Below are 72,089 nucleotides of genomic sequence, written 5' to 3'. Positions count from 1 at the left end.
TTATACCAGAAAAGCCAACTACCCTGGCTACAGAGCTGCAAAAAGGCCATCTGCTCTGACTAGGTCTTAGTAGAGAAAGGAAGAGAAGCATAAAATTATAATGAAATAACTGTAACTTTCAGGGAAATAATGGTCTGCTAAAGAAATTGAATTGACTCAAAGGTGAATCGATGGAATCTCTCCCAATATTCATTTATTCTCCATTGTCCAATGTGATATACAAAGAGGAAGTCATTCGTAGACCTCAGAATAAATCTGATTCTTTCTTAGGTGAATGTAGACAAAAAACGATCCAAATATATATTCACATCTGATGCAGAGTAAGGGAGATTTGGCATCATTTTTCCTATTATCAGAGCCGTTGGGAGTACTTTCACTAAAAAATCCATCTTTGTCCTCTTATAAGTTATAAGAAAGGGGAAAAATTATTTTCCTCTTCCCTCCTGGGTTCTATGGCTGGCTGGACCCCTCAAAATTAAAACAAAAGAGATATTAACAAGAAGAAAGCAAGCAGAATTTATTAACATGACAAGCAAGCATAAATGCTGAGAAAGTCAGTGATGAGCAACACAAAGGGGTAGTTAAAACTTGGGGTATATATAGGATTTTAACAAAGAAGAGTAAATTTGCAGAGAAGAGATAAACAAAACAAAACAAAGGTTTTAGGCCTGTAGGAACTGCATATTGTAGGAAGGTAAATATACGGGGGAGTAAGGTAAGGTTGTGCAGATCCATCTTGGTGCCAACTTTCCATCTTCTTCATAGCTGTAAAACTTCCACAGGAGAGGAGATTGCTCTTATTTCTTAGGAGTTGCTTTTTGTTGTTATTGTTTAGTTTTATTTTTGTTTTTGCTTTTTTGAGACAGGTTCTTGTCCTGTCTCCCAGGCTGGAGTGCAGTGGCACGATCTCAGCTCACAGCATCCTCGACCTCCTGGGCTCAGGTGATTCTTTCACCCCAGCCTCCCCAACAGCTGGGACTACAGGCCTGTGCCACTATGCCTGGCTACTTTCTCTATTGTTTTGTACAGACAGTTGTCCAGGCTGGTCTCTAACTCCTGAGCTCAAGCAATCCTCCCACCTTGCCCTCCCAAAGTGCTAAGATTACAGGCATGAGCCACCATGCCTGGCCAGTTTCTGCTTTTAGAGAAGAGAAGCTCCAAGAACACTTCTTTCTGAATCTGTTGATCTCATTTGCCTCTAGCTCAAAATAATACTTACGTCAAATGGAATATTTTGGGGTGGCATCTGGGGTGGTCCTCCATGTAGTCTAATCACAATATTTTATTCCAATAACCAAGGTCATATTACAAGGCCCTAAAATATACATTTTACTAAAGTCTTTCAAATGTTACGTATTCAGCTTCAGCTTAATAATCAACCCACTGATATTTGCCAGTATTTGCATCTTGCAGATGTGCAACACACCTACATTCTTCTTAGTAACTTCCTTTATTAAGAAAGCATATTACTTACACTTAATCCTATTGAAAGCCCAGAATCCAAACTGTAATATTTGAAATTGCCCACATTGCTTTTCTTTTAGGCCTACTTTTTTTTTCCATAGTATTCTCTTTCTCCCACCAAATGCAGAAACTCATTAATTATTTCTCCCATTAAAATGATGAAGAGGTTTATCATGTTCAATCATAGATAATAGTGTTCAAAGTTGGAGGTCACCAGAGATCATATCTTTATTCATTTTGCAAATCAAGAAATGAGCTACAGGTAGGTTAAATGTAGTTGGATAAGAATTGTATTGCTTGTACAACCTCAAACTACCATTAAGATAGAAACATTCCCACTCAGAGGTGTTCCTAGAAGGGAGAGACAAAACATCACTGGAGTTGCAACCCAAGAAAGCCTATCCGAGCGGATGAGAGGAAACAGAAGTCCAGCCTAGTTTCACCCACCACACTCCTTCCTGAGGAACTGTGCTGGTCCAAACCTTTTGCTAGTTTGCACTAAGATACCATATAGCCTGGCATGTGGTCCTGATCCTTATTAAGGTACCTTTTGAAGAAACTTGATTGAAAGGCTAAGAAGGAGCTTTAGAAGTCTCCTGAAAGCAATGACATCTGGGATTTCTGAAACTGAATTCGTTGAACCTGATAGCAACTCCAGAGGAAAGGTCACACAGGTTTGGGTGAGAAATACATGATTTGCAAATGTCAGCTAAGATTTGGATAAGCATCTGGCTTTTGGTTATGTATTTGAAAATGAATAAACACTGAAATCTGGAAGATTCATACTCACTGGACCTAATCCACCCAGGATTTAACAGCCAGAAAAGAAATGTTGGTTATGGCATGAATTCCATAAACTTTTATGTAATTTACACACAAAAACAAAGCAGCACATATGTATATGTCTGTATACATATGTAAACATGTCTATACATAATCCACACACACAAATATGTGTATGTTTCTATGCATTTCATGTATATATGCATGTAGGTTTGTCTGTGTGTCTGTGTCTCTGTGTGTGTGTGTGTGTGTGTGTGTGTGTGTGCATGTGTTTAAATATTCCGAAGCTTTGGGCCAGTTGGCCATGCATTCAGTTTCTCTTGGAAAAGATTTGCTTCATATCTAATAGAAATATACAGTCTGGTTAAATGTTGCTGGTAAAATGTCTAACACATGGGTGGATTGAGATTGTGAACAAGTGGAGAATACTAAAGCAGCCTGATGGAGATAGACCCTTTGAAGGGAGGCCAGGAAACATTTCATTCCAAAGAGAAGGGATACGCATCTATTGTTTCTCCAGCTGGCTAAGCAACGGCAGGGATGTTTCCTACTAAACAGCCTCATTAACATAAGCATAACTACAGGGTAAGTTTTCAAGCTCATTCCAAGTAAATTCAAAGGAGGGGTGGGGGAAGAAAGATGCCGTTAATATGCACAACTCATGCAGACAATGATATGAAGCTAATTCATTTCATCATATTATCACCATAGCATATTAACTTAAAAGAAATAATAAGACAACATGGAAATGTTTGCATATTAGAGAGAATTCTCGTTGTACCCTATTAGCACCATATCTTATTAGTATTGCATTAGGCTACCATACTGCAATGCTAAAATGATGAAATCCCACTGTGAAAACTGATATTGAATTCTTGTAATGTTTCAGAATCATTTTTAGCACTGCATATAAATAATTCATGTGAGCAGATCTAATGAATTGATGGAAGAAAAAAACATCCCTTGGCATTGTGAGCGTATTTATGAATGTAAAGTCACGAGCAAGACGCTTTCTCATGGAAGGTGGGCAAGGGCTGAAGTGTGACATCTCTTCCAGAGCCGGTTATTAATATAATGAGGATTTCTAGGTCAAGTCCAGTTGAAATATTCCTGAAATATTTCCTTCTAGGAAAGGTGGCACAATACTGGTTGGCACTCTCCTGTCCTTTCTGGATGTAGATTGCAGATTAACTGGGGTAGGCACCCTAGTTTAGAGACACTGGCTGCGCAGCATCAAAATTCAATAAACTGAGAACCCAAGTGAAGTAGTGTCTTTTGTACTTCCAATGTCTTTGATGAACCCTTGTCAAACTGTGTTATACCTATCTGATTCCTCATCTGTCTTCACCATTGTCCTGCACACTTCTCAAAGTCAGGAATCATAATTTATTCATATTTGTAATCCTAATCCCTAGCACAAAGCACGTCCTTGAATACGTACCCAATAAATATTGAATGAATGGATGGATGAATGAATGAATATATTTATTCAATTCCAAAGATTCCAATTAAAAAGTTGGAATAAATGTGGGAGTAGGTCATTTACATTTAAATCTGATTGTTTTGCTAAATTTAAATCTTTATTTGCAATGTTGAATTCAGTCAAAGCCGTTTCAGTTTAGAAAGGCATTCTAATTCAGTGGAATTCTTCCAGAGTTAGATGCAATTGTTTAAGTTCCTGCTTTAGATTAATGGCTTTTTGGTTTCTCATACCACATATTGCATACTGGTGTCAGCGTGCTTGCAGAGAAGTAATACTAATGCAATTTCAACTCCCCAGGATGGAGGTTTCCTGCAAAGGGAGCTGTTGTGTAACATGTATTCCCCTACGTAGAAATATCGCTGGCAGTTACCGTGAATTGCAGGGCAGAAGCCAATGACCTGTTTTCGGTTCTTGGTGTAGCTGGCTGTGGGCACTGTGATTCTTTGCTACTGCTCTCCGGAGTTCACTACACTTAAGCTCCAGATCCCTCATGACCTATTTCGTGCTTTCTGCTCAACGAATGGATCACACATAGCCCCTAGTTCCAGGCCTTCTTTCTACACAGTTAACTTGTTTCAAAATTAAAGAAACTGAGAAGGGATAATGAATAGATTTTCCTGGAAGAAAAAACTAGATTTATTTTTCATCTCAAAGAGAATAATTTAACATGAGATTGAAGGAGACCACCTCACAGTCCAACACAGGCCCCATTGAGTTCATGCATGTACTTGCAAACACACACACACGTATTAGCTCTTCAACTATTGTTGTGAGTATTCATCAAGCCTCAAAGTCATTCACTCACAAGATTATCTTTTTCACTGTGTCAAAAGTCTAGAGAGTGAGTTAGAAATAACCTCATAAACAATGGCTATGTGGCTCAATGAAAAGTCACTTGTTCTCTGGTAGACAGCTTGCCACAGCAAGGCGAGGTGCAAAGGCACTAGAAAGAAGTCCCATGGGTGCTTTTTCATGATTTTCCTGCTTTTAACTTTTAAGGATCTCATATGGTGGGCTCTCTCAGAAGTCAACACTCAGAGAAGTAAAAGGTTCTTTATGCAGATGGACAGTCATTGAAGGAAACAGAGGTCCAAATGGAAAACAAGTGTTCCTGTGCCACTCAGATGAGTTAAAAAGGCCAGTATTTCTCCTTCTTCTTTCCCATCCCCTGAGGATTTGTACATAGGTAAATAGGCTGAGTTAGATGATGCTGTAATGTAGGAGTAGCATTGAGACTTGTTGATAAGGCGTAAGACAGAAAATGAAAACTCACAATTTTTATTTTACCAACAAAAGCCATTATCTAACTGTGCACCTCAAAGTACAACTGCAGATGTGAATCATAGTTGAAAGTAAAAGTTAGAATTAAGGAAATGATAGCAAGATTATATGATAGCCTTAAGAAACAATTTGTTCTGTTTTGCTGATGGATGATCTGAGTTTCTCTGCAAACTTTTTGTGCTTCACAGATCACTGCAGGTAACATGCTGGAGTTGTTTCTCGGCTGTTAATACACAAGGCAGAAAATTCTAGTTGTGAGGTTTAAAAGACTCACGTTTTCTCTTTTGTTGTTTGGATAAACAGTGTTGTGAAGGCATTTTCTCCTGCTTTTCATTTCCATGTACTTGAGCACCTGCTAAGTGGAGCATGCATTCGTTATTTTGTTTCATCCCCATTTTACAGATTAGGAAACTGAAACTCAGAGAAGTTAAATAATTTACCCAGAGTAACAGAGCTTTGTTGAGGAGATAAAAATAGATACAAGTCAAGGTTTATTTGATTCCAGAGCCTATGCTCTTAGCTCTTTTTTCAGAGCACTCACAAATAAGGTCTAAACAAGCAGCAGCAGATTCAAAAACTAAAACATGTCTGATATTGATGAAGTAAATGGCAATTTCTCATCTAGACTCAGTTGAAGACTAGTCTGAGCCTAGGCTATTTCCATTATTCTGTAAAGAATTATAAAATGAATGAAATATGTGTGGGGGTCTCCCTAGTCTCAAGAAGGTATGGAGAGGGGAGAAGAGGGAGGAGAAAACATTGATAAAGCTAGAATACTCTCTCCAGTTAAAGTGATATCCTTCTAAGGTATCCTTGGACTCCTGTCCTAAATGGATCCCAAGAAAACCTACGTCGTTTGTTAGGAGGTAGCCTAGTATGGGAAAGAGCATGGATTTACTGACACAGACAAAAATTGCTTTACATCTCAACTTTGGTGAGAACTAAATGTATGGCTTTGGACAACTGTCTTAGTTTCTCCAAATTCCTAATCTGTAAAACAGCGATAATACCTAACTCATAGAGCTATAAAAAATAAATGAGGTAATCATAGAACCTGGTACGTAGTGGTACTCAGTAATTGTTAATTCCTTTTCTTTCATCACCCACCTAGAAGCTGACCTAAGTCCAAGCACAGAGGATGCCTTCTCCTACCCTGCACGCCCTACACTTAAGCCTATGAATTCTCCAAACAGCTGTGGGTCTCATATGCATTTTTCAGTCCAAAATCATATCTCCACCATGGTCTTAGAATTCCTACAGGATTGAAAGCCAAGTTCAATGTGTAGACTTCCACTCTCGAGTGGTATCATGTGCCCAGCTGGAGGGCATCACCTAAGCTTACAGTATTGTTTACAGTAAAACATTCTTACAATAAATATCTCACCAGGAGGCATAAATCCCAATGGTGTCTTTCTCAATGTATCTATTCCATAAAGTGACCAATTCTCTTTTTTCCATTTCAGCTAATTTCAGTTCTTCCAATTTATAAACAAAATCCTACATTGAACAAAATCCAATCACCTTAGCAAGGTTTCATAACTGCCTTAGAGGTTGGTTCTTTCATGGACCAGTCAATAAAATGTGCCCCAGGTCATCATGTGTCAAGCCAGCACTGGGTTGACCTGGTCCAGGAGCCTTAGAGAATATGAGCTAATGTGGAAATTTAAGTTGTGTGTTAGAAACCAATAGGGCCCCAAACCTGGTCAGAAATCTATCCTTTCCTTGCTGTTACAAAGACTTTTAGGGCAGGCTTTGTGTGCCCTTCCTTCACTGCATGAGCCAGGTCTCTCAAGAGAGCCAAATATTAAGTGTGTACTTCAGAGTGAGTGCTGAAGTGCCGCTATATCTCTGAAATCCAAAAATTAGCTAAGGGATACTCAGGGAGCCTATAAGGCAATGGGCAGTGCAAGCCTCCCTCCTATATTTAGAATAACACTAAAAAGTTATTCTAAAATAAAACACTAACTCATAAGTGAATAAAGTTAAATATGACAATTCCAGACTATCATGGCAACCACAAAGTTTCAAAATGCCTCTGTAAAGGCTTATTAAATCTCTCTTCTTAATTAAGCCTTTCCTTAGAGAAGTCTGGTACCTGTATTATTTCTCTGAGCTAATACAATATTTAGGACACTTTTCTTGTAAAATCTGAACTAGCAGGGTGACCCTACACATCATCACAATTTCTCAAGGTATTTCACCTTTCAATTAACTGAGACAGATCTATCTTCATCACAGCAAGAAATTCTGCTTTTAATTGGATATATGATTAATACAGTAGCTAAAATATGGAATTATCGCCCCAGATTGTTTACATTTGCAATAACAGTTTCAACTAAATGTCTTCAGAAAATGTCAAATTGATTTCTGACATAACAAAATACATACAATGGCTAACAATGTATTCATTAATATCTTGTGTTGCCATCGTGTCATTATTGGTTCTAATAATACCTAATTGCAATAATAAACACCTAATTTGGGGGAGTTATTTATTTTCTAATTAGATATTTTTCACATTTCTATTCCATAATTATTCATGAGTAATTATTGTTAGTCACAAAATAGAATTATCGTTAAGCCTGTATGAACTGAAGCCAGCTTCTTATAGAAAACAAGAATTAAACTTTTCCTGCTTTATGTTCTAATTAACTTTTTTCTCTATTTTGTAGAATTGCTCTAAACAGTGTTGAAAGAAAATGTAAAGTCAAGGCTGATAACTCAAGATACTTTTATAACTATAAACTTGCTGTAGGGAAGTTTAAAGAATCACATAATTGGGGTTTTGTTCTCATACCCCCACGTGGAACCAAATAAGTTTTCATCAAAAGACTCTTGTTTTGTCAGGGGTTTGCTGCTGTGTACTCGTATGTTCAGGTACTCAGCCAACAGCCACAGCCATAAAGCCTTTCTGGATCTGGCCTTCAGTCTCAGCTCTTTCAGCATCTCCTTCTTACTGGCCCATATAACGCCACACCCCATCTACATAGAAGGTCTACCTGTTGACAATAGGCCTTTCTACTTTCCTGCTTGTGTATATATTGTCCTTTTTTCCTGGAATGAACTCCCTTATTTTTCAATCTCAAGGAGTCATACTTATGAATTCAAGTAACCATTTCCCCATGATATTTTCCAGAGGCTCTTATGGAAACTTTGTTCTATTCTTCATACAGCATAAATTTACCTTTACCACTATCACATATTACGCTGGACTTTATCCCATTTCTTGACTATGCCTCCCATTGAATTACAAGCCTCTGAAGGAAGCTACAGGTGTATTTTTTTTTTTTTTGCTTGCCCTTGAAAGTCATGGGAATAAACACCACTTTCAAGATTTAACCAGTAAGGAGTAGGAGCCGGTAGATAAATACTTCACTCCTCCATGTCTTGGGCAGACATGACATTGTACCTGATACCCCAAAAGGTCCCCAGTGGAATGAAGCCCCAGTTGCCCATGGGAAAAATCAATTCAACCTTGATTTTCTCTCTTTCCTGTCTTTATTCTTCCCAATCCCTTATTCCTTTTTCCCTGGTGAGTCAGTTTTGTATTGCTGCTATAACAAATTACCACAAACTCAGTGGCTTAAGACAACACAGACAGACTCTCTTACTATTCTGGAAGTCAGAAGTCCTCCATCAGTTTCACTGTATAACATCAAGGTGTCTGCAGGGCTGGTTTCTTCAGGAGACACTAAGAGAGAACCTGTTTCCTTGCCTTTGCTAGCTTCTGGAGGCCATCTGCATTCCTTGGCACATGACAGTTCCTCAAATCACTCTGTCAAAATTACAACAAATTTAGTTTAAAGATGTCAGTCAGTTTTCTTTGAGACTCTAGAATTGGGCAACATTTTATTCTTTGAAATAAAATAAGTGTCTAAATGAGTAGAACATAGGAGACTGGCTTTGTAGACCAAAAAAAAAAAGGTTGAAGAAAGCAGAAATAAAGAACAAAAAGTGGATTGGTCATGTCAAACTTAACTTTCCTTATAAGGCAAGGACAACGGGAGAATGGAAAGCTAACCAATTGGTTAACCAGACTACTTTAAGTCAAGATTTGAAACCAAGGGAACTTAATTATCTTGTAGACCAAAACCAGCATTTTGGGAAATTAGGCTGTTAGATTTCTCACCTGATTTCTGGGAAGGCCAGGTGACAACTCGGATTTAGTTTGACGAGGTGGGACTCAGTATGAGTGATTTCATTTTGACTTTTAGTCTGGTCTGTTGGGGCTTAGAGTAGGAACTTAGTCCAAAACAATGACCTATAATCTTTACTGAACAATTCCAACCTCTTGCTTTAATTATCATATCTCATACTTCCTCCTTTGTCCTTCTTGCCTCCCTCTCTTTTAAAGGCCCTTGTGATTGCATTTAAAGCCCACCTAGATAACCCAGGAAAATCTTTCCACTTAGTCATACCTGGAAAGTCCCTTTTGCCATGTAAGGAAGGAGATTCTGTGCATAGCTTGATGAAGGGGTTGGTGGGGGTTGGAGGGGGTGGCAATTATTCAACCTACCACATCTAGGATCACTTTCAAAACTAGTTTACCACAAGCATGCACATATTTCAAGCTATTTGAGGGAAATCCAAGCTAAGACAGAATCCAAAGGAAATGAACTACTCAAGATGGGAGTAGTTCTTATTATTAAAGGCTACTCATCAACAAGATGTGATTTAGAAAACTGTACCAAGTTTACAATGAGAAGATCATTGGTAGACTTGATGAGAACACTTTCAAAGGGTAATTGCTAAATTGCACTGGATTCATAGTCATTTCTCAGTTACCCAAACATACAAAGGCAAAGAAGGTTCAACATCAGTCTATGCTTTTCCAGAAATCATGGGTATATACAGATATAAAACTAGATCTATGTCATCACAGGATGCACTAGTTATAAAGCTTAAAGTTTATTTTTCAGGAAAGTCTTCCCTAACCTAGTTGACCTCCTTCCTGCTTACTAGGTGCTTTCAGAACTCCCCATATTTTCCCTCTCCTCAAGCACATTATCCTGTGTGATGATGTAATTAGGATCTGTCTTCCCCCAGTGACTGAAGCTCTGCCATGGTAGAAACCATGTTTCCCTGGTTCACTTTTCATCCCCAGCTTTTCACATGTTCCTACCACAGAGTAAATGCTCAAGGGATATTTATTACATAAAAGAAAGAGTCTCTAAAATCTGTAACTGTGACTAAAATGAAATGACAATTCATATGTTATTAGGCAGTGCTAGAAGAGATGGAGATCTGGCCAGAATGTCAGGTAGAGCCCTAGATTCTGCATTTCTTGTCAAGTTTCCTGGTGATGTTGATGCTTCTTGTCCTCTGACACACATTTGATGAGAATCCTAGTCCAATGGTTCTAAATCCTACATGCACATTAGAAAGCATCTTGGGAGCTTTGAAAATACTTACCAAAGTCAATCCCCATGCACAGAGACTCTGTTTTAATTGACAGGGAGGCGGAGTTCCAGTATTAGTTTGTTGTCATTGTATTGTTTTGTTTTGTAAGATCCTTAGATTATTCTAATGAGTAGCCAAGGCTAAGAGCCACTGGTTTAGTCTAAATTCTCTTTTAACCGAGGAAAAACTGAGGTACAGAAAGAATAGGCTAAAGCCCAAGGCTAAGCAGTGAGGTCCTGGCAAAATTGGGATTAGAACCCCACACACCTCCTGACTCCCATTGCAATGCTTTCTGATGCACAATGAATTCAGGAACAATGGGGGAGACACTTTTGCATTTAGACACAGCCTCAGTGATCCTAGGGAGTGAGTCGGTGAGAGATGACTCAGATGTGAATTCCCTGCTGACTCCCATTTTCATCCCCTTGGGCAGTGTGTAGGAGAGGTATAACTGCATGAAGAGAGCATTGTCAAAGAAAATATCCTGGCTGATCTATTTTAGTTAAAACAGCTTTTTCCCCCCAGGTACTGTGAGATTGCTTGTCTGTCAGGGTGTTGGCCTTGAGCAGGAGCTGGGCACCAAGGAAGGTGTTTTCAGTGGAGGGAGAAAATAGAAATAAAAAGGAGGGCTAAGCCACAGGGTGCTGGGAACGGAGGGAGTGAGCGCTGTCTGCTCAGCGGTGTGTTCTTCATTGCAAATATCTCTGGGCTAAAGCCGATCCTCTGCTTTCACAGCGCCAGTTGAAATTAGCATTTCTCACGTCCCAGGATTTGTCTACTGTTATTCAGAGTATCGCAGTAAACTCATCCAGTTCTTCTGAAATTGTGTTATGAGTTTATGCTCTTTTAAAAATTCAGGCTGCTCTCTGGAAGAAGCGGGTGAATCTGAATAACAAATAACATATACCAGAATCCAAATGTCAGGACCTGGGTCTGTCCCTAAGGAGCAGAGGCTAATGGCGGTGAAAAAGGGCTGCAGAGGTATCTGGGCATAGCTAAAGGATGATTCTAGGTGTCAACGGCAACAGAGTGGAAAGAGGGAGGTTCTAATGAGGGCAGTAGGAAACCAGAGGGAAAAAGTGGAAAAGTAAAATTGCTGGTTATTTGTGAGAAGGAGGGTAAGTTTCCCCAGACTGATTCAAAACTCTTAACTTGAGGAAGATGGCTTGTCTCTCAAGTTAGTCATTTCTTGGCATAGTGGTAGCCACCTTGAGTATGGGCATTTCAGTGAATTCCCTGTCTTTCTTGCTTAATGGTAGGTGTCATGGGTGTGCCACTTCCTGACAGATTTTGTTTACGGGATCCTCTATTCCAAAATTTTAATGTACCTGCCAATCACCCAGGGATTTTGTTGTGATGTAGATTCTGATTTACTGGGTCTGGGGTGAGGCCTGAGTTTTTACATTTCTAGAAATTTCCTTGGGTGATGCTAAAGCAGCGAGTGGTTATCTTTCTCCTGCCCTTACAGCCTTCCTCCACACTAGGCCACATGTGGGATTGGGCATGCCAGTACTGTGGTGGGGTGGTGGGGACAACTCAGAGACATAGCTAGGGGGCACCTGGAAGGCCACAGTAGGAAGGAAACATGCCCTGCAGGGCTTGGCTTGGCCCACACATTTCACAAAGGGACACTTCTTCCTTGGTTTTGGTCACACTTTACCCTAACATGCAGGAGACTTAATGCAATCAAAGCCCAGAAAGGAGAACATTGATCTTGTCCACAATTTTCCTTCCCACCCTCAAACATACCCACTGACCCAGAGGGCCTTCATGGTTCCCCTCAGCTTGATTAAAGGGAATCATTAAAGCCCTGGTGGTCAGTGGGTGTCTAACAAAGCTTTAGACGGTCTTCTTCAAGGCTCCCGACCTCTTTCTTAGAGCATTTACTTTAGAAACCTTGTAAATTCTTTTTCCACCCCTTTGAGATGTAAATCTTTTAAAACTCCTCTTGCCAGTTTTACAACCCAAGAATGTCTTTCTCAAAGGCCCAGGAGCCATCTCTTTCAAGTGTAAACATCAAGGGAAATATATTTGCCCCGCCCTCCCAGTTTCTGTGGGAGGATAGGAGCCCAACTTCCTAGGGTACTTGCTCCCAGTTGTAAAACTACCCCTTGCCATGAAGATATGAGAGAAAGTTTACTTTTCCTTTGGCCAAGGCAGTTAGCAAGCACAGATGGCCTAGGAATGCCCCCACGCCAGCTCCTAAAAACTCTCCCAGGCTTTCTTTCAGAAGAGTTGAGTTCATGAAGACTATTCTTGTCTCTATCCCTTATTGCAGTAGCCTTTACTAATCTTCCTTGACTGTTTTGTTCCATGCAATTTTGCTTTGACAACACACAAATCACGAAATTTATTATTTGTTTATGTATGTATGTATGTACGTATTTTCTGGGGAAATGGAACCTCAGAGAAGGCAAATGGCTTGTCTACTTCTTCCAGTTCGTAGGGCATTGGTGACAGATCTTTAATTATGTGTACTTTTCCCCCTCCATTCTGTTCTCAAGACTGGAGGCAAAGTGTCCTGACAACGAAGTCTCTTCACTATTCAATGGAAACAGAGAAAGACAGTGTAACTCAAGGAGTTTATGTTAAAATCTGAACTATATATACTACATAGCATATGTATTCAAATCAAGAGACAATAAAATGACCAACACAATTTCTTTAATTTTCTTTTTACCGATGACTACCTTTATGCATCTTAATGTGCATTTGCTTTTTTCTGTGTTCCTAGTCATGCTTTATTACCTGGAGGATCCCTTTAGTTTGTCTAAAGCGAACTCAGAAAATGATTCTTGGAAGAGTGCTTGGGGAAAGTGAACACTCTGGGAGATATGTCCAATTGTATGGAGAAACGTGGAGAATTTTGTCATTAGTATGTTGGAGGAAAGAGAATAAAAAAAGATGTCTGACTTAAAAGAAGAATGTTTAAGAATAAAGTAAATATCCACCTACTGATTAGAAAGACCTAAGGTGAACCATCATGTCTGATGTATCTGAAAGTAACATCTAGAAATGGTTAGGCAAAAGGGATCAAAATAACCACAGCTAATGTGCATCTGGGAAGGCAGGCATATTAATGTGGGTAGATGTATCCATACATGTGACAGCCTGTGTTGGAATGTGACAATGCCTATGTGTCCACAGTGTCTGGACAGATGACCACTGCACACATTAAGAGAGCTGTTTAATGCACTTCAAAACCAGAAACTGAAATGTCAACACACTTTCAAAAAAGATTTTTAATGATGCAAATTGCAAATTGCCCCCTGACTTGCTCTAAGCAGAATAAACAAAGCAATAAACCCATTAGAAGGTACTTGTGAGACATTTAGGTTTTAAGAGCCTTGCTCTGATGACTATGAAAATAGAACTAGTTTCTACTTGGAAAGGGTTTTTGTTATTCTGTTTAGTTTATATCACAGCTAACAACCTTAGTAGTTTTGAAAAAAATCGTGATTATTCCCTGCTTTCCAGTAGGACCCAACAGGCAGGTAACTATTTATGAAAGGTACTATGTGTCACTTTAATGTACACATTCATATGTAGGTTTGCTATTTGATTTGTTCTTATTTCAACCATCAGACAGTCACAGAGCCACAGCACTGATGAGGTTCAGGACACTCCCTGCAAAATACGACTGTAGAAAACCAGAATATGCCACACAAAATATGCTTTTTTGGCATACGGATTATTTTGAGCTGGTTATTTTAAGAAACTGCAGACATAGGAGAAGCTTTGAGAAGTTGCCCTTTCGTAGGCAAAATTTACATCTATCAAGAAAATCTCCATTTGTGAGTGTGTCTCCCTCTCTGCACCAGCAAGTGAGGGAAGACTAAATCACTAGAGAGTCTCAGTCAATGGAAAATAAAGTCGGGGACTTCAATCTTCATAATAAACCTTACCATTGCTTTATGGTTAACCAAGCTTTTCCCTACCTTCTTCTTTCTTTGTTTCAGGGAACATGGCATTTAAGCCTGACGTGTAAGACGATTATTTGAGATCTGGAGATGCACTCAATTCTCTTAGTTATCTTCGACGTATAAAATAAATATACGTGTTATTAAACTTCTACTTGTTTTTCTCTTTTAAATCTGTTTCTTGTTACAGGGAGTCCCCCCTACGCTCTCATGAAGGGTAGAGGAGAAAATTATTTTTTCTCCCCTACAACACCATCTGCTCTAAGCTCCATATCAAATCTGTTGCTCTTCCCAGGGAATTTCAGTCTTGCTCCCAAGGATTAGAAAAGCAAAGGTGTGGGTTTCCCCATCCTCTTCAGTTGGAAAGTTAAGTGGCTGCCCTTCATAGTTCCAGTGGAATTCACAGCAACAGGTTTAAGGGAATCCTTTTCTATTTGCTGAGCTGAATCAGGCACCATGTCTAGGACCCTAGCTGTATGAGTAAATTAGTCAAAAATCATGAAAAAGAAAAAGTTGGATTAATATATTGATATAATCAATTGCTTTTGGAAACTGAAAGCACAATGTAGTCACAGTATTGTGATGGCCTCAGTTTCACTATTTGTATCTGTAGGAGACTAACACCTAACTCACTGAATCTTTGTGGGAATAAAATAAGCTATAGGGAGAGAGCTCTTACACAGTGCCTGGCACATGGGTAATTCAGTAAATGAAAGCAGTGAATGCAAAGTGGAATTTCAACAGCAACATTTGAAACTCATGCCAATCTGTGGCCTTGCCTTACCACACTTAAGTCTAAACTGCATTGTCCTTTGGCTTGCGTGTTTTGTAAACCTTCTTGGATTGGCTCTAGTGCAACAGTGAGATTCCAGGGTGAAAAGCTTCTAGAAGTCACACACCCTTGAGGGCAAAAAGCGTCAGTTACGATAATCATCCTTGTCAGCACAGCAGGATCCCTGTTGCACACATCTGCCTGAGTGCAGTGCTGGGGACAGCATTAGACAAGTATCATTTTGTCAATTAACCTTTTTCCATTCTTAGTTTATTAGGGCTCAGCAAATGCATTTACTAAACAGAGAGGGCTTTTACTTTTTTGACACGGTACTTGCAGCTTTGAACACAGCCTACCTGCACTTTCCCCTGACAACAGACTCAGTTGCACCTCTCTGGCATATTGGATAACCTTGTGTCACACTGCATAATAAAATCATTTTAATTTATGGAAGGCGTCGGTTTATTTAACATAAAGAGCAGTAGATGTCACGGTGTTTAACTCAGCTTTTCATATCCGATGGGTATGAGAAAGCAGTGATGTAGATGTTGCCTGTGATAGTGACTACTTACTCCGCTCTACGTTAACCCCCTCAACCCTCTTTATCGAGTCTGTGAGACAGGTGCCACGATGCACACATGTCTCAGATATACCTAATTTAAAAAGTAAAATAAACCGTAATCTCCTAGCTGTTTCTTCTGTCTTAATAAATACCCTCCCCTGAAATCTTCTAATGAATATATAATAACAGATACTGTTTTACTAGCCTCTTGTGATGTGCTAAGTTATGCTAAAGATGTTGCTTTCATCATTGTTGTTTTAATCCCCACAATAACCCTCTGAGTTAGATATTATTACCTCTATTTTACAAATGAGGAAACTATTAAAAGCGTCACAACTGGACAGGGATAAAGCCAAGATTAGAGCCAGTTGTCCTAACCATTATACCCTACACTACCTTCAATCCATGCCATGGCTTGGATCAGATCTCCCATTCTATAAAAATATAAATAGGAAAGGTTGTGATTTTTCCACTAAATTACCTGAATTTTAATTGAATGTGATATCAACTAAGAGGGAAAGCCATAGTTAATAGACTTAATTAAGAATAAATTTAAGGTGGGGGGAGGGGGGAGGGATAGCATTGGGAGATATACCTAATGCTAGGTGACGAGTTAGTGGGTGCAGCGCACCAGCATGGCACATGTATACATATGTAACTAACCTGCACATTGTGCACATGTACCCTAAAACTTAAAGTATAATAATAATAAATTTAAAAAAAAAGAATAAGTTTAAATTTATACAGATTTTAAAAAAGAATAAATTTGGTTTTACAGTACTATTTGGGAGGGAATGACAACATTGGGCATAATATTAAAATGTGTAAAATTCTTGAAGCACAACATACTTACTAGGGTGAGGAAATTAATTTAATTTAATTTTTTTTTTTTTTGAGATGGAGTCTCCCTCTGTCACCCAGGCTGGAGTGCAGTGGCACCATCTTGGCTCATTGTGACTTCCGCCTCTCAGGTTCAAGCGATTCTCCTGTCTCAGCCTCCCAAGTAGCTGGGACTACAGGTGCACATCACCACACCCGGCTAATTTTTGTATTTTTAGTAGAGATGAGGTTTTGCCATGTTGACCAGGTTGGTCTCAAACTCCTGACCTCAGGTGATCCACCTGTCTCGGCCTCCCAAAGTGCTGGGATTACAGATATGAGCCGCTGCGCCTTGCCTAAAGTTATTTTATACATATAATTAATGTAAGGGGGAAAAAACTTTGAAGGTAAGCAAATAGCTACCAATTTAATCTCCTTGTTATAAAAGATGGTGTCAACTTGAAATTCTTCTCCATCTTTTCCAGCCAGAAAGCCCCATATCTCTCTACATCTCCTTTCCTTTCTCCCTATTTGGAATTCCCTATCCCATTACCAACAGTCCATTCCTTTCCACTTCTATTCCATCCCTTTTCCCTGGATTGGTGCTCAGGTCACCTATCTATTGCTGTGGCCATATTTAATACTTCCTTCATACTTTCCCCCACCACTCTGTCTACCTTACCACCAGGTTTTCTCTTCCCTTTCCTACTGTCACATTTATTTCTCAAGTATCCCTATCCTCCCATTGGCAGGTAGTTACTTCTCTCATCCCCTCTCTCCATTTATACCTCTGCTGAATTAGAGCCTTAATTTGAAACTAAAATTTGGTAAAGTCTGAGAAAAAAAGCATACACTGTCTTATTTTATTTTAATTTTCCTGCTTCTTAATTTTTAAAAATAAGTTAATCACTGAAAATTTGGGAAAATTAAGTAACTTATGCTGTTATTATAGAAAGAACACCAAAATGATGTTCTGTGAGATTTTGTGCTCTCTTTGTGGCTTCCGCAGCAACAGTTAACAAATGAATCTCCCTGTTCTAGCTGTGTTGACCTCATCAGTGATTCTGGTAAGACAAACAAGGAGTCAAATGGGAAGACATTTAATTTTGAGGTCCATAAGGAAAAAAAATGCTCAAAAACATTAATGTTTGCCAAATAGACTAAATCAGAAGGGAAATAAGGAAAGTATTTTTTATGATTAGAAAAAATATAAACCATGGAGAATAAAAGTGGAAGCTATAGGAAAGAAGTTCTTATAATCCTAGCTTTGGATGTTACTGCAAATGATTCTAATCACCAAGTTATCATTATTAGTATTATTATTGTTATTACCCATAATAAACATGTGCTGGCTGCCAACAGGATGCCAGGCTCTGCACAAGAGAGCCCTGCAGAGCAGGCTTACAACAGATTATAATTGCAATAGAAAATCATATTAATAGCAATTCAATATTTTATTAGAAAAATAATATTGTTTCCCTCCTCTCTCTGGGTTTTCTATCATCAGGTAGAATACTGACTCTGAGAATGATGTTTCCTAGACCACAAAGCTAATAAATCTCCCACTAAGAATTTCCTCTCTGTAGTTTCCCACCATCAAACACTTCTTGCTTCTGCTTTCATATGATCAAGAGGGACCATTCTACATCTGTTTGGTTTTCTACCTTTCGGATCAAGTAGATTCTCTGATTTAGTCGAGTTGACTGATTTTACAACAGTTGCCTTAAGCAGTGATTTTCAAACTGCTGGTTGCAGCCCATTGGTGAGTCTTGAAATCCATTTAGAGATTTGCACCAAGATTTTAATAAAAGTAATAGGTCATAAAAGAATAGAATAGAAAAAAAAATCCAAATATATTACATTTAGTAACAGTATTGTTTCCTGAACTTTTGTTTTACTTTTATGTGTTTGTTATGTGTATAGTTTTAATAGGTTGTGAAATTAAAGGTACTGGGCCACAGTCAAAAAAAATTAAAACACTAAAGATATGAAGATATGCTTTCTGCTTAATTTGAAGTTCAGGCTACCACCCAAGCCACAACCATAGCAGACAGCGAATGCAATTTCCAAAAGAATCCAACTCTTCCTTATACTACATGTAAAATCAACCAATATTTACTATGGTTACAGTGACTTTATATCCAAGAATTAATTCTAATCTCAAATATTTATTTCTATTGCCATTATAAATACATGCAGACTCGTTAAACCCCAAGTCCCTAAGTCCTGACTATCAGTTTATAAAATACACTCAGCACATGATGTCATTTATAAAGCTACTTGTTTATTCTGTATTTTCTCTGGCTATCACAGGCCTGTCTCTCCCACACAACTTTTTGATGACCTTCACTTGGAATGGCCAGAACCAGCTAATGCAAACCCTGCTGAACCTACAGTAGAAGTTGCTCCTCTCCTCCCCGCCCTCAGTCTCCACCCACTCACAAAAGAAGGCTTTCCAGTCTCCATTCTAGGACTTAGCCTTATAACACATATTACAAGTAAAGTTCCCACTTGCCTCCAGCAGAAAACTCACATCATGTATCACATCTTCTTGGTAAGACTGCCTTCCTTTGCTTTCGTTTTAGCTTGAACTGCTATGCTTTTCCTGCAGCTATAATATTAGACCTTTTTTAAATTGTATAGGTTAAGTACTAGGTTTCTAGGCTTTTATACACTTTCCTCTGATTGTTTTAATTTAATCAAAGTAAAAACATTTGAACTGGGAGTGGGGAGAAGGATGCACGACTGAATTATCAAGATAATCTTCTAGTAAAGACTCCGCGGGAGACTGAGAAGCTGGGAGAGCAAAATATGCAGCAAGTGCCATTAGGATAAAGAGGCTTGCCTGGTGATATTTCAACAAAGACAAACACAGCTTCAAAAGAGCTTTTACAGAGCCACAACTCCACCAATGCTTCTACTCGTTCATCCTAAGCAGACTTTTCTCCTGCTCATGGAAAAGTCCCCTGAAATTTTTACATTCCCACCTCACAAAAATATTATGATGAGATGGTTGGACATAAACATAAAAGAGTTATATTCCTGCTGCGAAGAAAACTAATTACTGAGAAATTTATTTACTTGCAGTGAATAAATTTACTCCCATCAACCATCCTAAAGGACATAAGGGTGGCCAGCAGTGTAAAATGCAATGCAAGGTAAGGTACTTAAGAATAGCTGGGCGCAGTGGCTCATGCCTGTAATCCCAGCACTTTGGGAGGCCGAGGCGGGCGGATCACAAGGTCAGGAGATCGAGACCATCCTGGCTGACACGGTGAAACCCCGTCTCTACTAAAAATACAAAAAATTAGCCGGGCGTGGTGGCGGGCACCTGTAGTCCCAGCTACTAGGGAGGCTGAGGCAGGAGAATGGCGTGAACCCGGGAGGCAGAGCTTGCAGTGAGCGGAGATTGCACCGCTGCACTCCAGCCTGGGTGACAGAGCTAGACTCCATCTCAAAAAAAAAAAAAAAAAGAAAGAAAGAAAGAAAGAACAGAAGCAGAGAGATAGATGCTTTCAGTCATTCGTGTTGAGCAAATTATAGCAACTGAATATTAAATTTGAATGTAAATTTTCTGACAACTACGGAAACCCAAAAATCATCTGAATACCTATAATCTTCCCTGGAATTTAGCCCAGGCGGAAATGTACCATACGGTCCATGTTTAAGGGGCACTCAGTGTGGCCTGGGCGTAAGGTCACCTGGTTCTACTCATGACCCTGCCTCTAATTTACTGTGTTGCCCTTGATAAGTAGTTTCACCTTTAAATTATTTATCTAGGTGATGGGACAATAGAGAAGAAGCTTGGGACTAGAGAATTACAGACGTCCTGTTAAGTACCAAAAATTCTGATTGTAGGAGATGTGGATAGATTTGAAGAAGAAGGACTATTTTGAACCAAGAGCTGTATTAACCACTAAACAGTACAGAAGTTGAAAAATAGCATTTGTATAAAATTAGCCAGTTGTTCTTTTCCCATATGGAATTGGCAGAGTCATCCTTTTATTCACAATTCTAACATCCATTGCTTAATTACAAAATATGGTACAGAATCACTCCCAGTACACAATCAGTCATAAATTCTACTTGCTCGATCTGTTGAATTTATCTACCTGTTTCTCTCCCTATTTCAACCATGTATTGCACAGTTTCCTACCTTGTCTTCCTGTCTTCAGTTTTAGCCCCCTTACTCATTTGCCCCATTGCTACCAGGGTGATTTTTAGATGATGGATGTCTTTCATAGTCTCTTCAGTGACTTCTCAGCACCAGCTCCCCATTTAAAGTCCCCATGACTTTGACCCCACTTACTTCTCTAGGCTTACATCTCTGCACAGTCTTCTTAAATCCTAATGCTTCATTCAGCCGTTCAAAACTACTCACAGATACCCCATGACCCATGCCTTCATGCCATTGCACATCCTGTTTCCTCCCTGAAATATCTTTCTTTTCCCATATCACTTCCCCAGTTCACTTGGCAAAAGCTTCCTTATCTTTCGAGAATCTATTAAATTGTTGCATTTTCTATGAAACATAGAAGTTAACTGGCATTCTCTCTAGAATTTTAATGAGTCTTTCCTCTTTGCCTCACTATACCTTGCACAAGTTCTATCATAGCACTCATGACATGTTATTGTTTATATGTCTGTTTTTCTTCCTCAATCTTTGTCACCAGAAGGCATAAAACAATTACTATTTTTATAATTGGCACTTAAGGAATGTTTGTGGAATAAATGAATATTGGAAGGTTGAGTATGCTCCCTAATTTCTAACCTTAAAAAATTCAAACAGAATTCTTCTTTGTCTTTTCTCTATTATTCATTATTTTAGTCTATCCCCATACTGACTCCTCTCATCATAGCATCTTTGGTGCCCCTCACCCATCTCACTGGTGGTGTTATCCAGGATGTCCTATTTAATTCAATAACTTACTTCCCCTCACCTTCTTTTGACTTATTTTTTATCTGACTCATCCATATTCTGTAGTCCTACTTTGTATGTTTCTCACCTGACAGATTTCTCTTAACAATTTTTTGTGTCTGTTAAATACTTTGCTCATTTCTAGCACTCCACAAATACTAAATGTACCTGTTAAAAAGCAACGATGTCTGCTAAATCGATATCTAGAGGTACCTTCTTAACAAAACAAAACAAAAGCAGTATAATATAGTAGTTAACAAGGAAAATACAGCACAGCAGATTGGTTAATGGGCAAGGCTCCGCAGTCAGACAGTTCAGGGTTTGAGTTCTGCTTCCAGCCCGAATTCATTAGGTGACTGACCTTCGGCAAGTTGCTTAATTTCTGAACTGGATTGTTCTTCTGTGAAAGAGGATAATCACGTCTACTTGTTTGCATTATTTTGAGTACTAAGCAAAATTATTCAGCTGAATGTGTAGCCAAGAGCAAGGGCAAATAATTAATAAATGATGGCTGTTATTATTATAGATTACTGATTATTGTTATCGATTGTTATTATTGATTCAATGCACCACTGGTGCTACACTGAAAAGTATATGGAGACAGTTTTCCCTTTGGGTTTGGGGTGTGGGCCAAAGTGTGCTTATGAAACTGGTTTTCATTTTTTATACAGTCAGTCATGCACGACATAACTATGTTTGAGTCAATGAGGGGCCACATATAAAACAGTGGTCCCATAAGATTATAATGGAGCTGAAAAAGTCTGATTGCTTGATGATGTCGTAGTCGTCATAATGTCGTAGTGCAACACATTACTCACACGTTTGCGGCGATGCTGATGTAAACAAACCTTCTGAGCTGCCAGTCATATAAAAGTCTAGCACATACAATTATATAGAATACATAATAATAATGAAAGTAAACAGCTATGTTACTGGTTTATGTGTTTATTGTACTATACTTTTGTCATTATTTTAGAGTGTACTCCTTTTACTGATTAAAAAAAATTAAGTGTAAAAGAGCCTCAGGTAGGTCCTTCAGGAGACATTTCAGAAGAAGGAAGGCATTGTTATCATAGGAGAGAACAGCTCTATGTGTGTTATTGCCACTGAAAACCTTCCAGTGGGACAAGATGCAGAGGTGGAAGATAGTGATATTGATGATCTTGATTTTGTGTACTCTTAGGCTAATGTGTGTGTGTTTGTGTCTTAGCTTTTAACAAAAAAGTTTAAAAAGTAAATGAATAATTTTTAAAATAGAATAAAGCTTATAGAATAAAGATATAAAGAAGAAAATATTTTTGAAAAACTGTACAATGTGTTTGTGTTTCAAGCTGTATTATTGTAAAAGAGTAAAAAGTTTTTTAAAATTAAAAAGTTTATAAAATTAAAAAGTTGCAGTAAGCTAAAGTTAATTCATTATTGAAGAAATAAAAATATTGTTTTACAAATTTAGTGCAGCCTAACTACACAGTGTGTAGAAAGTCTATAGTAGTGTGCAGAAATGTCCTAGACCTTCACATTCACTCACCACTCACTCATTGACTCATCCAGAGTAACTTCCAGTCCTACTAACTCCATTCATGGTAAATGCCCTATACAAGCATGCCATTTTTTAGTGTGTGTGTGTTTTTTTTGAGACAGAGTCTCCCTCTGTCACCCAGGCTGGAGTGCAATGGTGCGATCTCAGCTCAGGGCAACCTCCGCCTCTCGGGTTCAAAGTGATTCTCCTGCTTCAGCCTCCGGAGTAGCTGGGGTTACAGTTACTCTTACTGTACTTTTTCTGTGTTTTTATGTGTTTGGATACTCAAATACTTACTGTTTTGTTACAACTGCCTGCAGTGTTCAGTACAGTAACGTGCTGTACTGTACAGGTTTGTAGCCTAGGAGAAATAGGCTGTACCATACAGCCGAGGTGTGTGTAGGCTATACCATGTAGGTTTCTGTTACTGCGCTCCATGATGTTTGCAGAATGACAAAATTGCCTAACGACACATTTCTTAGATGGTATCCATGTCGCTGATGTATGACTATTAAGATAAGAGGCTCACTGAGAATCTTTGCTGTTGGTCTGTTTTTTAGCAAGGGTTTATGCTAATAGATGATCATTCTGCAGAATTCCACTTGGAATCCATACTGACTCCAACCCCAAATCAGAAGCCCCGGTATAACACTTAGCCTCAAAAGCCAAGCTATGAAAAGACCATGGGCAAACTGGAAAGCAGCACCAGCATTTCTGGTGTCATTGTCATTGCAGTTGTTGTTTTTATTATTATTCACCTTTTTTTCCAATAAAAAGCTGAGAATCACTAAATAAAAAAAAAAGACTCTGTAGCCTCAATAATGTGATAAATGCCATTTGCACAGTCTTACTGTCGACCTAGGTAACAGCTTGTGACTTTGTCTTGGACAAAGGAAATCACTCTCTTTGATGAACACTTCGGGATGATTTCAGCTTCCAATATTCTCTTCCTCTTAGACAGCTACTGTAACAAAAGCCTGTAGGGAGAGCTAAAGCTTCGCCTGTTTACAATACCCACACACTGGCTCTCTATTTTAATTTTAAAAAACAAACTCAGAGCTCAAATCACTCTCATATTTAATATTTGCCTTAAAATAGCTGTCTATTTTATTTTGCTTTTTAAATTAAAACGGCTTTATATGACAGGCAGCAGAAAAGAGAGAGACTGAAATGGTGATTCAGGAAGGAGTGGCTTTAACAGCAGAAGCTCATTTGTTCCCCTTTTGAGGAAAAGAATGTGGTAACAGCTATGGCATTGTTGTTTCTGGCATGCCAGCTGTAGCCCAGAACAGGACTACATGCCATTAATTTCAATAATTCCTGTATGTTTTTGAGGAAACACACACACACATACACACACACTCACCCACTGTCTTACTTTAAATAAATTCTACAATAAGCCACCTGTTCATTAAATATGATTACACAAATGTGATTTAAAATACTTACTGAGTTTTCCCTTGAATTCTCTTTTTAAAGAGAAATTGGAAGTCACCTGTAGATTCCAGACCATGTTGTTACCCCTTTATGGCTTCTTTCCAAACTCAAAATCAGTGGCATAATTGCCAGCCTGGGTTCAAGCCTTCCCTACCTTCTGAATAAGTTACCAACCAGTGAAACAGTACACAAAAGCACCTGCAAATCATATAACTTGGTCAATCACTTCAAAACCTCTCTCTGGCTTTTTGCAGGCTGGGCTTCACGCTGCCTGACGCAGCATGCTGGTTGTGTTCAGCCATTATGCAATGATGTTCTATGTTGCCAGTAAACCATGGCTTTATGCCACCGTTCAGTATAGCAGCTCCATTTAGCTTCATTTATTGGATTTTTAAATCCTCTTATACAGTAGGTGTTGATCTCTCCTGAAGTTGTGATTACAGCTCTAACTATTGACACTTCGATCACAGCCAATCCCTCCATTCTTTGCCCTCATGCTGACATGAAGTGGTAGTTCTTCCAACTCTGTAGTCTCTGATTCTTCAGCCCCCACCCCACACACTTGGCCACACGAACATAATAAGGAGTACGTATATGCTGATTACTTCATTCTCTTAGCAATTTGGAATCCTTACATTGCCTTCTCTTGCTGTGTTGCTTCTCTGCAGAGACGGGAACTGTGGCGCTAAGTCTGACCATACACAGGGCTCTAGGATCCATTTACATCTAAAATGCTGCCTCTTTTCCATTCAAAAATTTGGTTTCTGACATTATCCACCTGGAATGTTGTCTACTAAGTTATTGAAATAATTGTGAGTGAGCACTTGTTTAGAAGAGATTCTACCTTTCTGTTTGTTGTCTAGTCTCAGGGATAAGATTTGCTGGATTTGCAAATTCCGGCACTTTGAGTGTAATGGGAACGAACTGACACTGAAAATCACAACGTCCAAGTTTGAATATCAGTTTAGCAATCAATTAACTGTGTGATGAGTAAGTCACTCAACTTCTCTGAGCCTCAGCTACCTCATCTGTAAAATGAGAACTCAAGTTTCTTCATAGCCTTATTGTGAGGCTTTAAATGAGAAAATATGTGTGGAAGTATCTGACACACAGCAGATTGTCAGTTAGTTTTTATTTCATTTTCAGTTTTGCCCTTTGCTGTCTCGGGTTCACTAGACCAATTGTTGCCCATGAAAGACGAGACAATCATTCTGTCATATTTCTTCACCTTAGTGTAGGTCAGATTAAGGAGTCTGATCTTATCATGCTGCTAGTCTGACTTGTGTTACCCCTACTGGCCTTGTCTTGGTGCCTGGAATTCTCCTAGAATATACTCCCATTAGTGGAAGCAATGATTCAGTGATAATGAACCCTGATGGATGTTTAACCTCTTACTTAGCTAATTAAGCAACTTTCAGCTCTAACATATGTTTACATTGGTCTTAAAATATACTACTCCATTCGCAGGTTCTAATTCTTAGGAAAAAGAAAAGAGAAAAATATATATATATACTGCTCCAAGTAGGTCCAGGATATATGTAGAACCATCCTATAGAATTCTTACTGAAGAAATATATAAACCTTGTATATAAGCATTCTATACCTTTGGCAAAGGAAGACCTATTTAATGTAACATAATTTCTAGAAGAAAACACCTAGAAGGCTACAAGTAGATGGGGCAGCTCCATTCCCTTTTGACAGTTAAGTAGATAATTGTCTTTTGCTTTGAAAGGACTAAATCAGTAGAGGACAATTCATATACTAATTGTACAAAGCATTAAGTTTGCTGTTGCTTTCTTCTTGCTTTTGAAATGTGGAAAAGACAAACAAGGAACCATTAAGAGAGACAGAGAACCCATAAGAAATTAGGTAACTGATTGTCAAAGTTCCTTGCTGTGACTTTCCTAGACACGAAAGCTGAAGTCTCATGAAAAGTAATTTATAGGCCAGGAGTGGTGGCTCACACCTATAATCCCAGCACTTTAGGAGGCCGAGGCAGGCGGATCATTTGAGGTCTGGAGTTCGAGACCACCCTGACTAACGTGGTGAAACCCTGTCTCTACTAAAAACACAAAAACATTAGCCAGGCATGGTGGTGCATGAGGATGAGGCAGGAGAATTTCTTGAACCCAGAAGGTGGAGGTTGCAGTGAGCCGAGATCACGCCACTGCACTCCACCCGGGGCGACAGAGCGAGACTGTCTCAAAAAAATAAAAAGGGGATTTTATAAAGTATTAATGTTTATTATATAAGAGATTGGGGAATTACGTGTGGGGTGCTCAGTGTCTGAATGGTGAAATGCCTAAGAAATTCTGATATCAAATTAAACAAGGTCCTGTATTACAGGACCTCGAAGAATCTTTAATATGCTATTGTATGTTGTGGAACATCAAGAACTCAACTAAGTGTTCTGGTTTTACAAATGTAATTCTCCTCAGAACTTGTTTTTCAGAGAGCATATCAAAGGACTAGCATTCAATGAATACTTTCTGCTTTGAGAGACTCTGCCATAATGTGAAAGTCCGATCAATGGTGGCCAAGAGAAAGATTTTCTATACAAAACTAGCCTAAATTACCGCACTTTATAAGATTCAGGATATCTTTTCCCCAAGATAGAAGCAAAGGTAAGCTCTAAAAAACAAAAAAAAAAAAAAAAAAAAAAAATCCAGGCCATGCATGCTGGCTCACGCCTGTAATCCCAGCATTTTGGGAGGCCGAGGCAGGTGGGTCACCTGAGGTCAGGAGTTCAAGACCAGCCTGGCCAACATGGTGAAATCCCATCTTTATTAAAAATATAAAAATTAGCCTCATATGGTAGTGGGCTCCTGTAATCCCCTCAGGAGGTTGAGGCTGGAGAATCACTTGAACCCAGGAAGTGGAGGTTGCAGTGAGCCGAGATCATGCCATTGCACTCCAGCCTGGGCAACAGAGTGAGACTCTACCTCAAATAACAATAAAAAAGGGAATCCAAAGTATCAAAATCTAGAGTCACTGTTAGTGTATTTGGTGCTTGGTACTAATTTAGTGATTATAAGGGCCCAACAAAAAGACCCATAGTTAAAGTGCTAGAGCAGATTTCACAAGATCAGCATTCTGGCCAAAGACCTGTTCCAACAAACCACCAAATTATAACCATAGGCATGCCAATTAACAGCTCTATGTCTTAATTCCCTTGTCTATAAGATGAAGTTGAAGTTTCCAGAATCTAGATGAAGGTTAAGCACCCTTCAGTTATATCACTCATAGAATTGCATCTCAGAGTTGGGAGGCTCCTCTTAGACAGGTAATGAATCATCCAGGTAATGAATTCCTGTTGCTGTCCCCAAGAGGTGAACATCAAGCTCTATTTAGACCTTTTATGGCAGGAAACTCACATTCTTGCAAGGAAGTCCATTCTGCTTTGGACAGATCTAGCTGCAAGGAAATTAGAACTGTTCCTTATTTTGAATGAAATCTATCTTTCTATAACTTCCCTTCATTTGTCCTTATTTAATTGTCTGAGGTCATAAAGAATTAGTCTGAACCTTTAAAAATGTGCAGGCAGTTATCGTCTTCCATAAGTAATTTCTTCTCTAGCATACATATTCCTAGTTTCTTTAACCTTTCTTCTGACATAGTTTAGTTTTCCTCAACACACTGTCTTTTGAATATGCTATGGTTTTTCGATGTCTACATAAATTATGGTACCTCAAATGAAGTAAAATACCAGGCATATGTTTTTTGTGACCAATTTAAAAGAGAACAATATCCTCACTTCCACGTTTCCCAACATTATATGTATATAATGTGTATATAGATGGCTTTGGCATTTGCTATGTGTGCTAGGCACTGTGTAACATGCTTTACAGATGTTGACACATTTAATTCTCACAATAAACCTGTGAGGTAGGTACTTTGGTCATTCTCATTGTTTTAGATGAGGAAACTACAATCTAGTCTTCATCAGTGCCCCTCAAACTTTAATGTGCACAAAAGTCATGTGTGGTTTTTATTAAAATTTAGATTCTAATTTAGTAGGCTATCTGTGGGTCCTAAAGTTCTGCATGCACCAAGGTGATATTGATGCTGCTGGTCCAGGGATCATAATTAAAGTAGGAAGAGTCTATATAATGTGATAAAATTATATGAAATGACAAAACAGGAAAGCATTAAGCTCCAGCAGCAAGAAGCATTTTTAATAACGTTATAGATATAGAAACTTTCAGAGAATTTATGTTTATTTGGAGAAACTTTTTTTAGCTTAGACCCTAATCGGGAAGATTTTCCTATACTAAGAACTGGCTTATAAAACCCTTTCTACCACTGAAGTATAAAATAATAACAACTGACATTTCTTAAGTACTTGCCATATGTCAGATCCTCTTCTGAGAAACTTCAACATCTCACATCATTTCATGCTTCCCACAACCCTGTGAGGTAAATCCTAACATTACCTTGTTTAAAAAATGAGAAAACCTGGGCAAAAAGAAGAGCAAAACTAACCCCTCTTTGTTTTTGGTCAGAGGAAACAGAAAGATTAAGTAACTACACTGAGATCACACAGCTAGTACGTGGTAGAAGGGGATGCAGAGCTGCCTGACTCCTGACACCAGACACCTGACACCAGCGTCCAATTGCCTAACTAGGAAGCTGCACCACTTCACATTTCATCTCCTGGAGAATAAAGGCGGCAGTGCAAGAGATTCAGGGAATGGAGAAATTGCAGGGGCAAGTGAGTAGAAAAAGGTCACTTCCCCAGTTTAATGGTAGCTGTGAAGCAGGCATTTCCCTAATATTGAAGAAATCAACCTCCAACACACTGTTAAATTCTACAATAGAGGCAATATTAAGAGTACACAGTACTCTGATAGTACACTCTGATCAAGTACATAGAGACTACAGATTTTCTGTAACTAATAATTACTTTAATGTTTAAAATACCAGATCTAGCTCAGATCCTGTGCTAGATACCATCTTATACATGTGAGTGCTGTCCTCTGTGAGCTCACAGTCCACCTGGGGAGTCACCGATAAACAAATAACTCACTAGTACATTATAAACACTGTCACGGTAACAATGGAACAGACAAGGTGGATAACGAAAAGCTACAGTGGAGACAGTCATCAGGTGATTTGAGGCTAAAGAGAATTCTGGCAGAACAAACCATGAGAGCAAAGTCAAGGATGACCTAATGTGACTTTTTCTTAGTTGTAACAATACATAGGATGGTTTTTAATCAAATGTTTGCTCCATAGGTATGATTCATTTTAATGATTCTCAAATTTATGATCCTAAGAAAACACTACCCTTAGGTAAAGTCAACTCTTAATTGTAATTTTGATTTTCTTTGTATTTTTTCTTAAACCAGTTGGCATCTACTTTGGCTGATTATTAAGAAATATCAAACAGATATTAAGGAAACCATTAAAGGTAGATGTTTGAGCCTAGTTTAATAACTTGGATAGTAAAATTATCCCTAGATTCTTTCCACCACTGAATTAACATAAATCAATTTTCATATTACTGCCAAACACCATAGTTTTCAGGAGCTATGCAGTGCAAACAAGTGTATTTTGCCTGATAAGAATTACTAAAGTCACTTGTTTTCATCAACTTTATATTTTATGTTTTAAAAGTCGGGTACGTATCTTAGGCAATCATTCATGGTGAAAGTGGACTTGTCCTACACATCAGTAATACAAGCAAATTCAAGACACACAATAGTATAAGTAACTAAAATAAAATAATTTAAGTTGAGGAATTTATTTTTGCAAGTATGTGCAGGAGAGATTGGTCAAGGATCCCCATGTGAATTGCAGGCCCAGCATATGGCTTGTGGTTTAGACACTGTGACAAAGTCATTTTCCACCAGCTTGTACCAGTGTAGCTCATTTTCAGAAAATATCCAGGGGTAGCAGAGAAACTTCCAGTGCTGAAAACTCTACAATTCTTAGTTTTCTAAGACGTAGCAAATATCATTTGAATAGAAATGTTATATCTATCTGGCAAGAAAGGAGAGTAAAGAATCAAAAGAGAGAAGAAGCAAAAAAATGATTGGCAAATCTTGCCATCTCATCACTTTTTTTTTTTTTTTTTTTTGCGACGGAATCTTGCTCTGTTGCCCAGGCTGGAGTTCAGTGGGGCGATCTCAGCTCACTGCAGCTTCTGCCTCCCAGGTTTAAGTGATTTTCGTGCCTCAGCCTCCTGAGTAGCTGTGATTACAGGTGCCCGCCACCACACCCAGCTAATTTTTGTAGTTTTAGTAAGAGATGGGGTTTCACCATGTTGGCCAGGCTGGTCTCGAGCTCCTGACCTCAAATGATTTGCCTATCTGGGCCTCCCAAAGTGCTAGGATTACAGGCGTGAGCCACCACACCCAGCCTATCTCACCACTTTTTATGAACAGCCTTCTGTAGCTTCTTGTGCTACTTCAGAGTTATACTGCACCTGAACAGTGGGCACATTCCTATGTATTGAAGGTGTCTGTTTATTTATCCAGTAGGTTTCCCTGAATCATTGATTGTCACTCTGGTAGACGCTGGGGAAATAAATGCCTCATGCCATCTACCAAAGGAGCTAACATTTGTAGCAGAGAAAGACAAACTTGCAAAGAAAGGTAACTAGTAAAGCATTGTAGTGTGGAGTAGAGTTGGAACAAAGGAGAAGAGCCATTTTTACCCGAGACCAAGTGAAGAGGGAGAAGAAATGCTTCTTTTAGGAGAGAAGTGACCTCTGATCAGAGTACGAAAAATGAGAGCAGAATGTTAAGCAGACTAAAAGGAAAGAATTTTTTTAGAAGGAAACAAAAGGAGGATTTACAAAGGCACAGGGATTGGAAAGAATAGAGTTTATTCAGGAAAACACAAATAATTTGGTGTGGCTGGAGCTTAAGGTGGTACTCCTTGCTACACATCTATTTCCCGTAGTGGCTGTTTGGAGACAAGGAGTTGAAATTGAGTTCTATTGCAGTAGTTGAAATAGATGATGAATGTCAGAATGGAGTGGAGAGGAGATGGCAAGGAGGACTAGAAGGCTGTGACTGGAGCTGAGCCAACTTTAGTCACAGACTGTCAATTGGGAGTGAGGCAGAAGAACACTATGAGGATGAATTCCAGGATTCAGTTTAGGAGTGCATAAATGGTGATGCCAATTGATATGTATCCAATTTTGGAAATTTCTATTATTGGTCTTCTGATGAGCTTCCTTCAAATCAAAGAGAGGATATTGGTTAGGAAGGAATTCATTGTATTATTTTGTTCAAGTAAATTGGAACTATTTGAATGATTTCTCATAGTCTTTGGGCTAAAATTAGATACTGTATGCTGTTTTATTGTACCACATTGTTATAATATTCCCTCTCATTTGGGACGTGGCAATTGCTTTAGAAACAGCATGGAAAAATAAATCATAAGGAGTTAAAAATGTAAGAGAGAAGCATCAAGTTATTAGGCAAGGCTTTGAGAAGATAAATGGTTTGTGAGAGAAATGTAATTAACAGGTTACACTGTATATGTTTGCAAAATGCCTATGATGCATGAAAACGTTTTTGTCTACTTAATTTTCCTAAGATTGTGTGTTTATATTTAAATTAATTAAATGCAAACAGCCTTGTGCTCTAAGTAATTTTGTAGTAACTGATACGTGCAGTCAAATCAGTGGAATGTAGTTAAAAATGGCTAACCCAAAAGCTTGCGGCCCCAAAAGGCATCCTCACTGGTTAGGGCCTGAAGACAGTTGTTCCACAGAGTAAGCTACTGTCCTTAAAGGGAAAGAATCTTGAAGCCTCAGTGTGTAGCAGCCAGAGCCTTCCCATACAAAGGGAGATTTGCAGCTTATTAAGGCTTCCCAAGAACATAAGCACCTTGAGAGCAGAGATATCCATCTCTTTTGTTCACTGATATATCCCAAGTGCTTAGAAAACACTACATGTCCAATAAGTATTTGCTTGATTAGAAAGTCGCTGAATAAATGCCTCAGCAACCTAACAGCATAATATGAGAGCAAAGATTTGGTCTCAGAGTCCTGGATTTTAACCCTCATTGGTAATGTGATATTGAGTAATTCACTTAATGTTTCAAGACTATTTTCTCACCAGTAAAAAATGGGGACAATAGTTAGGAAAATGAGTTTACAACAGAGAGTTTATGTGAAAGCACATCACAAACATTAAAGGACTGATGTATTCAGTTACCGTCTTAGGGGCAGAGATTCTACTTATGCATCACTAATTAATTCTCAGTCCCCAGTGCTTATGTATTATTTATTTTCCATTCTCCTGACACACAATCAGTCCATAGTAAATGTTTATTAATTTGACTTAAATTCACTATGGCTGGTCCATCTTACATTGGAGAATGGGGGAGAAAGCAAGTTGGCATGAATGGTAAGAAATCATTGCCAGAAAGTATCTGGAGTTGGCTTGTTGGGGTTTCTAAGATCTAGGTTTCTTTCTCAGTCTGGTACCTCTCTCAACCTGCTTTTTAGGATCATTTTCAATCAGGACAATTCTTCCCCCTACCTCCATATAAAACTACTATATTATGTAGCAGACTGACCTAAACCCATTGGCTCTTTGCAGCACAGTTCTGTTGCTGACCAAATGGTACCTCATTTGAAAATGTCATCTACAAATACCATGTGTAGATATGGCCATATACATGTCTCCACTGGCATAGAAAAGTATACATATACTTGAGTAAGTCTCTGTCTCATGGACAGACTACTTTTCAAAATTTCACTTGTAAGAATTCTATTCAAGAATTTATTCAACAAACATTAAGCCCTAGTTGTGTTATGGCCTCTGTGTTGAGCATTGGGAAAGAAAGATCCCCAATAGGTCATCCCTGCCATCTCTGGCTACTCATTTTCTATACAAAAGGAGAACAAGGAGAAAGCTATATGGTAATATGAGCGAAAGATGCCTTGGTGGCAATGCAGATTTGAAGGAGGCCTTGGAAGAGTGAGATATTGACAGGTCTGCATGATTATTTGGATATGATGGAGTCGATGGAGTAGGTATACTCTAAGATGGCTTTGTCGATTTACGGCTTCAGTGAGTGGGTGAATGGTTTGACTGTTATGAAGAGACACCAAAAGGATAAGCAGTTTTAAGGCAGAAAATAATTATTGTAATTATGTAATTCTTTTAATTACTTAGCATGACTCTGGAGTTCAACAGATAGTACCTCATCAATATCTTGCACTCAATATGTATTAAATGAATAAATCAGTGAATTGAATCCCTGCCTTGACACTTACTAGCTGTGAGACTTTGAGCAAGTCACATAACCTCTTTAAGTCTCTTATTTTTCAAACATAGAGACAATAATACCAACTTCATTAGGTAATTAATTATTTATACAAATAGAGTGAAAGGCTGTATGTAAAGTGCTTGGCACGGGTAGTACCAGGTATATACTAAGATCTCAATAAGCAGTGACTGCTTTCATTAATCCCTGTCTCGTTGGGATTATGTCACTCATACAGGGCAGAGAAAAAAAAATGGACAGATGTGAATAATTGGTAATGATATTAATAGTATTAGCATATTTTTTATAATTGTTGACTGAACCTCTCACTAACACAGAACATATAGCTTTAGTTTATTTTTGGGGGACATAGCAACCTGATAAACTGAGTCCAGCACTCTCTACGTTGGGATCTGGTTTAAATCCCTGTCAACACTCAACACTCTACCAACCCAGTCCCTATGCACCTTTTCTTTGCCTTTCCCACAAGATGGCTAGCTCAATGACAAATGATCAGAAGAAATCAAGGCAAGGAAAATTAAGAACAGACTCCCACCAGCCTATTAAACTTTAATATTGTGTGTAAGGGCAGACCATACAGTCAACATAATCATATGCGTAGTACATGTGAATATGCAAAAAACATGTAAATCATACCACTTTAAATGCAAATATATGCATGGCCTTTTTTATTATCTATGCCACTTGAATATGACCCTCAGGATAACCTTAGTGGAAACTACTGTGCTAGGTACCATTTTTTAACTAAATCACTGATCTGAGATTTTCCTAAAAAGGAATTCAGGAATGAAAAAGAAATATGTTTTACAGTTCACATCTGTGTGGGTTAAACCACCTGCTATGATTCTGTAGATTGTTTTCCTTTTACTGCTTTGTACTATTAGTTGATTTTTATGTGTACATGTTTTCTCTCCAGCCGCCCCCAACCCCAGATTGCAAGTTCCTTGAAAGAAAGCACTGTGTATTCTAATCCATTATGTCCTATTATAACCCTGGCAGATCAGGTTTTCAAAAATGAAGGGAGCTCCCTCCTCCATGAAAGGATATCATCTTATCTGTTCCTCATTGTTCGTCCCAGTCTCCATACCCCCTAACTTCCACATTTCTATCCTTTTTTCACCTTGGTGACCTTCTTGGTCTCCTACTCTCCCTTCCCTGTGGACTGTGCTTTTGTCTCTCTTCCTTGGCTCGGCACACTCATGGATAGTCTGCTTTGTAGAAACCCTCTGCCTTTAGATGGATCCCCAAAACACCTCTCCCTGCACCCTGGCCTCCGAAGTAATCTCCCACCAGTTCTCCACTAATCTCACTTTGGAGTATACTCATCCACGGTTTTGAATCCTCCTTTTCAGATTCTACGCCCAGAGTCTTTCTATGCAGTTTGAAACCATCCAGATACCTAGAGTTTTAAGGGCTTACATAATATCATGTTCCTTCAGTAGTATTATTGTTGGCCCCCATAGTCACCCAAAATAGCCTGCATACTCCTCAGGTGTACCCTAACAATAAGACCTCACACAACTCTTTCCCGCAACCACATCTCACACTGTGGTAGAGTGGGATGCCCTACTTATAGGTAATAAAAATTGCTAAGCTTAATGCCCTGTCCAGTGGCTCCTTAAACTGCTGTGGGGTTTTACCATCCTTATTTCCTTTTTTCTTTATTGTTGTAATGTCTTCATTTCATCCGGGAACTCTTCGTATCCAAGTTAAAGTTTATTGACTGCTACTTCATTCCCAGGTACCTGCCTAAACACCAGGTCTGTCTGCGCTAAACTTGTCAATGGTTTTTCTTGGTTTAGGCATATACTACCTGCTCAAATAGCTTCTAAGGTCCTCTGGGAAATGAGCAATTCATTTCTGTTCTGTCAGCACAAATCTATAGAGGATAGTTTACAATCGTGTTGCCGCTTTTTAGGGAAATAGCTCTTTTAAGGAACAGCTCTATTACATATGCCAGGGAGGTCCAAGGTACTTTCTGAAAGACTGCTTGTTTCTATTTTTAAAAACCTTTTTCTATACAGTAGGGGTCAGCAAACTTTTTCTGTAAAGGGCCTGATGTTAGTATTTTAGAATTTGTTGGCCATCCAATCCCTCTGACAACTGTTCAACTCAGCCACTGTTATGCAGAAGTATCCATACACGGTACCTAAATAAATTGATGTAGACTGCATTAAAGTAAAAGGAAGAAAGAAAGGAAAAGAGGAAGGGAGGAAAGTAGGAAGACTGGAGAATTTGAGGGGGAGGGTAAAGGGCCTTGCTTTAATCTGGCAAATAATACATAATACAGCAATACTTTGATATCCAAAGGTGATCTATTCTTTCTGTGTCTATACAAGCCAGTATTGCGGAGCAGAAAAGCAATGAGTGGTTAGGATTAAAATACCCATTTCTTATATTTTCATCAATTAGAGATCTGGCTCCTCATTCATAAATTGAATCTGGTTTTTGACCTGCATGATGGGAATAATAATACCTGCATTGCTGGGTTGTTATAAAATACAGCACTTTGTAATCTATATAGAAAGCTTTAAAAGGAAGCCTTTCATATTATTATCATTCAGCTATATAAAATCATCAATAAACTAATCAGCCTAATGAAACAATTATCTTATTTAGCAAAATATATCATTTGGCTCAACACTGCAGTTTAAGGAAATTATTTGGTGACTTTTGACATATTTGGGAATCACAAAGTAAATCATGTAAAGCCCTCCAGCAATGCTTCTTTACTAAAGCAAAACTGGTATTTAAAATGGCCCACTGATTAGCCAACAAGACTTTGTCATACAATATGAATCAAAATTAATGGGAACAGCTCATTTTAAAATTAAAAGTTTTTCTGATTATAAAATGTATTAATATACACAAATTATGAATTTTAGGAAAATACAGGAAATAAACAAAGAAGAAATTAAAGATCATATTTATGATAACCTAGAGATAACAATTTTTAATACCTTGATTTTTTTATTTTCTATGATTTATGGAAACTATACAATGTCTTTGTATTTAATTGAGCTCATACTTAATATATTAAAGCTCTGTAAACTGTTCTTTTCCTTAACTAAAACAAAAAATTTTTTTCTCGTTTCTTTAAATGTTACATGAAAAGATTTTACATGCCTTTATACTATGTAATCCAATAGATATGCCCTACTTTATTTAACTAATTATGAATTTAAGATATTTAGATTACTTCCAGTCTTCCAGTATCACATGTAATGTAGTCATAAACTTCTTGTTACATATATTTTGCCTATGTTTATGACTATTTATTCAAAGATTAAAATTCTGTATATAGAATTAAAGTTCAAATATATGTATGTGTATGTATACACATCTGCATTACCTCCAAAATAGTTTTAATAATTTAACTTCATTTTTCAAAACCCTGCCAGCACTAGGTTTTATATTTTCATCAAATTAACAAGTGACAGTGGTATCATATTATCTTAATTTACATTCATTTTAGCATTAGCATGGTTAAATGCATTTTCATAAATTGATTGGTTATTTGCAATTTTTTAGTGAATTTCTACATTTCTATTGAGTTGTTCATGTTTTAAGATATTTTTAAAGAAGCTGGGAATCTTTATAATTAATTTTTTACCAGTCATACATTACAAATTTTTTTATTTGACATTTGCGTTTTAAATTTATTTATATCATTTAACATATGGACAGTTTGTGTTTATACTTTTTTTTTTTTTTTTTTTTTGAGACAGAGCCTCACTCTGTTGCCCAGGCTGGAGTGCAGTGGTGTGACCTGGGCTCACTGCAACCTCTGCTTCCGGGGTTCAAGTGATTCTCCTGCCTCAGCTTCCGGAGTAGCTGGGATTACAGGCACCTGCCACCATGCCCAGCTAATTTTTGTATTTTTAGTAGAGACGGGGTTTCACCATGCGCCCAGGCTGGTCTCGAACTCCTAACCTCAGGTGATCCACCCGCCTCAGCCTCCCAAAGTGCTGGGATTATAGGCATGAGCCACTACACCCGGCCTATTCTTTTTATATAATCAAATAGCACACTCTTTGCCTTTATGGTCTCTATATTTGTCTTATGCTTAAGCATAAATTGGCCAACCAGATTTCAAACTAATTTTTGCTGAGTTTCTTCCTTTCTTCATTTATTTATTTACATATTTATTTTAGATTTTATTAATTCATCCACCTAGAATTTATCTCAGTGTGTGCCATGACATGGGAATGTAATTTTATGGTTTCAAAAAATTAAACAAATATTCTCAAACCACTGATTTAAAATGTTACCTTTATTTGTATTCATACATGCACAAATAAAAGCACATACATACAGGGCTTTCTCATACTTTGTCTATATTTGTGCCATCACTTGGTTTTAATTACTATGATTTTAGGATGCACTAAAATGCATCTGATGGTGTAAGTCACTTCTTGGTCATCTTTTCCAAAATTTTCATGATTGTTCTTATGCAACAATGAATAGTGCGTCATCTTGGGTCAGTTACCACCAGACACCACTATCATCTCAAGGCCTGAAGGTGCAAAAAGGGCTGTGTAGAGAAGCCATCCTGACAATAAAGGGTTTATTCAATCCACAGTGATCTTTGAAGGAGGCAGGGTTGTGTGATCTCAGAGACCAAATCACATGCCCCTTTACCAACTAAGATGGATTCTAAAGTCAAAGAAACCAAGTTACCTACAGGTAGAGGGTTCAGGGCCTGGATAGGATGGCAAATTTCTAAATTCCTATGGCCAAACTTCCTAAAAACAGAAGTTTACAACACACAGGAGAGGGCTGCCTTTTTGGTAAACTAAAACAGTTTTCCTTTTCACCATCTGAGATAACATTCTCATGGGAAGGGAGGTAATTGATGCTAAAGAGACCTGATTGGATTACTGTTAGCTTGTGTGAATCCAGGTGGACTAGGAAAATCCTGGAAGAACATCACTATGAGAGACCTTTTTCCCTTCCCGCCTTCCCTCCTTTTTTTCTTCTTTTCTTCTTTCTTTAGCATTACCTTGCAGGTTTTCTCTCTTCTTTATTTTTTAATTTATTCCCTTCATATCCACTTTCCTTCTTTTCCCCAAAGGCAATAATTGTCATTTGTTTTTGTATCTTTTTCAAGTGTTTATATGTGTCTCTAGGAAATGTGTATTTATTTATAGGCATGTATTGTTAATTTACACAAATTCTATTGTGAGATGTAAACTTCATTCTCTTTCTTGCTTTTGTTTCACTCCATGAAAGGTTTTTAAAATTTGTCCGTATTATTGTGAGTACACATCTCCACATCATTCATTGATTCTAACCTGTATGGATTTCTATGGATGCAGTCACAACATTTATGTATCCTTTCCTCCAGTGAAGGACAACTAGATTACTTTCAGCTTCTCAACATCACAAACAATGCTTCAAGTGGAAACAAATGAGGATGTTTCCATTTATGGTTCTGTATAGAGTAGAATCCACTGGTCATAAGAGATACCTTTATTTAATTTGGTTAGGTATTGCCGGTTCGATACATATAGCTAAATTATTCTGTAATTCGACCAGCAGTGGATTACAGAATAATTTAGTCAGTGTGTATCAAACTGCAGTGTTTGAGTATACCTATATTTTTTTCCTCCCACCAACACTTAGCAGTATCAGCTACTGTTTTATCTATGTGACAGGTCTTCAGGGATATGTTATTGTTATTTTAATTTGCATTCGTCTAATTACTAGTGATTTTGAATATCTCTTCATAAGTTTATTGGTCCTTTGGGTTTGCTCTTCTATGAATTGCCATTACATATATCCCTGGATCATTTTCCTATCGGGGTTCATATCCACTTCTTTATTCATATGAGGCTCATGTATATTCTAGATATTAGTCTCAATGGTGTTCAACACTGAATACAAATCTTTAATGTGACGTAATCAAATACAGCAATTTTCCACCTCATGATTCTGAAGTATTGGACTTTTCCACAGTTACAGTACTGAGATAGTCTACCCTATTCTTTTCTATTAGCTTTATGGTTTTCACATTTATATAATTAATCCATCTGGAGTCCCTCTCCATACCTCATGTTCTATGTTTCCTTATATAGTAAGACATTTTTCCCAACACTATCTGCAATCTATCCCTTTTCCAGTAATAACTTGGGCTCCTACTATTGTATATTAATGTTCCACATATATATGACCCTGCTTCTGAACTCTCCAGACTTCCATTGGTCTACTTTCCTTTGCAACAGATTCTATAACCATAGCTTGATTACCTAATAATAATTGATTTTTAAAAAGTCTCATCTCTTTGTGCTTCTTTTTCAAGTAGACTTTCCTTCTATTTACTTTTCCATATGAATTTTAAAATCTTTGTGCTTCTTTTTCAAGTAGACTTTCCTTCTATTTACTTTTCCATATGAATTTTAAAATAAGTTTAATGAATTTCTACTATGAAGTTTATTCAAGAAATTATATACATTTTACATTTCTTTCTTTTCTTTTCTTTTCTTTTTTTTTCAAGACAGGATCTGTCACTTTGTCACCCAGGCTGGAGTGTAGTGGTGTGAACTCAGCTCACTGCAACCTGAGGCTCCCAGGCTCAAGCAATTCTCCCACCTCAGCCTGCCAAGGAGCTGGGACTACAGGCGCATGCCACCAAGGCTGGCTAAATTTTGTATTTTTTTGTAAAGATGAGGTCTCACTGTGTTGCCCAAGCTGGTCTCAAACTCTTGAGCTCAAACCATCCTCCCACCTCGGACTCCCTGAGTGCGGGATTACAGACATGAGCCAACATGCTCAGCCTAGATTTTGCATTTCTAAAGTAACTAAGGCTTCATTTATATTGCATTCTAAGGATCAATAATGTATATAAACATTTTTACTTTTTGCAATATTTGTTTTGTGTCTGACCTTGTTATTGAATTCTGTTTTTGATAGTTTTTCAGTTGATTTCCTTGGATTTCCCACATAGAGAATTCATATCTTATGAAAATCTCTTCTTTTATAATACTTATTCATTTGAATTTTTTTCTTGACATGTTGCATTGGCTAGAGCTTCCTGAAAAATAGTGAATAATAGCAATGGCAGTAGACATCCTTGTCTTGTTTCTTATTTACCAGGGATGCTTCAGAAATTTTTCCATTAAGTATGATAGACATTCTCTACCATATTAAATAAATAATCTTCCATTATTAATTTACCAAAAAATAGCATAATAAATACAATTTCAATGCTCTCAAATGTATTTTTGTCATTTATGTATCGAGGTACAGTCTTTTTCATCTCATTAATCTAATTGCTATTCTAATAAATTTCCTATTATTGAGCACAACTTCCATTTCTGGAATAAATATAACTTAATCATGGGCTAACATACTTTATTATACAAATAATTTCAATTCACAATATGTATTTTAATTAGAATTTTCTAAAATTTTGATACTAATCTTAATATTTTATTGGGATGAAATAAATATCAAAAATGAATTAAAAAGCTACATCTTGAAATTGTGAAAAACTTTGTTCATAAAACCATTTGCACTTGGCATATTTTTGCAAGTATTTATTTGACAACTTTCAAAATTGTAGTCTATTGAGACTTTCCATTTATTTAATCAATTTGTTACTTTATTTTACTAAATAATTATGCACTTAATCCAGATTTTAAAGTCGGGATTGCACATAATAGCCTGGATTTTGTTTTGTGAAATCTTCCCGTGTCTTTGATGGCTCATCTTTTCCTTCTCTTCTTCTAGAATTATGTACTTGTTTTCCTGTTTTCTTGATTTGAAAAGCTGCAGAGAGTTTTCTTTATAATCATTGTCTGCTTTTCAACAACTAGCGCTTGTGTTTATTTTCCAAATCTACAATTTTTGGTGTTTATCAGTTTCTGCTTTTATTTTATTACTTTCTTTCTAATTTCCTTATGTTTGTTTGATTGTTTTTCACCTTCATGAGTTAAAGGTTTAGATCCAATATTTTCATTCATTCTTATTTAATAATGAATGAATTTAAATAAGTAAGATGCCTGTGATTGCAGCTCTAACTAGATAGATCCCATATATTTTGATATATGCTACTCACACAATATCTATTTTCTAATCATTGAAAATGCAGCTTTGTTTCTTGCTTTAACCCCACAATTATTTAGAAAAATTGTGGTGGTTCGTTAATTCCCAAAGTGCTGGAGCAAGGGAGTAGCTTAATACATTTATAATTCACTCCTTGCACTGTGGTCAGACAATGAGCCCTGTGCACTTTTTGCTACTTTGCATATGTTTAAGGAGTTTTTGGTCTAATATACTTTGAAATGTTTAAAAATATTCATTGCCCATCTGAATAAAAGATATTACCTATGCTTAAGAAAACAGAACATTAGTTATATTTGCTAAATCATCTGTTTTTAAGCCATTTAAATCCTTTACATCCTTATTTGTTTTTTGCCTGTTAATTTTTCAAGTACAGTGAGATATTTCTGTTGTCTATAATGATGACATATAATGATGATTTTTCAATATGAAATTACTCTCTATTCCATTTAAGGCTCTTTTGCATTAAAAACTACTTTAATAATAGCATTTCTATCCTTGTTTCTATTTGTTTTCATTTACTTTAAATGTTTTTGCCAATTCTGTTTTTAATTTTCTGAGTTACTTAGGGTGCAGGGGAGATCACTCTTACAGATAGCATAGATTTGGTTTTACTTTTTGGTTCTATACTTTTAAAATTTTGTAGGTTTTTATAAACAGGGTTACTAAAATTATATTTACTGTCATAATTAACATGGCTGGTCTGAATTATCTCACAGTCACATTTTATACCTTTTATGATTCCTTTGCTCTTTGTTTTCTGGTATTTTTTAATTTCAGTTTTTTTCTTTAGATTTATTTAAAACATTATTTTATAAAATGAGACTATATGTACTTAAGTCATAAACTTGTGAGGTTTTAATTACCTATTTGTAAAAAGCATATTGAACAGTACCTGATGCATTAAATATGCCCAGGAAGTGTTTAATTTCTTATTATCATTCATCATCATCAATATCATCATTATTCTGGTATTTAGAGTTATCAAAGAAAATTCAGAGACCTGCCTGACTTTTATGGATTTCTAAGTATCTAACAGGATAACTCTGGAAATCATTTTGAGTTTTGAAATTCCTAAGTTTCCCAATAATATGCCTTGTTGTTTTTCTCTTCTAATTAATTTTGCTAAACACATGTTAAGGTCTCTAATTCCACTGATTTCCTTCTTTAGTCTCAAAAACTCACCTCCTTTTTAGCCCTAATCATTGCTTCTTTTTCTTTTGTTTCCTTCTTCTTCAAGAATATGAAATATTGGCAGGGCATGGTGGCTTACACCTGTAATCCCAGCACTGTGGGAGGCTGAGGTGTGAGGATCACTTGAGCCCAGAAGTTCAAGGCCAGGCTGAGCAACATAGCAAGACCCTGTCTCTGCAAAACTAAAAATATTAGCTGGACCTGGTGGTGCATGCCTGTGCCTGTGGTCTCAGCTACTTGGGAGGTTGAGGTGGAAAGATTGCTTGGGCCAGGGAGGTGGAAGCTGCACTGAGCCGTGATTGCACCACTGTACCCCAGCCTGGAAGACTGTAAGAGACTGTGTTTCAAAAAATAAAAAATAAAATACCTGTATGTTGGATTTCTTTACTTTACTTTCTAAATCCACTATTTTTTTCCTTTTTTCTAAGTTTTGTAAAATCACTTTAATTAACTGCCACATCTGACTTGATTTTCTTCAGTGTTGGCTCTGCCTGCTTCTAGTACACATTTCCATTTGTCTATTACAGTACTATTTTATTATTTTCTTGTCTTGTTATTTATGCACATAAGACAGTTTCTATTGTCTCTATCTCTTGCCTGTCATCTTATCTTTCATTTCCTCTTTCCTTATAGTTCATGGTTTCTAGAATTTTATGGGATGCATGAAGTAGATTTTATACATTTACTTCTGCTTCATTTCAAAAAAAAAAATTGTCTTTAAAAAAGTTCCTCTGCTCTTAAGTACTATCTTTTACTTATTCTTCTATGAAAGAAAAGCTTTTTTGTTACCCTTTACTATTTATCTTTGAGTGACAATTTGACTCTCCTAACCTCTTATTTGCCTAAGAGCAGAAGTGTGGATTGCTCTCCCAATATCCATTTTATCTTCTTGGTCAGAAACCTTTGTCCAAACCCTGTGCTAGAGTGTGGATGGAAGCACTACATATTAAGATCCAACAGCCAGAGGAATTGTGAGAAAGTGTTTGTCTGAGCCCTGGGAAGTCCATACCACAGTCTCCAAGCAGATGTGTAGCAGAACTGCCATGCTTTGTTATATCCAGCTTTCTGTTTGTTCCATTCTCCATGCTATTTACCTTGTGTAGATGTCCAGGCCTTCTTGCTGGTGTTGCCTTCCACGTCAGGGAAAATAGTCACTGGTATTCAGCTAGAAACCTTGATACTATACAGTGTGCCATACTGTATCATCTGTGCTGTGCCCACTTGCATAAACCTCATGACCTCCCAATGCAGCCACATCTAAATATATAAGCCTTTTTAAAGAAAAAGAGATTCTGAGGAAAATGCTTCCATCTGTTTCATGGTCCACTAACTACATTTAGTAGGTGTTAGTTAGGTTCTACCAGGTACTTCACTCTTGTCTGGAACATTTTCCTGCTTTGTTATAGAGGAGAGCTGTATATCAACCCACAATGACTCGTTTTAGTTTTATCCCATCTATGTTATCGCTAGTTCACTCAGAGTACCTGACAGGAAAATGGCAAATACTCTTTAGTCTCCAGTATTGATGTAGATTGTCCTTTTAAAAAAATTTTTATTGCATTTTATTTTTTGGTCATTTCAACATTATTTCAACAGGCTTCTCAAGTGGAACTGTGAGGGCAGCTAGAGAAGAAAGTTTAATACAGTGGTCAAGTTGCTGTAGAGCCTCAGAGTACAGAGAAGCAAATATATACTGTTTATATTGCAAAAGTCTGAAACTTCTTGACAACAATCTAAGAATTTTGCTATTAACAGAATTGATGCCCATGAAATCTACACTTACATTCACACACATCACCTTGTTAGGATATGAAAAGTGGCACCATCTTAACAGGATATTCAGAAAACTTCAACATAAATCTCACAGAAGGGCATGGCAAATCACATCACCTGGCATTAGAGTTTACTTTGTAATCATGACAAACAAGCCTGGGAACTGGGCTGTGTTCAGAGGGCTCGTGGGAAGGTATTTGAGGATACTGCAGCCTTTTGCACAGAATTAGAAAATGGCTAAGATTGCCAGATGGGAGTCAATACTGGCTCTGCTCTGTCAGTCAGTAAAGATACCGACAGTGAGGCTTTTTGCCACTGTGTGGCGGCCACCACGCACTTCTCAAGATTATAATGATTACACAGATGGCATCCACAGAAGCTACATGCTGAATGTGCTGCATATATCGTTTGGATAGAAATCTTCCACCAACTCTGAAAGGGGCATTAGAAGCCTCTCATAAGGAACTAGACTTTGCCACAAGAAGCTGAAAGCATTTATACCACAAGAACAGTCTAACTATAGGAATTGGTCAAGAGAGACTCTGAGATATTCACCATGGGTTCCATCTTAAACCACTCACTTTAAACATTATTTTGGCTCTAAGGAAATATTTCTAATTGAGTACATAATCCCAAAAGAGGTTCTTAAGACAATTACAAACAGACTCTTTGAAGGAAGCATAAATGCTTTTGGCTATATCGACCAAAAAAAAGGAGGGGAGAGATGACATATTGAAGACTTTAAAAATTTAACATCCCTTCCCAAAATGCCTAATCCACACCTAGGAAGTAATTTTCTTACCTGACAGAAGCTGGCCTAGCCATTCTGGACCAGTATAACAGCTGTCCAAAATGCTGAATTGTTGGAGCTCAACAATTCTCTGGCCTCATCCTCTGTAAAAGATTTTAGAATTGTGAAGGGAACAAGCTAAGTGATATATGGTAATCTTATAAATACATCCATAACTCTAAAATGTCTCCAAGTCTGAATATCTCAAATGGCCTAGCTCCCATTAGTCAATTGCCTTAGCACCTCAAATGTATTACAGCCTCACAATTCTTTCAGCACCATCTATTATTTTACTTATCATTGACATGAAATTACCTTTGCAGAATTCAACACATGAACATTTTAGTTTATTGTCAGGTGGAATGTGTTTGCTGGATGTAGCATTAAACATGATGTCTACTTTAAACTTTCTCAGAATTTGTTGTATTCAGCAAGTTGAACAAATGGTGAATATGTGGAGAACTGACTTATTCTATTTGGGTGCTCAAAAAATCAAGATAATCCAGGCTCAAAGTCTTCGCTGAACTGGGGCAGAGGAGCAATTCCCTTGAATGCTGCCAGGAAACTGACTTCCATAGACACACACTACTCCCAAGGTAAGGACAAATATAAGGCTCCTTCTTTGCCAAGAATGCAAATAAAGGGCTTATCCCTGTTACATTTCCCATGAGTTGTTGATGTCCTGACAGTTGTCTGTTGACACTTCCAGAAAGTAAAGGAGGGGGACCACACTCTCCTTTCCTTTCTTGTGTTAATAGACACCTTTAATACTCTTCAGAACATTATCTCATTTAATTCTCACAGCAATTCAGTGAAGTAGATTCTATTATTAATGCTATTTCATAGGTGAAAAGTTTAGCTATGTAGAGATTAAATAACTTGTCCAAGGTTACATAGCTTATAAATGGTAAAGCCTGGGATTTAAACTGAAGCCTTTGGGCCAGAGGTCACATTCTTAATTCCTCTGCTCTGCTGCCAGTTGATGCAGGTGTCCTACCACTCAAGGAACCCTTGAGGCACAAAGCGGTAGATACTAAGAGCCAGTAACAAGCGTGCGCTTCCATTTCTCACTTACTCAGGCACGAGCTATGTGTTCATATATTGCTTCTCTCTATCTCATCCATCTGCCCCTCCTAAGACCTGGTCCTGGCTTTCTTCTAAGTCTTCCCTGGTGTCACTGCCAGGCATAAGTCAAGACCTCTTCTCCAGATACTTAGGTCAATGGAGAAAGATAGCTGTTCCTGTCTGGCTCCAAACCTTTTTGACTTTAGGAGATCATATGTTAGTGGTTTGCTTCATGTATGTAACTGGAAACCTCCTTGGTTCAGCCAAATATTTTTCTTAACTCTGAAGCCCCACCTGTTATTCAGTCTCCTTAAACTGAATTCCAATATAATCCACTTTTCCTGAAAGGGCTCTCTCTCTTTCCCACACCCCACCCTGTTGTCTTCACTCTCACCACCTAATCTGGTTTCTTTTCTATTTTGTCTCTCCTATCCGTTCTCCTAATCCTTTTCAAATTGCTGTTTTCTAAGGCCCTTAACCCAGGCTCAACTCCTCCTGGCTCCTTTAAGACTCCTTTTCCCTTCCTTCTGTAAACACACAGGTTTACTGAAAAATTTTCTTTCCTTTCTAACTGCTTCAGCAACCTCCTGACAACTGACCAGGTAGAGCATTCCATTGTCTCTACTCTCGCCCCAGCAGGAGAGATCACATCTCTCTTTCAGGGCTTCCTGTCACTTAATAAATATCCCTGAAATATCTCTGGGCATGTTTAAAGGCAGCCATCATCTGGCTCTGGTAAAGTCCATCAGCAAACATTCTTAGAAATATTAGAATCATTTCTATTTGATAACATTGACTTCACTTTTCCAGAACTTTTAATCCATACTCACCATTTACATATGGATGCTACTCCATTTGTTCATTTGTTCCTGAGCAAGTCTATGGAGCAATTATCTCATAAAATTGAACTTTCATACAAATATTCTAGTGTTACAATGCATCATAAACAATACATTTTATAGCCAAGGTTTGATGGATAAGGCAAATAAACATATCCTGGTTTTCGAAAGTTTGCTTATTTGTTGTTAACAAAGTATGGTCTAATCATAGCTACAGACACAGAGGACAGGACACATTCCCAGCAGCAGGAAATAGATAGGAGAAAGTCCAGGCAGATGGCAGATTTGCATCAGGGGAGAGTCAGCAGTGAGCAACAGGTGTGCTGGCAGAGAAGACAAATACAGCATCAGGAGCCAGGTTGGCAGCAGACAGAGTCAATATCAGGGAAATCTGACAACAGGTAAAGGAAGCCAACCACGGCACTAAAGTTCAGGTCTATAAAATAACTCAGGTGGCAAAACAGGATCACGGTAGCGGAGGATACAGGATTCTAGGCAGCAGAACCATGGATTTTTTTCTAATTATTGGAATTGGGATTCAAGATAGAGTTTTGTTCACAACTCTAGGGTAGAAAGTGAAAGGTGGTAGCTAGGGTAGAAAGTCAGAAAGATAGCAAAGGTAGAAAGACTAACCAGAGCCTGAGCCACTGACTCATTGCCTTCCACTCTAATTCTACCCATCAGTAGATTTAGAATAAAATTAAATTTCCAGGCTGGGTGCAGTGGCTCAGCCTCTAATCCCAGCACTTTGGGAGAATCGCTTGAGCTCAGGAGTTCGAGACCAGCCTGAGCAACATGACCAAACCTCATCTCTATTAAAAATCTATGTATATACAAAAATTAGCCAGGCATGGTGGCACACATCTGTAGTCCCAGCTACTCAAGAGGCTGAGGTGGGAAAGATCACTTAAGCCCAAGAACTCAAGGCTGCAGTGAACCATGATCACTGCACTCTAGCCTGGATGACAGAGTGAGACTGTGTCTCAAAAAAAAAAAAAAAAAGAAAAGAAAAGAAAAGAAAAAAATTCCAGATGAGAGCCAAGCAGCCCAGCTCTATAATTCAAGGCAAAAAAGCCCATCAGATGGTTACCAGGTGAACCACAGGTGGTCAAAATGTGATGAAAGGTGCAGGGTGCAATGGTTTATACCTGTAATCCCAGCACTTTAGGAGGCCGAGGCGGGAGGATCACTTGAGGTGAGGAGTTCAAGACCAGCCTGGCCAACATGGCGAAACCCTGTCTCTACTAAAAATACAAAAAATTAGCCAGGCATGGTAGTACATGCCTGTAGTCCCAGCCATTCGGGAAGCTGAGGCAGGAGAATCATTTGATCCCAGGAGGTGGAGGTTACGGTAAGCTGAGATCATGCCATTGCACTCCACCCTGGGCCACAAGAGCAAAACTCTGTCTCAAAAAAAAAGGTGATGAAGGGTGTAGGATCAGCAGCTTGGGCAACTTCTGGGACTACTGGGTTGTCTCCTTATCCTTTGTAAGAGTTTGTCTGACACAGATTCCAGCCTCGCAATGGAGACCTGCCTGCCCATAGGCTGTGTCCCAGGTGCACCTGCTTCACGAACCCTTAAGTCCAAGGCATAACAACTTCTTTATAAGCCCTAGAAAGAAGCAAACTAAAACTAAAAATGTTAGAGCATCCTGGTGGCTAAAATTTGCCCTGAGAGGATCATCTCACATGCGTTTGACAGAAAAGGCAAATTAAGAATATGGAATATTTTAGACGTGCAGGGCAGAGAGAGCAACATGACTTCCAGAATGTCTTTTGGTCAGTGTGGGCACACAATAAATACTTGTACATTAATTGATCTTGCCATTATCTTTAGGTATCCAGAGAAGTAGAAACTTGCTTCCAACCATGTGCTTGACCACTCTCCTTCATCCAGTAGCCAAAATATGATTAATGCTCACCTCAGTATATTATCTGGTAATATTGAAGAGTTGGGTGATACTGTAAAGGAATAATTCCCTGAAAGCAGGGATACCTGCTCTAGAGATTTCCTGACTATAATGTCTACAACTCAAAACACAAAATATCTACTGTCTGGGAAGTTGTCCAGATTTTCAATGCTGGCAAGTTTCTGAGTTACCCAGAAAAACACTTTTGTTTAAATACAAAGAATGGTGTGTATAGGTGTGTACCATCTATTTTAATGTGAGTTGTTTCAGAATTTAAATACATTTTTAATGACTATTGTATGTATGCTTCTCAATGAAACCGCTTTTGCCAAATAAATCGTGTCCTAATAGAGCATGGCAGAAATTTGTCCTTTTTGCTGTCATGAGTAGTTTTGGAGGCCCTCATTTTCACAGCTACAGAGCAAATACTGATACCACTCTGCCATTCATGCATACACAGGGTGACCAATAAATGCCTGAAATGCTTCGACTTTGACTGTCCAAGCAGGAGGTAGAAAGAAGTAATCAATTTCATTTAGAGTTGTGAGTATCATTTTGGCATCAAAATGACAAATGATCCTTCTCCATGTGTGAAGCATGCTGGAGTTAGTGGGCTATGTACCAGGGCTATAAAAACTTGGAAATGTCAACGGCATTTCCAAGCATCTGCTCTCTCTAGCCCCACATTTCTGGGCAACTGCAAAAATTCTTCAGGATGATGCATTCAAGCCCCAGTTCTCCAGCAGAATCTGTCAGGAGAAATTTTAAATTTACATCAAAGAAATTAGGTGAATCATCCTACTCTCCCCTGTTACTGCTCCATGGGGGTCTCTGGGATGAAATGAAATTGTGGTTACAATTCCAAATGGGTTATAAACCCAATACAACTCTCCTTAGAGACTCACAACTTATACTTCCCCATTTCCTGATACAGTATTGCATCTCTAAAGCTACGCTATACACACTCCATATAGCAGTGAGCCTCAGGGAAAAAGCAAAAATAGGGAAGAGAATTCTGACGATGGATGGTTGATAGTTTAGTGGACCTTATTAAACACAAACACACACGCACATGTGCATGCACACACTCACACACACACAATCTTCAGCCCTGCACCACTGATCACTGTTTCCTGGATAACTCTGTTTCATTATGTGCTGATATAATGGCATGCTAGCAAATAGCTAAATAACAGTTCTCCACCCCTGACAGGGAATTTACTCCCTGTGAAGGCTCCTTTATTTTTGTGACTACTGAGCTTTAAATGGGGCTTTCCCTTCAAAGCTTTCAAAGAGGATATTTTTTTTTTTGCAGTGACACCCTGAATTGAACTTGACTTTTTAACCAAGTTTTTCACCAGATACTTACGTTAGCCAGAGAATTTCCAGGTGGAGACAGACTCATCTTATTTTGGTAAGACCTGCTCTTGCCTCATCCCAGAAACAATGGTGAGAACCCCAAAATGGCAAACTCTGGCCAACTTTATCATGCTCTAATTCAGCTTCCAGGAAATTACCAGGATATGCATAGCCTTGGTCTAGGTATTTTTAAAGAACAGGCAATAACCAAGAAATAAACACATTGACTAAGTGCACACGTCACTGAGATGATTGCTAATTTAGAAATACACTTCTAGCAACTCATTTTCTCCTACTGTTTCCAAGCATAGTACCAGCAAGAAATTAATTGCCTAGGAGAAGAGGGGAAAATGTAAGTAAAACAAAATCAGATAAACTTCTCTTAAAAATAATAGCACATATGGATTTTTAAGAACATTTTAAGGTTGCCCAGTTAACAGAGTAGTCAGGCTGTACTTCAGCAGTGTGAGACCAAAGTCAATACACCAAACACGCATTTCCCAGTCTGTGGCAGTGGCTCCTCTCTGGCAGTTTCTGTGATATATGCACATTTCTACTCATCATGAAGTTTTTGATTAATGTTCGGTTCATCTTTCTTCTTTCTCACTAATAGACCAAAATATTTCTCATCAAGGAATAAATGATCAGACTACAGATACAAGTGGCTTTTGAGAAGTCCATTTATAATGCAGCACTTCCAGCAAGAAATCCTTGATTTAAAAAAAGAAGAAAAACTAAAATTGATGTATTTAGTCTTTTACAATTCTCTCCCACTTCTCCTCTTGGAGGGAGTTTATTGAGTGGTAAAGTGGACAGGAAAAAGAGGGACAGAAAGCAAAGTAGCATTTACTGAGAACTTACAATGTGTCAGGCCCCACACTGAGCACTGAATTGTGTGTTATCTCATTTAATTCCCATACCACTCTTTCATAGCCAGCATCATTATCCCCATTTTACTCACGAGTAAACTGAGTTTTGCTGATGTAATCCAGGGTCATGCAGCCAGCAGGTGATAAGAACCAGTTTTCAAACCATGATACATCTGACTATAAAATCCATGCCATCAACACCCCCATAGTATTGAGTGTCCACACACTGAACACAGAGACAAAACATGTAATCCTGTCATTAGAAATGTATATTGTAGACCAACTCCTATAAAAATATGCAGTCTGCTTCCTGATTAGCTGAATTACAGATGCAGAGCATTCACACAGTTATTTTAAAGGATAATAATCAACCTGTGGCTTATCTAGCCACAAGAGCCTTAGAGCCCCAAAGAGACAGGAGGTCATCAAGCCGAGTGTCAGAAGTTTTTAACTCACAAGATTAATGCTGACATTTACATAAGATGTCTTAGAAAACTAGCACGTGTCTTCACTTCATCCATTAGGAGGAATAATCACCAAGTTTTAGTCAGTGAATGCAGGCAGCAATAGTTCTTGGTATGAAGGCCACACGTGGGGGCCAAGGTGGGGAACACAGGTTGGAGCAGGTACAGTGACCAACCCAGCCGGGAGAAGAGTGTAACTGACAGGTGTACTGAAATGACACCAGATTGAGAATCAGGAGCTGTTAATTCCAGTTCTCACTCTTACTTGTGGTAAGATTCTAGATGGGTCACTTAACCTCACTGTTTCATTTCCTCATCTCTTAAATAAGAATTTTATATTAACTGTCGCCAAGGTTTCCTGCAGATCTTTTTATACTTTTAAGTCCATGTTCAACAAAGTGGAAGTAGGAGAGAGTACAGAGTGGGAGCAAGACCATACTGAAGTTCAGGATTGCATTCCAACAAAGAACATGGAAAAAACGTCAAAGTCCCATTTTTCCAGGCCAAAGGGTCAAAGCAAACAGTAAGCAAATCCAAGCAAAAGATAGCACAACACTACAAGATACCAGCAGTAAAAAAAATCTATGGAACAGTCCATTAAGTTTTAATCTCAGGCTTTCTTCCTTAAGAAACTGAAAACTAATTCTGAATAGCGGCCAACCTGAGGTTGGCAGGTGGAAGGAAGGAGTATGCCTGGTTAGAATGAGAGGCCTTCTGAAAGAAAAGTTTCTAACCAACCCCTTCATAGTGACACACTACATTTATTGTTTCTAAATATTATTTTGACAAGCATTTCCTAGCATTTAGTATTGGTATCCATTCTGTTAGCAAATCCCATATTCTTAAAGAAGCAGAAGTAAAGAAATCAATAAACCACAGAGACATTTTAATAACATCTTTCTAAGAAAGGAATTTGGGTTCTTAGGTTTTTTTTCCTGAGGGAGATTGGTTTAATTGACTCACAGTAATAACGGCTTGATTCATGAAGAATTTTTTTTTAATTTGCACTATATTTTAAATCGGTTTTGCTAATGGCTACCACCCCCACTTGCCCAGCTTTAAGTAACATAACCCAGCCAAGTGATGTTTTAAAAGTGGTTTTATTTATTTTATGTTTGTGAGGAAGATCGGTAGGTAATGTGGGGGTTTCTTCCGATCAGTAAGTAGTGTAATGCTAACTGCCTTCAATATCAAGTGGGATAGTGCTTTTACCTATGGGAAGAAATATATATGTATGTGTATGTGTGTGTTTATGTACGATCCTATATTTATATGTATGTAATATATATACTATATTTCACATATGTGTGTATATGTATCAGCCCAAACGCTTTGATGTTTAACCTAAGAGTGAAATAGGGAATTCTGGGTTCAGGGGTATAGTTCATAGATAAATATGTACAAGAATGAACTCTGTAACATTGATTTTAATAAAGAGTTACTCTTGGCCAGGCACTGTGGCTCACGCCTGTAATCCCAGCACTTTGAGAGGCCCAGGTGGGTGGATCACGAGGCCAAGAGATCAAGACTATCTTGGCCAACATGGGGAAACCTCATCTCTACTAAAAATACAAAAATTAGCTGGGCGTGGTGGCGCGTGCCTGTAGTCCCAGCTACTTGGGGGGCTGAGGCACAAGAATCACTTGAACCCAGGAGACAGAGGTTGCAGTGAGCCAAGATTGTGCCACTGCACTCCAGCTTGGTGACAGAACGAGACTCTGTCTTGAAAAAAAAAAAAAGTGACTCTTAACAACTCAAATATTAATTAAATATAGGTTAGTTAAACTATTATTCAGACTTATAGCAAAATACTATACAGTTAAAAAAATTAAAGGTGAATTTACATGTATGGACATAAAAAGACAATCCAAATCTATCAATAAGTGACAACCATATTGCAGCACAGTTCTATGTCTATGTTCCTGTATCAGTATACATAGAGAAGAAAGCTAGAAGCTCATGCATCATACTCTTCTTAGTAGTTCTCCCTGGGGATGGGACTTTCATTTTCTATATATTTTCTGTTATATGCAAATTGGTTGCAACTTTATGTTACCATTAGAATCATTAAAAAATTTAAAGGGAAAACAATATGTAAGTAAGCCGCCCATTGACATGTACACTCCTCTCTCAGTGCCTTTTTTTTTTTTTTTTTTTTGACACAGAGTCTTGCTCCATTGCCCAGGCTAGAGTGCAGTGGCGCAATCTTGGTTCACTGCAACCTCTGACTCCTGGGTTTAAGTAATTCACCTGCCTCTACCTCCCAAGTAGCTGGGATTACAGGAGCCCACCACCACGCCCAGCTAATTTTTGTATTTTTGGTAGAGATTAGGTTTCACCATGTTGGCCAGGCTGGTCTCAGACATCCTGACCTCAAGTGATCCACCCACCTAGGCCTCCCAAAGTGCTGGGATTACAGGCATGAGCCACCGCACCTGGCCTCTCAATGTCTTAAGTTAAGCATTAGGGCACAGTTTGGCAGGATACCACTTGTCTTATTTCAGAGAACTAATTAAGTTTTTAATTTTTATAAGGTGTCTAACACATGTATCACTCAGAGTAATATGATGATGATGATGATGATGATGATGACTGACAGGAATGAACACATTCTATCAAAGAGGAGTCAGGATAGGAAACTTTGATTGATAAAATCTGGTTTATGTTTAATCTTCAGCAGTACCAAACATTTCGTGACTCATAACTCCAACTAACACAATTTTTTATTTATTAATGAATACAAAAAAAGTGGTAGAAGAGCTGTTAGAAACTTATATGATGATGTGAAATAAGATAATACTTAACCACTTCACATAGTGTTTCAAGGTCAATTAATATCTGTTGCCTTATTGTAGGCATTATCCTAGGCACTTTAAATCATAAGGTTTTGTGTTTTTAATGTATTCCACAAATGGAAAAGAATAGATTGCATTCAGAAAAGTCCAACCTGGGCCAGTCATGGTGGCTGACACCCATAATCCCAGCAGTTTCAGAGGCCAAGGCAGACAGATCGTTTGAACCCAGGAGTCAACACCAGCCTGGACAACACAGGGAGACCCTGTCTCTACAGAAAAATATTTAAAGAATTAGCAGGGCATGGTGGCATGCTCCTGTAGTCCCACCTACTCAGGAGGCTGAGGTAGGAGGATCACCTGAGCCTGGGGACATTGAGATTGCAGTGAGCCGTGATACTGAAGCAGCATCATTGTTTGGGGTAAATACCCGGGGTTTGTTTTCTTGTGCCAAGAAGATCAGGGACACTAGAAATATATGGGTGGGTTAAGAAGCAAAAAGTTTAATAGGCAGAAGAAAGGAGAGAGGAAAGCAGCTCTCTCTCTCTCTCTCTTGCGACAGAGAGGCTTCCAAAAGGAGAAAGTCCGTCTGTGGTGGACCATAGATTTTATAGGCAGGCTTGAGGAGGTGGTGTCTGATTTACGTAGGGCCCACAGATAGGTTCAACCAGCTGTGATGTTTACGTAGCGCATGGGGAAGGCTGGTCACCCCACCCTAATCTTATTATGCAAATGGACTTTCCACTTGGCCAGTGCAGTCTTGTCTGCTCCTTACTGTACACGTGGCTGTCAAGCAGAAGAGAAGAAGGAGCTGCCATTTTGAACATGTCTAGTCCCAGGTAGCTTATTCCTACTGGCACAGCTGCCGGCATTCGCCTGCACAAGCTTCCAGCTTGCTTGTCTATGTCTGCAGCTCGATTTTACAGTCTGCTCTTTGTTAGAAAAGAAAATGATTTGGGGGCTGCTTTTCATTAAAAGGAAAACCTTACCGAGGACTTCCGTACCCTCACTATCTGCCTAAGTAATTTCTTCTTAACAACTCCTGTATCAGCACCACTGCACTCCAGCTTGGACAACAGGCTGGAGACCCTGTCTCCAAAAATGAAAAAACAAAACAAGAGTCTAATATGGAAGTCAGTCAGGGGACCTGAACTCTTAGACTCAAATGTGCTTCTGACAGACATGCTAGGTGAGTCTGGTCAACCCACTTACCCTCTCTGGGTTTCAATTTTCTCATTAGACTGCCTTTTGTCTACATTTTCTTCCACTGAGTCTATTTGACACCACAGGTAATAAGTGTGAACTGTCTGTATTGGTTTTTGTTGTTGTTGTTGTTGTTGTTGTTGTTGTTGTTGTTGTTGTTGTTGTTGTTGTTGTTTGAGACGGAGTCTCGCTCTGCCGCCCAGGCTGGAGTGCAGTCATGCGATCTCGGCTCGCTGCAAGCTCTGCCTCCCGGGTTCACGCCATTCTCCTGCTTCAGCCTCCCGAGTAGCTGGGATTATAGGCACCCGCCATCACGCCCGGCTAATTTTTTTGTAATTTTAGTAGAGACGGGGTTTCACTAGTTAGCCAGGATGGTCTCGATCTCCTGACCTCGTGATCCGCCCTCCTCGGCCTCCCAAAGTTCTGAGATTACAGGCGTGAGCCACCGCGCCGGGCCAACTGCCTGTATTGTTGACTGCTGTACCTCCAGCAACTAGAATGAGGTTTACTACACAGAAGATGTTTAATTCTGTTGAAAGGGCAAATTCCTTAGTGGTGTGCTCTGAGGTTTTATATGTGTGGCTTTTGCTTTTAGCAAAACTTTGAGTAACAGTGGAGAGGAGAAAATAAAGGTCAGGATCTGTTTCTTGGACAAGAGAACGTCCTTGCCTAAAAACCAAAACCAAACAGTTCAAAAAAAAAAAAAAAAAAAACTATTGCAAAGCCCTCACTGGGTCTTGTTCTGCTTCAGAAATCTTGCGAGCCCTGCAGTGCGCCTGCTGGGAAGGTTATACAAAGCAGAGCCCACTCACAGAGGCCCAGAGTCGAATCATTGGCCCCCTCCCCCTTTGCGTTCCTTGCCTTCCTCTTTTACTGTCGCTGAAACCTGCCCTATAAATCAGATTTAATTATCTATAAAATTTGGTGTAGAAAAGGATTTACTCATTAAAAATGTTCATCAACTTGCTACCCACGTTCCAGACTAATAGAAGCGGAAAAGGAACACCATGGAAACACCAGACGGGCTGGAGAGATAAGCAAGCTTTGAAATACCTGAACCTCGGTTAAATAGCAAGTTCCAGTTTCTGTATTTGCCTTCTAAAATATCATGTCAGGAATAAGTAAATGTCACCAAATAATCAACCTGTTTCGCTATCTTTTCTTTTTTAGTTACTTGCTTCAACAGGTTTTTAAAAATGGGTTTTCTTAGTTTACCTCCTTTGCCTGTGTGATACCCAAGATATTCTCCCCAGTGGTGTGTGTGTTTGCAAAATGTCATAATCCTCTCTACAGCCAAACACAACGGCTCGCATTTAGTCACAGAGTGAGGAGCAGTTAATTAATGAGAGCCAAGGGAGGCAGTGAGGAAACATTGGAGAAAAACGTAGCCAGAGGAAGATCAGAGGGGAAATGTCTGAAGTCAGTCCAAGATAAATCTTCAGTCCTTAGAGAAAGCCCTGGGGTAGATGATGTGGGCTGCCAACCAAGTTGGATTTTGTGTGTGTATGTGTGTGTGTGTGTGTGTGTGTGTGTGTGTGTGTGTGTGTGTAGCAGGGTGAGCAGTTGTTTGTTCTTTTTGTTTGTTTGTTAAAGTGTAGAAGCAGGGACTGTAGGAACTTGGGGAGAAAGAATGTTAGAGTAGCTTCAACAAGGCAAAGCTTCTATCTAAAATTGCACATTAATTTCCATGAAACTCTTCATTCGTGAAAAGGCAAAGATCTAAAACTTTTTCTCCTTTCTAGCACATGACAGGATTTTTGTCGTGACTTTCCTAAATTCTCACTGTGCCAAGCAAGCAAGAAAGTGCCCACAGGAGTGGGAGGGAAAAGACACATGGGATGGCAGCAAGGAAACCTGCCTAGAGGAGCCAGCCATCCCGTCTGTCCCCTCACTTCCTTCCAGAGAGAACGTCTTTCCTTGACAGCGCCTGCCTCCTGTCATTTCATCCCAACACTTTGCCCAGCCCGGGAAATCTGGATTTTCTTTTTAAAGAAAGATGTCTAGAGAGAAAAATAGAAAATGAACAGCCAATAGAAAGTGCAACAGAGCTTGTTGATTTGGTTCTGTCAGATGCCCCAAGTGTTCGTGGTAAGGCCCATTTTTTATTTCTAGAGACTTGTTTCATTTCACTTGCTGTATTCTTCTTTCTTCTGTGTGCCTTACTGTATATGTTCTTTTGTTGTTTGTCCCTAGGACCTCTTGCTGAGCCTTCCATTCGTGATTTATCTAATCTCATGAATTCACCAAAACTGACCCAAATTAGGGGTTGTGCATGTTTTAACTAAGTTTGGGGAAAACAGGTTGCTCCAATTGCTATCCAGTCATTAATAGGATGGGTTCTTGTTCTCAGCTCACATAAGATCTTTGAAGGCTCACGCTCTTAGCTGGGCGCAGTGGCTCACTACTATAATCCCAGCACTTTGGGAGGCTGAGGCGGGTGGATCACTTGAGGTCAGGAGTTCCAGACCAGCCTGGCCAACATGGTGAAATCTCATCTCTACTAAAAATACAAAAAAAAATTAGCCAGGCATGGCAGTACATGCTTGTAATCCCAGCTACTCGGGAGGCTGAGGCACGAGAATCACTTGAACTCAGGAGGCAGAGGTTGCAATGAGCCAATGAGCCAAGATCACACTACTGCACTCCAGCCTGGGCAACAGAGCGAGACTCAAGAAAGCCAAAAAAAAAAAAAAAAAAAAAAAAAGACACATTCTTGACCATACAACTGTAAGATTTCACAGACACACCAGCCAGACTGATGGTCTGACTGAGTAAGGAGGCTTGGTCTTGGCCCAGTTTTTGCCCCAGGAGACTGTGGGGTTAAAAATAAATAAATTATATGATAGGTTGTGCTTTGTGATATTCCCCCTGAGCCATTGTTTTGTTAATACACAGCAACTATTTACATATATGACTCACCTAGACTGAGCAGCTCATAGACAGGCATCTTGTCTTATTCACAAACTCTAAGACAGTGCCTAGCCTGTAGAGGGATTTCAATAATTTTAAATGAACAAATAAACAAATAGCCTTTTCAATGTTAGAGCTACAGAACCATCTGATTCAAACACAAAAGCAAAAATTTTTAAACCTGTAGCAGTTTGACCTTTTGAGTTTACCCTTTTACTAAGACTATAAGACACCATGAGCGATGGCCCTGGTATTTTCCATGAGCACTGTGCTCTCTATCTCTTGCTGTTCCTATTTTGTCATTATCCTTGCTCCTAATCCAAATAACCATAAGAATACACCTACTCAAATCACTATGCTGTCAGTAAAGAGAATCTGTGGCTTTCATTCAAATGAATAACTACTGAATCTGAAATTCTGTGCCACTGAACTTTTACTGGCAGTGTGAGTGCATGTATTGGGAGTGGGGGTGGAGCAAAGAGTTGCAAATGAGGGAAAGGAGGAGTGTGAGAAGAAGGGAAGCAAAGAGGATGGAAACGCCTTGTTGTTCATTCAATCACGATTCATCATTTACTTACTCTAAGCCAAGTAATGGGCTATGTTCTTGCCAAATAATGGTAAACAGGACATAGTCCCTCTTCTCAAAGAACCTAAAATCTACTAGGGGCTGCTGTATATCAACCTGATAGCCTTACTGATTTCACTGCCCCAAAAATTATACTATGTAAGCGATTGTTAGGCCTTGGGCTCTTCTAGTGTGGAGGGTAACTGATAATGGATGAAACCTCCCAGAACTTGAACTATGAGCTATTAGTTTATGCATTGTTGAGCACTATGGTCATTCTTCCATGCCAATAGGCTTGCTGCCACTGCCCAAGTGAATACCAAATATACTCCATAGGAAGTGGGGGAATCTAATGAAATCCAATACGGTGTCAGCTAGAAACAGTAAGCAGCCATCCTTGTCTTTCCAAATTATGCAAATACAGCAGTTGTCATGCATAGGCAGAAAGGCCTGACACCTCTGAAGAAGCCTAAAGCCCATCCTGTCCTAGAAAATACCCTCAAACCAGCCACAAAATTCTTTTTCTTTTTCTTTTTCCTTTTCCCTTTTTTATTTTTTAAACTAGGGATGGAGTCTCACTATGTTACTCAGGCTGGTCTCAAACTCCTGGGATCAAGTGATGCTCCCTTGAGTCTCCTGAGTAGCTGGATCTAAAAGCGAGTGCCACCATGCCCTGCCAACTACAAAATTCTTAATGACCCTCTAAGAAAGCCATTTTCACCAGATTAAGTCATCAGATGCTTGGAAATTAAAAAAAAAAAAAATCCATGATCAAATCTTACTCATTATCAGGAATTAATGTATTTAATTAATCCATTACCCTCTCCCCCCTCTCTCCTCTTAACCCCTGTCTTTGTCCCCACCCATTCCCACCTCTGTCTCTGCTCCAGTAGCTGTAAATTCAAGACTGGGAAGTGGAGTGGGATGGCAGTGATTAATCCCTTATTGGGGAAGAACATCTGTTTTGTTCAGAAGGCTTACCGGTATCTCAGAGGGGAGCCTTTCTTTGGTTGTGGGGATCTGGAAAGAAAACATAAAGAAAGGAAAAGAAATACTGAAAACAATTTTTCCCCACATCACAATTTTGTGAGCTACCTGATCTGCAAGCAATAACTCTTCTCCTACTCAAATCTCAACTTTGGTTCAGAGCTTGCTGGAGTGTCTGCTACAGACACAAAACCCCCATTAAGATGCTTGACAATCTAACCCATGCCATTTTTCTCTCAGAAGCAGCTATACTAAGTGACATTCAAACGTTGGTAATGAGGAGACATCTGCATATGCACTGGTTTTGAAACATCAAGCACTGGAGAAGTTATGAGCTGTCAATCACTTTAGCTGTCCTCCGCCCTGTGTTTATTCAGAAATAATTTTCAAGGCTGCAGAAAGTGTTGTTACTAACTGATGAGCAAGTTTGAACACTGAAAATGAAGAATGATTGATGTTCTTTTAGGTAAGCTGGAAAACTCTCCATCCACTAGAGGCAGCCACAGCTCGGGATGCTGATAAAGTTCTGACACAGAGAGTGAGTGATGAGTGGTGTGTAACGTGCTGAAAACAGGAAGCTCTGACAACAATGTGAAGAGGAACCTTCTGAACACAAATTCTATGGCTCCAAATAAGCAAGTTAATAGTCCTGATATCTTGGCTTGATCTACAGAAGAAACCCCACTCAGGATAACTTTTACTTTTCTGGTGGAAGAGACAATAAGAATAAAGACTCACTAAACGGTAATAAAATCCTCTTTGACTTACTAATTGGTTGGTAATTTTGGAATTTTCTAATCTGAATGTTTAACTCCAAATAGTTTTCATCCTGTCATATGTTACAGTATTAACAGTTATAGAAAAAGAACAGGAATTATTAGAAACATTAAAACTATTCAAATCTAGGAAATGTGGATCTTAGGATTTGTGTCAGGAAACCAACAACCTTAAGATATGCCCCACAGTTGGCTTTCCTGAACCCTGATCCCAGAATGCAAGAAGTCAACCCAATACAAATCCATGCTTTCTGACAATGGCGGAAAATTTTTTGGCCATTGTCCATTGACTGACTCACAAGCTGTGACAATGTCCCACCATTACACTCCACCGACTCCCCCACAAGGCTGTCACCTGTCTTTACCTGCAGCAGCTGCATGTATGCACATATTTAATAACACTTAGTGGGGGCATGTTCTGTTCTAGAAACGGTGCCTGCTCCAAAGATATGGTGGTGAACAAAATAAAAATGCTCCCTGTCTCCATGGAACTCAGAGTCTAGCAGAAGACAAAGACACAATGTGAAATACACATTTCAATAAGTGCTATGAAAGATAGGTTGTACAGTGATATGAAAGGGAATAACAAAGGGATGCAAAAGAGTTATGAAAGGCCTCTCTGAGGAAGTCATGTTTAAGCTGAAAGGTGAAGGTTGCCTAGAAGAAGGTCAGGCAAAATACAGGGTGTGTGAGTGGGGAAACATTCTAGGCAGAGGTAACAGCATATGCAAGACCCCATGGCAGATTAGAAAAAGGAAACAGCACCAAGATATGACCTATTTTCCTTAGATGACTGAGGGAATTCAAATTCAATGAATACCTTCTTTATCTTAAAAGCTAAAGCCTTTACATTTATTATAAATAGGGATTTCTATAAATCCTGTCAACTCCCACTTATCCTGTATTCTCAATCCTGTATTTATTCACCAACATCTTTGAGCTGTTTTCTCTGGCCTTATCCTTATTCTTTCTAAGGTATATCTATCTTTTTTAGCAACCCCGATAATTAGATAGGATAATCTGTTGAGATATTAATTTGTGATTTGTATTTGTGATTTGTGCTATAGAAGACTTGAAGGATTAGAAGGGACTTTCCTACTACTTCCTTCACTGGAAAGACAACCAGGCCTTTATCTTCTAAGATCTTTTTTCTATTTTCAAGCAATTAACAGTTTATTTTTGTATCAGAACATCCTGTCCCATCCCTCAAGATCTGTTGTGCAAAATGTAGGCCCATCGGGAGGAAGAAAGTTGAGGAGAGGGGTGATTTGCCTTGCTGGCAACTTATTGACATGTCTTTGCCATGCTCCTACTCAGGAAATTAGATCCCATGACCTATAAAATTCAGTCAAAACTGCAGCTAAACTCACACCCTCTGCTATATTGGACCTGAAGTCTCTGCAGCCATTCTCCCCTATTGCCACATTCATCCCTCGTACCAAGTCGTACCCCATCAAGTCTGCCTGTCCCATAATTCATCTCAAGCTTATTTTCTTCTATGTTGTCTCCCTTTCCCACTTTTTAATTTCACCCTTATTTTAATCTCTCATTTTCCTGTTGTTTCATAGTGAAACCACTTTGCAAAAGTATAACTGAGGAAACTATGACAGTGAAAGAAATCAGACCTAACTGATTCCATCTTGCTTCTAACGTTTAAGCTGTCCTTGTTCTTTCCTGGGCATAGGCCAAACTAACTTTGGGAAGGAATTCAGTTCATGGTTTGACTCTGAAACAAAATTGGAACCAGCCCTTTCCTGAAAAACCCCGTTTCTTCCTTGGAGACCAGTCTGCCTTTGCAGGACTAACAACTTAGCTACAACATTAGAAATCACAGTTTAGGGGTCATGCAGTCTCTGGTTCCAAGAGTTTGAACCTCCCGAAATTGCTCCTGGGGATAATATCGGTATTGTGAAACCTAAGATCAGTGCTTAAGACCCTGCACTAGATGGATCAGCTGACACCACCCAGAGTGGTAATCTGGCTCAACCAGTTCTGCCATCCCTCCCAAGAACAGAAAACAGCAAAAAATAAACAAACAAACAAAAAAAAAAAGATTCACTTCGACCCCCACTGCCTCCCATGATTCCATCTCCAACCTGACCAATCAGCACTCCCCACTTCCCAAGCCCCTACCCGCCAAATTATCTTTAAAAACACTTATCATCGAATGGCTCAGGGAGAATGATTTGAGTAATAATAAAACTCTGGTCTCCCGCACAGCTGGCTATTCCTGATTTACTCTTTCTCCATTGCAATTCCCCTGTCTTGATAAATCGGCTCTGTCTAGGCTGCGGGCAAGGTGAACCCATTGGGCGGTTACAACGGTACTTATTGCCTATACCATGCATGTAGTTATTAATTACATCCTCTTGTGTATAAAACAATTAGAGAACAACGTATGCACTTTTTCTCCTTAACTAATTTGTAGAATGCTTAATTACAGAGATGAAGTCTTACACTCCCTTGAATCTCTTCCAATTCCTAGTGCAAAGCTGAATCTGTGGCAAGCACTCAAAAATAAAGAATTTAAATCAAATAAAATCATTTGGCATCCAGTCTATGTGCAATGCCATGCTGGGTGCTATGAAGATTTGTAAAGGACATATCAGCCTGGCCAACTCCTTCTCCTCTCTCCAGCCTCAGTTTACATAGACTAGTTTTCTCTTGGTAGCTTCCCAACTCTAAGCACAGATTAGATGTTCCTCCTACATGTCACTAAAGTAACCTGTACTCCCCATAATACATCACTTTACATAGTGAGACACTTCATGCAAAAGCTCATTTATTCATCTTTTCCTCCAGGCTAATCTCCACAAGAATGTAGGGCCACATTTGACTTATTCATCATTTACACCAGTGCCTGGCTGTCCCATGGTAGACACTCAGGAAATATTTGTTGAATAAATAAATGAAAAATTTACTGACCTCAAGGCATAAATGATCTAGTTATTGAAACAGAAGAAATGTTTAAATACTTATGTGATGCACATGTATACTAATTATATATGTTCATGTTTACTAATGCATCTGTATAATCATTCATCTCTAAGGCTAACTATTGCAGTTTCAACATACTTTTGGTATGGTAAGAGCTCCTCATTATGGCAGTTAGCTTGGTAATTGATAAGCTGTGTGGCTGAAAACAGTAATTATTAACACAATATTCAAATTTGTAGATTCACCCTAGATAATAGCAGATCATAAAACTTAGCCAGGTGTTCACCTCAGGCCCTCACACACTCACCTTTCATTATTCTTGTCTTCTTGACCATTATTTATTCCTCATTAAGGCCACCTCACAAATGAAACTCACCCTTGAGTTAGGTAAAAACGTTCATAAGCATAATTTTCATCCCTGTGTTTCTGTGAGTCCAAAGAGTTTTGTAAAGACTGAATTCAGTGGAGAAGGTTTTATGAGCCACCATAATCTTTTCTCTACTTCTACACCAGGCTGCATTAAAATCTACATTCCAAAAGCATAAGTACTGAATGTAGTTTAAAATATTTCCTGTATAAGCAAGCCCTCTCACCATTTAACTCTAACTCTAAGACACTCCCTCCTTTATGCCTGGATTATAGATGTCAATCATTGAATATTGTCTGATATTTTCTATCTATCAAGAGTGGATTATCACTTGAAATGTATTAATTCCCTCCTTGGGGTTTCAAGGTTAGATAGAAGATTTGAGTGGCATAACAGTGTATACATTTATTCTTTTATTGAGCAAATATTTAAGGAACTGCTACTATGTACCAGGCACTGTACTAACAACCAAGAATTTAACAGTGGGCAAAAAAATCCCACATTTTCTTCCCAAAGTTTTTACTTTAAAGCAGAGAGACAGAAATCCATTTTCTCTTGGCTTAGGATCTTTTACACAGTTGCTTAAGTTCCTCAGTATCTGATATGGTTTGGCTGTGTCCCCACCCAAATCTCATATTGAATTCCCACGTGTTGTGGGAGGGACCTGGTGAAAGGTAATTGAATCATGGGGGCAGGTCTTCCCATGCTCTTCACGTGATAGTGAATACGTCTCATGAGATCTAATGGTTTTTAAAACAGGAGTTTCCCTACATAAGCTCTCTCTTTGCCTGCTGCTATCCACGTAAGATGTGACTTGCTCCTCCTTGCCTTTCACCATGATTGTGAGGCCTCCCCAGCCATGTGGAACTGTAAGTCCAATTAAAGCTCTTTCTTTTGTTAATTGCCTAGTCTTGGGTGTGTTTTTATCAGCAGTGTGAAAACAGGCTAGTACAGTAAATTGGTACCAGGAGTGGGGTGCTGCTGAAATGCATCTGAAAATGCAGAAGCGACTTTAGAACTGGGTAACAGGCAGAGGTTGGAACAATTTGGAGGGCTCAAAATAAGAGAGCAAAATGTGGGAAAGTTTGGAACTCCCTAGAGACTTGTTGAATGGCTATGATCAAAATGCTGATGATGATATGGACAATGAAATCCAGGCTGAGTTGATCTCAGTTGGAGATGAGGAACTTGTTGGGAATTGGAGCAAACGTGACTCTTGTTATGCTTTAGCAAAGAGACTGGCAGCATTTTGCCCCTGCCCTAGAGATCTGTGGGACTTTGAAGTTGAGAGAGATGATTTAGGGTATCTGGCAGAAGAAATTTCTAAGCAGCAAACCATTCAAGAGGTAACTTGGGTGCTGTTAAAGGCATTCAGTTGTATAAGGAAAGCAGAGCATAGCAGTTCAGAAAATTTGCAGCCTGACAATGTGATAGAAAAGAAAAACCCATTTTCTGAGGAGAAATTCAAGCCAGCTGCATAAATTTGCATAAATAAAGGGGAGCCAAATGTTAATACCAAAGACAATGGGGAAAATGTCTCCAGGACATGTCAGAGGTCTTCACAGAAGCCCCTCCCATCAGAGGCCTGGAGGCCTATGAGAAAATGGTTTTGTGGGTCAGGCCTAGGGTCCTCATGCTGTGTGCAGCCTAGGGACTTTGTGCCCTGCATCTCAGCTGCTCCAGCTGTGGCTGAAAGGAGCCAGTGTAGAGTTCAGGCCATGGTTTCAGAGGGTGTAAGCCCCAAACCTTGGCAGCTTCCACATGGTGTTGAGCCTGTGAGTACATAAAATTCAAGAACTGGGGTTTGGGAACCTCTGCCTGGATTTCAGAAGATGTATGCAAATGCCTGGATTCCCAGGGAGAAGTTTGCTGAAGGGGTAGGGCACTCATAGATAACCTCTGCTAGGGAAGTGCAGAAGGGAAATGTGGGGTCAAAGCTCCCGCACAAAGTCCCCACTGGGGCGATCCCTTGTGGAGCTGTGAGAAGAGGACCATCATCCTCCAGACCCCAGAATGGTATATCCACCAAAAGCTTGCACCGTGCACCTGGAAAAGTTGCAGATGCTCAACACCAGCCTGTGAAACCAGCTAGGAGGGAGGCTGCACCCTGCAAAGCCACAGGGGTGGAGCTGCCTAAGACCATGGGAACCCACCTCTTGCATCAGCATGATCTGGATATGAGACATGGAGTCAAAGGAGATCATTTTGAGGCTTTAAGATTTGACTGCCCTGCTGGATTTTGGACTTGCACGGGGCCTGTAGACCCTTTGTTTTGGCCAATTTCTCCCATTTGGAATGGCTGTATTTACCCAATGCCTGTACCCCCATTGTATCTAGGAAGTCACTAACCTGCTTTGATTTTACAGGCTCATAGGCAGAAGGGAATTTCCTTGTCTCAGATGAGGCTTTGGACTGTGGACTTTTGAGTTAATGCTGAAATGAGTTAAGACTTTGGGGTACTGTTGGGAAGGCATGATTGTGTTTTGAAATATAAGGATGTGAGATTTGGGAAGGGCAACGGGTGGAATGATATGGTTTGGCTGTGAACCCACCCAGACCTCATCTTGAACTCCAACTATTGTGGGAGGGACCTGGTGTGAGGTAATCGAATCATGGGGGTAGGTATTGCCTGTGCTGTTCTCATGATAGTGAATAAGTCTCATGAGATATGATGGTCTTTAAAATGGGAGTTTTCCTACACAAGTTCTCTCTTTGCCTGCCGCCATCCACGTAAGATGTGACTTGCTCCTCCTTGCCTTTCACCATGATTGTGAGGCCCCCCCAGCCATGTGGAACTGTAAGTCCAATTAAACCTCTTCCTTTTGTAAATTGCCCAGTCTCAGGTACGTTTTTTTCAGCAGCATGAAAACAGATGAATACAGTATCTAAATAATTATGAATGTGAATGTGAGGCTTCAGGTACCAAATGAAATGTTATCATTTTTTTCTGAATTTCTCTAGCTTACTTTCTGTATCATTAGTTTGGAATATCTTTCACATACTGTTAGTCATAATTTCTATATCTGTTTTATTTATCTGAAGAGATTATAAACTCCCGGAGGACAGCAGCCTCATTGTGTCATGAAAAGCCTTTCAGGCAAGAGGAAAATGCTTCTTATTTTGAAGTTTTTATTTAGGACTTCTTTTCAGGAGCCATTCTGAAGATGCCTACTGCAACTGTAATACATCAAGAGGGGTTCATTCTGATTGAATGAATTATTTTTTATGAACTATAAAAATAAAAATGGGGAGTCTTATTTCCAACTGATCTTATTAAATTCCATTCTCAGACTTTCAAAACGTTTCAACATTAAATGGAAAAGATCTATACATTTTGGTGAGTATCAATGAAGAATCATCTAAAAGAAAATATGAAATAAGGAGTACTCATAGTCCAGTGGAAAGACTTCAGGATCATGATAGGGGAAATGTGTAAGCCGGAGATCAGACCCCAGAGATTTTATTTGTTCATTCAGCAAGATGGTCTGCTTGGACCAGGCTTCAGGGAAGATCAAGATGAGGTCTCTGCCCTCGCACAACTAACAGTTTAGTGAGTTGCCAATATAGCAACGCTACCTCAACAGATGCACATGCCATGGCAGTAATGACACAGAGCAAGTGCTCTAGACCTTCAATACCTGGGACATTTCATATCCAACCTATTGAAGAACGGGTGGTTTTTAACAACTACATCATAGAGAATATTCCAAGCCATTCCTTGATTGGGAAACAAGTGCTCTCAGCTGTAAAGAAGGATGAATTAATTATTTATGGTTAAAACTAGTCCATCCAGAAGGTCAGTTTTACTGATTGTTCTCTCTTTTGTTGAGGAAGAATTGTTAAAATATTATTCTGACATACAAATATTTTAAACTATGGTTTTTAAACTGTGCTCCTAGGATCCCTAAATTTTTCAGATGTGCCTCCGGGGACCCTGTGTGGTAGCAGGTTAGGGTTACGAAGAGGTCTACTCTAGTCTTGCCACCCCTTCTTCAACTTAAGAAGCTCCATTTAATGTTTTAGGATTGCGGGGTAGGGGGGGGGGCTTAATTTTACAGTTTAATATGAAATGGGTTTTCTTTGGTGGTGGGGTGACTCTGCAGCTTTTTTACAGTGTATAAACTAGTGGTTTAAAAAATGGAAAAGTGAGATATAAACACGTGTTTTATCTATTTCTATTTGAGAAGCATATTGAATTTCGATGATGTACAGCACAGGATGCACGGGGAAGTTTTCTGTTTTTTGGTTTTTTGGCCTTCATTTACGCAAGTTAGTGTCATGAAGATTACTTCTCTAGTAGGTCAGGGTGCTAAATGATACTGTGGAATAAACATTTAGGAAATGCAAAGCTACTTGTCAAAGTAACTTAATATCATTACTTAGTTCTCTCCAGGAAGATCCAATGGAACTGGACATCACTGTCAAATACCATTTCCTAGCACTGGCAGCAGAGCCCATATTGAAGTAAAACATATACCAATTTTGACAGGAAGCCTACATATATAGAGTGTTTATGTAAGATAAAGATGTGTTCATTTCCAAAGGTAGTTTAAAATTCAACCAAACTAAAATACCATATGATATGGTTTGGATCTGTGTCCCCACCCAAATCTCATCTTGAATTGTACCCCCATAATTCCCACGTGTTGTGGGAGGGACCCGGTGGAAGATAATTTGAATCATGGGGGTGGTTTCCCCATACTGTTCTCGTGATAGTGAATAAGTCTCATCAGATCTGATGGTTTTATCAGGGGTTTCCGCTTTTGCATCTTTCTCATTTTCTCTTGCCGAAGTCATGTTAGAAGTGCCTCTCACCTCCCGCCATGATTCCAAGGCCTCCCCAACCATGTGGAACTGTAAGTCCAATTAAACCTCTTTTTCTTCCCAGTCTCAGGTATGTCTTTTTCAGCAGAATGAAAATGGAATAATACACAGTACTATTCATTATTTCAATTCTTTTAAAATTATTACTATTTTATTTTTTTAATTGGCAGATAAAATTTTATGTATTCATTCACACACAACATGATGTTTTGAAGTATACATACATTGTGGATTAATTAATTTTAGCTAATCAACTTATGGATTACCTCACATAGTTATGATTTTTGTGGTAAGAACAGTTAGCATCCACTCTCAAATATATCAGACACAGAAAGTTAAATACTGCATGCTGTCACTTATAAGTGGAAACAATAGTGTGTAAACATGGACATAGAAAGTAGAATAATAGACACTGGAGATTCAGAAAGGTGGGAAGGTGGGACGGGGGTGAGGAATGAGAAGTTACATAATGGATACAATATTCACTATTTTTCTGGGTGTCCAATCTTTTCACTTCCTGGGTCACACTGGAGGAAGAGGAAGCATTGTCTTGGGCCCCACATAAAATACACTAACACTAACAATAGCAGATGAGCTAAAAAAAAAAAAAAAAAAATCTCCAAAAAAAAATTTCATAATGTTGTTGACGAACTTCTGCTGGCCCACATTCAAAACCATCCTGGGCCACATGTAGCCTGTGGGCTGAGGGTTGGACAAGCTCAATTTAGATGATGTTTACACCAAAAGCCCAGACTTCATCATTATGCACTATATCCATGTAACAAACTGCACTTATACCCCTGAAAGCTATAAAAATAAGAAATAAAATTTTAAAATCCACTCTCTTAGCATTTTTCAAAAATACAATATATCGCTATTAACTATAGTCACCATGTCGCACATTATTTGAATTCTCTCATGCATTTTTACTCCCTTCCAGTGCCCACTGTAAACTATTGCTACAGGGGAATTTAGATGTGTAATTGACATTAACAATATGACAGAAATAGCAACTGTGTAACTAATTCCCCACATTGTATGTATCTTCTGCTCACACTACATAGAACATTTTTCTTCATGATTCTGAAAGGAAGTAAGCAGCACACCACCCCCTTGAAAAGTGGAGCAAATTCAGAAATTCTTGTGATTGTGTTGGGTCAAGTCTTGGTCATTATGTGTGCTGTGTGCTGTGTGCTGCGTGCTGTGTGCTGGAGTCATTATCTTTACGTACACGCAGGATACTAATGCTGACATCTAATTATCATTATAAAACTGATTAACTCTCAATAAGGTCAGCACAAAGCAGAGAAATACATCTTTATGCAATCTATTAGGTCATTTGTTTAATAAATTAAAATACTTAAGGAAGGAAAATCAGTCTGGCATTTTCTTCAGTAAATTCTCTTTGGCAGATGACTGAATTGCAGAGAAATTCAAAGAGTGGAGGCAACACTACATTAAAAGCTCCATAATCAAAACAGAGAGCATAAAAACACTTGAGCATTGTCTAATGGACAATTTATCATCCAAACAGATGCATTCATTAAGGGAAAAATTACCTTCAAATATCAGTAAAATAAATTGGGTCTATTCTGATTTCTTGTTTTTGCAGCAAGAGTGTTCCAAACTATGGAAACAAGTATATAAAAGACGCTTCAGTGCAGGAGCAGGACATTTTGGGCATTTAAGTTTATTGTGCAAAGCTGTTTGAACTGCTTGAAGATGGTAAATCAAGCAAATATGGAACATTCCAACTGATAACGTCTTTCTGGGCCAATTATTTCTCTTCTACATTTCAAAGACAGAGACTATTTTGTTATTTCATGGCTATTGTTATTATTAATGCTACCACTATTACTAATAAGAAATCATTTTCTGCTTTGCCTTAGCAACATGGACTCCAATCACTCACCATAGGCTCCACTTCTGTGGCAGGAAAACATCTCTCAAGCACAGAGACAAAAGATTGGCCCCTCGCGCTGTCTCTCCTTATGTGAATTCTTGGTGCTAAGCTCACAGTCAGATGGCAGAGGGAATCACTCTGTACAGTTGGTGGCCTGAGTCTTGTGCTCCATCAATTTGCATTACTGCTCAGAAATTAACACCGAGCAGCAGCGCTGTCATTGCCTTAAGACCATAATCCAGCCACAAATGGAATAAAAAACTTTCATAAATAAACAGGCTAAGCAGTAGCTCACTGAGTTGTGGCCCTCAGGCATGTGCAAAGCTCATCTTTTCCCTGTGGTTGAACTTACAGACAGCTGCTCTAAACTTACTGGCACTGATGGTAGTAGTGACAATAATGGCTGTTGTTTACAGAGCATCTACTATGTGCCAAGCACTGTTCTTGTGTTGTCTCTAATCCTCAAAACAAATCTGCCTATGGATGTTATTATGATTTTACAGATGAGAAACTGAGGTTCAAACTCAGATGCCTGAAGTCTTTCCACTACATACACTGCTTCTCTGCTTATCGAACCCCAACCGTGAAAATTTTCTACATGTTGATTAATAGGCTACTGAACATTTGGGTCATTTTATTTTGCACATGATAAAATGGAGGCAGTAATAGGTAAAGTGTACACCATCAGTCTGAAGCTGACCAATTAAAGTTTGGATAACCCACATGAAGTTTTGGTACATTGAGCCAGTCTGCTTCTATAGAGAGGGAGACGTTGTAGTGACAACAGCAAGGACTTTAATGTTAATCTGACCTAAGGTTGCATCTGATTCTGTGGTCTTTGGGAAATTAGTTAATTTTTCTGATCTTTATTTTTTCATGTATGAAATAATT

The 72,089-nt window shown here is 38.8% G+C and overlaps 1 long non-coding RNA gene across 3 annotated transcripts; it reads left to right on the top strand.

Annotated features, from left to right (window-relative positions):
- The first annotated feature begins 18,797 nt into the window (after positions 1–18,797).
- LOC134756913 (uncharacterized) lies at positions 18,798–67,300 on the top strand. Of its 3 annotated transcripts, none has more exons than XR_010130368.1 (6): positions 18,798–19,038; positions 45,844–46,024; positions 50,558–50,656; positions 57,672–58,017; positions 60,858–61,135; positions 65,231–67,300. It is a non-coding gene; the product is annotated as an uncharacterized lncRNA (long non-coding RNA). The 3 variants fall into 3 exon arrangements; XR_010130367.1 differs by having other exon boundaries at positions 18,934–19,038; positions 60,632–61,135; XR_010130366.1 differs by lacking the exon at positions 65,231–67,300 and having other exon boundaries at positions 18,934–19,038; positions 60,632–63,708.
- The last annotated feature ends 4,789 nt before the right edge of the window (positions 67,301–72,089 follow it).

This window comes from Gorilla gorilla, chromosome 1 (assembly GCF_029281585.2).
Source record: "Gorilla gorilla gorilla isolate KB3781 chromosome 1, NHGRI_mGorGor1-v2.1_pri, whole genome shotgun sequence".
Taxonomy (NCBI): domain Eukaryota; kingdom Metazoa; phylum Chordata; class Mammalia; order Primates; family Hominidae; genus Gorilla; species Gorilla gorilla.
This window is presented reverse-complemented; position numbering and strand designations above follow the sequence as displayed.